The 72,089-nt window shown below is 40.8% G+C and overlaps 1 protein-coding gene and 1 pseudogene across 1 annotated transcript; one reads left to right on the forward strand and one right to left on the reverse strand.

Annotated features, from left to right (window-relative positions):
- The first annotated feature begins 25,109 nt into the window (after positions 1 to 25,109).
- APCDD1 (APC down-regulated 1) lies at positions 25,110 to 56,452 on the forward strand. The gene is made up of 5 exons (XM_037130806.2): positions 25,110 to 25,624; positions 37,780 to 37,963; positions 40,008 to 40,539; positions 52,875 to 53,196; positions 54,585 to 56,452. The coding sequence occupies exons 1-5, from the start codon at positions 25,327 to 25,329 to the stop codon at positions 55,034 to 55,036; spliced, it is 1,788 nt and encodes a 595-aa protein (XP_036986701.2). The 5' UTR covers positions 25,110 to 25,326; the 3' UTR covers positions 55,037 to 56,452.
- An 11,139-nt stretch (positions 56,453 to 67,591) lies between these two features.
- On the reverse strand, positions 67,592 to 68,274 carry LOC119038341 (uncharacterized; annotated as a pseudogene).
- Between the last annotated feature and the right edge of the window lie 3,815 nt (positions 68,275 to 72,089).

Consider the following 72,089-nt stretch of genomic DNA (forward strand, 5'->3'; position numbering starts at 1 on the left):
GAAAGATGTTTATTCGTCTCAATTCTAAATGATAGCTTTGGTTGGTAAAGTAATCTTGGCTGTACATCCTTCATTTTCATCACTTTGAGTATTTCTTCCCAATCCCTTCTGGCCTGCCAAATTTTTGTTGATAAATCAGCTGGAAGTTTTATGGGAGCTCCCTTGTAAGTACCTAACTGCTTTTCTCTTGCTGCTTTTAAAACTCTCTCTTTGACTTTAACCTTTGGCATTTAAATTATGATGTGTCTTGGTGTGGGCTTATTTGATTTCATCTTGTTTGGTACTTTCTGTACTTCCTCAGTTTGCATGAGTGTTTTCTTCACCAAGTTGAGGAAGAGGTCAGAAGATGAACAATGGCCTCTGCCAGCACTTCTGTTTGGGTAAAATCTACCCCTCCAGCTCTCACCCTCATTCCAGACAATTCAGTTTCTTGCTATGTGTTCCTTGTGTTTTTCAAGCTGTTGCCTTTGGGCTGGAGCTCCCAGCAAATGAGTCCAAATAAGCCTATGCACATGCCATTTAAAAGGAATGCCTGGGACTCCAAAAGCCCTCCATATCACTCAGCCACAATTCCCACTGGTTTTTGCAGCCAGAAGTTGTGGGAACTGGAATTCTGCCTGTGGGGTCTACTATAGAGCTGTTACCCCTTATTTCTCACAGGGGACTTCTGCAGTCCATTTATTCCTCCCAATTTCTATCCTCTATACTTGGGTGTGGGTCCAGCCTGTTCAGCATCTTTGTTCCTCCTGAGTCTCAATGTGACTTTTTATCCACATCCTTAGTCGTAGGACTGTAGTTCAGTTAGATTTCAGGCAGTTCTGAATGATGGTGGTTCTATAGTTTAGTTGTAATTTTGATGTGGTTGTGGGAGGTAGCAAGTACTGTGTTTACCTATCCTGCCATCTTGGTTAGAAACCCAGACCACCTTTTTGAAAATGTTCTCTATTTTTTTCTTCTTTTTCTCTTCCTAAGCTCTACCTGCATTTCATCTTTCAGTTGTACTCATCCTTATTTATCTAAATGAAAAGATTAAAATTGTATTTACTTTCAAATATGAATATATATTCACCATATGAGATATGTCCAAAATAAGTCCAGCCATTGTTAATATAATGAGAATGGCTTGTGTGACATTGATGTAGCCTGGAGGCCAAGGAGAGTGGACTGGAATGTGCATGCATAAACAATGATGACTTCACTGTACTAGTCAGTGAGAGCAGCAGAAGGCATTGAATGAGGATGTGTACTGTGTAGTCATCACATTCAAAATGAATGAGTGAATAGAGCAATGATTCTGCATCAAATTTTGTGTTAAGCTTGAGTGTTCTTCCACAAAAACTATGGGGATGGCTCAGAAGGCTTTGGGGATGATGCAATGAGTGAAGTACAGATAAGTGTGGCACAAATGCTACAAAGATGTTTGAGAATCTGTTGAAAGTTATCCATGTTCTGGAAGGGCTGCAACAAGCAGAACATCTGAGAATGTTGAATGTGTACAGGCTGCAATCAACAAAGATAGGCAACTGACAGTGGGAGAACTAGAAGCCGATCTGGAGATTCTACAACTACTGTGTCCAAGATTTTGATGCAGGATCTTGGCATAAACTATGTTGTGGCAAAATTCATTCCATGGCTTCTGCTACCAGAGCAGAAGGAACATCATGCTGCAGTTGCTAATGACTTGATTATAACCTTTACCAATGAACTAGTTTTTCTGAAGAAGTTCATAAGTGAAAATAAATCATGGGTGTATGGCCATGATCTGGAGAAAAAGGCCCAGTCATCCCAATGAAGTCACCTGGTTTTCTATGCCCAAAGAAGGCACAGCAAAGTCACAGCAAGATCAAGACCATGTTAACTGTGAATTTTGACTAGGAAGATGTTGCCCATCATGAGTATGCCCCTCCAAGCCAACAGTTGATAAGGAATACTACTTCAGTGTTCTTAATCAGTTGAGGTATGTAATAGGATGAAAAAGGGTGGAGCTATGGGCAACTGGTGATTGGCAGCTTCATCACAACAATGTGCCCACTCATGCATCATGTCTCATGTGAAGTTTTTTGGCAAAACATCAAATCATCCAAGTGACTCAGTCCCTCTGTAGTCTAGATTCAGTGCCCTATGACTTCTGGGCTTTCCAAAAACTAAAATCCTCTTTGAAAGAAACGAAACTTCAGACTGTTTGATGATATTCTGGAAAATATGATAGGATAGCTGATGGAGATTCTCAACAAAGGATTTTGCAGCATGTTTTGAAAAGTGGAAGAGACATTGGGAGAACTGTGTGAGGTCCTAAAGTGACTACTTTGAAGGGAACTGAGCCATCCTTGGCCTATGTACAATTTTTCTTGTATCTTGCATCTTCGTCAGTAAATGTCTTTATTTTTCATATTACATGGTTAGATACTTTCTAAACAATGACACCTCAGTCCCCTTCCAAGTAGGCACCTTGGGAATCTCACACAGTTCTCCCAATTGCCACTAGCTACACTGTCATATTTTCCTGAATCTGATCAATGGTATGAAGTCTCTTCCCTTTAAAAGGTGATTTTAATTTTGGGAAGAGCCAGAAGTTGCAGGGTGCCACATCTGGGCTGTAGCTAGGCTGAGTCACCTTGGTGATATGATGTTTCACCAAAAATCTCTTCATGAGATGTGATGCATGAGCAGGTACATTATCATGATGAAGCTGCCAATCACCAGTTGCCCGTAGCTGAGGCCTTCTGAATCATCTGAATTGTTTCTGTGGAGAAATGTGCAAGCTTAACATAAAATTTGATGCAGAATCATTGCTCTACTCACTCAGTCATTTTGAATGTGATGGCCACATGTACACATGCTCACTCCATGGCATCTACCACCCCACTTACTAGTACAGTGAAGTTGTCATTCTTCACACATGGCATTCCATTCCATTCTCCTAGGCTGCCAGGTTACATCAATGTCACACAAATCATTCACATCCTATTAACAATGGCTGGACTTTTTTTGGACAGACCTCATATAGTAATTTGTGATGGCTTCTGGAACTACAAATAAGAAAGCTAAGAAAATCAAACAAGCAATGATGCTCAGTACTACTTGGTAATGACACTTTATTATTTAGACATGTATTGCCTTTGTGCTCTCTGAGAGGAAGAATTTGACAATTTTTATTTCCTCTTACCTAAGTTCTTCCATTACTAATATCCTCTTCAACACTCCAAATCATTGTCCTTCTCCAAGGTCAGAAGTGGCACAAGCCACAAATCTTGAAGTGAAAACTGGGAAGAGCCATCTGGCAGAAGGCCGTAATATTTAAATTTCAAAAAAATACTTTTGCTGTGGTAGCTAGAGTTGTAAAGCTCAGCAAGATTCTCACTCCTAATAGACATGCCCAATATAATGTCCTCCCCTTGAGTTTGGGGGACAGTTGTGAATATGATTAGATGTCACTTTCATAGTTAGGTTAACTACATGGGAAAGAAAAAGGGATCTTTCAGATATAATTAAGGTTTCAAATCAGTTGACAATGAATTAATGATCACGATGGGCCTGACTTAATCAGGTGAGCCCTTAAAAAATTCAGAAAGACGAGAAACACATGTTTTTCCACTGGTCTTGAAGAATCATCCTCCATGGCAGAAAACAGGGAGCAGCCACTAGGACCTGAGCATTTGAGTGCTATAGCCACAAACAACTGACTTGAGCCAACAATCTATGAGCTGGAAGAGGACCCTGAGCTATCATTGATTATAGCCTGGTGGGACATTGACACAGGACCCAGCTAGCAAGTCTCCAGATACTTCATCTACAGAAAATATGATATACTAAATGTATATTGTTTCAAGCCACAAAACTCGTGGTGATTTACTATGCAGCAATAGAAAATGAATACATTTCCCTAGTTCAGTTCTCATCTTTCAAGGGTCAATTTTCCTTTAGTCTGCCTGCTTTTGGTAGCTCTCCAGTGGCTTCTAGTTATACATTTTTTTGCAGCATTTTGTGCAGATTTTATACATGTTATCTCTAAGAGCATTCATCTAGCCAAATTTCTAGATGTTACTAGAAGACAAAATTTTATAACTTTTAATGAGTTCATATTTACCTGGAATAGGTAGAATAAACTTTTTTCAGTAAAAAAAGTCCTTACTGAAAAGAAGGTAAAACTAAGTATTGGTTTTTAGCTTTATTGACCTTGAGAGTATAAGAGAATTGGCACTTCAACAGGCACCTCTCAGAGAGGAACAGAGAGACAGTCCAGGAGAACTTGACCCATGCTCCACTGCTTGAATGCTGACACTGGAAATTTGATTTTTCTTCAAGAGAATTAACACAGCTTTGAGGAGAGTTGCACTCTGCTCGCCTAAGACTTCCCTCCTTACTATTTTTCTCCTACTTTCTCTAAATCCTCCCTTGAGAACCATTTTAGCAAGGACACAAAACAGAATATCTTATGAAATGGCAGTGGCTTGTTTGATGAAGCTCTTAGGAAATTTGGTTTCCCAACAACTTCTTAGAAATAAACCAGTCAATTGTAATTTTATTTGTGATATTTTGTTGTTTTGTAGGAGAGGAAACATAGCTTGCCAATATTTTAACTGGCTTAAAGAATGAGAGAGACCAGTCTCCATAATCAGCCTTCAGGGGTTTTATAGGTACACATGTGCACCTGTAGAGAGACACTTGAGAGAATGTGCAGGAGGAGGAGAGGGTTCATATGAAGCAGGCAGAAGAGTCCCAAAGACTTGTCTATGTTTGGCTTCATGATATTATCTGTGTGCAATAATAATGTTCCCCAGCATCTGCTAGGAAGCTTCTCCTCAATCTCTTCCAGTTGTGCAGGACTTAATGAGTTTTCAAAGGGAAAATGACTTCCATTTTGGCATGTGGAGCATTTGTTTATAGCTGGGCTTGCAAAAAAGAATATGTAATTATTTATTCATTATTTGTGCATTACAAAATAACAGATGGTGTGCAGAAGAATATCTCTTTCGCAACTGAAAATAAATGGTTGAACTTTATTTCATTAATTATATTGCATTTATTTTTAAATTATATCATGGAAAAGGACTGAAAGCCCTCTGAGAGCTCAGCAAGCGTCATTGTTGCTTTCAGACCACTCCCCCACAAACAGCCCAACAATGCAGTAGAGTGAATTGCTTCATCCTGGAGTATACCCAAGCCTCCACCCATCAGAGCCTAATAGGTGAACCAAGACAAAAAAATATGGCCCAAATGAAAGAATAGATCAAAACTTCCAAAATAGAACTAAGCGATGAAGAGATAGTGAACCTAATTGATGCAGAGTTCAAAGCACTGGTAATCAGGACGCTCACAGAAATGGTTGAGTGTGGTCATAAAATAGAGAAAGGAGTGAAGGCCATGAAAAGTGAAATAAAGGAAAATATACAGGGAACCAACAGTGAAGGAAAGGAAACCAGGACTCAAATCAATTATTTGGGTCAGAAGGAAGAAACAAACATTCAAACAGAACAGAATGAAGAAACAAGAATTCAGAAAAATGAAGAGAAGCTTAGGAACCTTTGGGTCAACTTTAAATGCTCCAACATCCAAATTATAGGGATGCCAGAAGGAGAAGATGAAGATCAATAAATTGAAAACCTCTTTGAAAACTAATGAAGGATACATTCCCCAATATGGCAAAGGAAATAGACCTCCAGGAAGTCCAGGAAGCTCAGAGTCCCAAACAAGTTGGACCCAAGGAAGCATTCACCAAGGCACATCATAATTACATTATCCAAGATGAAAGATAAAAAGAGAATCTTAAAAGCAGCAAGGGAAAAGGAGACAGTTACCTACAAAGGAGTGTTCAGAAGTCTATCAGCTGATTTCTCAAAAGAAACCTTGCAGGCAAGAAGGGGCTGGGAAGGAGTATTCCAAGTCATGAAAGGCAAAGACCTGCATCTAAGATTACTCTATCCAGCAAAGCTACCATTTAGTATAGAAGGTCAGATAAAGTGCTTCCCAGATAAGGTCAAGTTGAAGGAGTTCATCATCACCAAGTCTTTATTACATGAAATGTTAAAAAAATTACCTAAGAAAAATAAGATGATCAAAAATATGAACAGTAAAGTGACAACAAACTCACAGTTATTAACTACCACACCTAAAACAAAAACAAAAACCATTTAAGCAAACAACTAGACCAGGAACAGAATCACAGAAATGGAGATCACATGGAGGGTTATCAGTGGGTAGGTGGAGGGGGGAAAATGGGGGGAAAGGTACAAGGAATAAGAAGCAGAAATGCTGGGTACAACATAGACAGGGGGAGGTTAAAATAGTATAGGGAGGGAAAAGTGAAAGGAGTTATATGTATGATTCATAGATATGAACTAAGGCGGCAATACTTGAGGGAGGTGTTGTGCAGGGCAGAGGGGAGTAAAAAGGAGAAAAAATGGGACAACTATAATAGCACAATTAATAAAATATATTAAAGAAAAAGAGAAGTACAAATAGGTAGTTACTGAATAGCCATGGGGGTGTAAAGTATAGTGTAGGAAATGGAGTAGCCAAGGAACTTCCACACAAGACCCCTGGACATGATCAGTGGTGGGAGGATTGCCTGAGAGAGTGTGGAGTGCTGAGTGAAGAGGGTCAAAGGGGGTAAAAATCAGGACAACTGTAATAGTGTACTCAATAAAATATAATTTTATAAAATAAATAAATAAAAATGTTGGAGCGAGACAAATGTATGTGACCACCTGTCTCCAGGAAGTCACTGTAAAACTACTTTTTTGTTGTTGTTTTCTCCTTAATCCCATCATCCTTTGCACTCAGCTCTGCAACTCCCCTCTCCTCTGACAGCTGTCACTCTGTTCTCTGTGCGTCTGTCTCTATTTTTGTTTGTTATTTTATTCTGTTCATTAGATTCAACATATGAGTGAAATCATATGGTACTTGTCTTCATCTGACTGACTTATTTCACTTAACATAATGCTCTTCAGGTCCATCCATTCAATATCAAAGGGTAAGATTTCCTTCTTTTATTTTTTTAACCATCAACTGGTATTTCATCGTGTAAATGTACCACAGCTTTTTATCCACTCATCTACTGATGGACACTTGGGATGCTTCCAGATCTTATCTATTGTAAATAACACTGCAATGAACATAGGGGTGTATATATTCTTTTGAATTAGTGTTTTGGGTTTCTCCGGATACATTCCAAGTATCCAAATGCTGGGTCCATTTGTTTTGGATACATTCCAAGTTCCATTTTCTTTGGATACATTCCAAGTAGAAATGCTGGGTCATAAGACAGTTCCATTTTTAATTCTTCAGGTAACTCCATAACGTCTTCCAGAGTGACTGCACTCATCTCCGTTCCTAGCGTCAGTGCATGAGGGTACCTTTACTTCCCATCCTCAGCGGCATTTACTGTTTGTGGATTTATTGATGATGCCATTCTGACAGGTGTGAGGTGATATCTCACTGTGGTTTTAATTTGCATTTCTCTGATAATTAGTGACATTCGGCCTCTTTTCCTAGGCCTGTTGCCATCTGTATGTGGTCTTTGGAGAGGTGTCTATTCAGGTCTTTTGCCTATTTTTGAATTGGATTGTTTGTTTTCTTGGTGTTGAGTTTTATAAGTTCTTTATAAATTTTGGATAATAATCCTTCATCATATGTATCATTGGTGAGTATATTCTCCTATTCAGTAGATTGTCTTTTCATTTTGTTGGTTTCCTTTGCTGTGCAAACACTTTTTACTTTGAAGTAATCCCATTTGTTTATTTTTTCTTTTTTTCCCCTTGCATGAGGACATATATTAGAAAAACATTGCTGCAAGAAATGTGTGAGATTTTACTGCCTATATTTTCTTCTAGGATTTTTATGGTTTGAATCTAACATTTAATTCTTTATTAAATTTTGAGTTTATTCTTTTGTATGGTATAAAACAAGTGGTCTCACTTCCTTTTTTGCACATATCTGTCCAATTTTCCCAACACTGTTTATTGAATAGGCTATCTTTGTTCCAGTGTATGTTTTTGCCTTCTTTGTCAAATATTAATTGACCACAAAGGCATGGGTGTATTATTGAGCTCTATGTTCTGTTCCATTGACCTATTTGTTTTTGCGCCAGTACCAAGCTGTTTTGATTACTATGGGCTTATAATATAATTGATATAGATAGTTTGATTATTCCAAATTTGTTCATTTTTATCAAGATTGCTATGGCTATTTTGGGTCTTTTCTGGTTTCATATACATTTTTTTGAATATTTGTTCTAGTTCTGTGAAATATGCCATTGGTATCTTGATAGGAATAGTGTTGAATTTATAGATTGCTTTGGATAGTATGGACATTTTAATGATGTTGATTCTTCCTACCCATGAACACGGTGTATGTTTCCACTTATTTGTATCTTCTTCAATTTATTTCTTTAGTGCCTTAAAATTTTCCATCTACAGGTTTAAATTTATTCTGAGGTATTTTATTCTTTTTGAAGAAGTTTTGAATGGGATTGTTTTATTACTTTCCATTTCTGATCATTTATTATCAGTGTATAAAAATGCAACTAATTTCTGGATATTTATTTTGTATCCTGTTATTTTGCTGAATGCATTTATCAGTTTTAGTATTTTCTGGTGGAATTTTTAAGGTTCTCTGTGTATATTATGTCATCTGCGAATAATGACAGTTTTATTTCTTCCTTTCCAATATTAATGTCTTTTATTTCTTCATTTTTTTCTCATTGCTGTGGCTAGGACTTTCAGATCTATGTTGAGTAACAATGGTGAAAGCAGACACCCCTGCCTTTATTCTGATGCTTGTAGTTTTTGCCCAGTATGATGTTGGCTGTGGGTTTGTCATATATGGCCTTTATTTGTGGTTCGGGTATGTTCCCTCTATTTTCACTTTGCTGAATGTTTTTATCACAAATGGGTACTGGATTTTACCAAATAGTTTTTCTGCATCTATGGATATGATCATGTGGTTTTCATCCTTCATTTTGTTTACATGGTGTATCACATTTATTGATTAGAGGATATACTGTACCACCCTTGCACCCCTGGATCCCATTTGATCATGGTGTATGATCTTTTTAGTGTATTGCTGGGTCTGGTTTGGTAGTATTTTGTTGAGAATTTTAGCATCTATGTTCATCGGGGATATTGGCCTATAATTTTCTTTTTTTTTAATAGTGTCTTTATCTGGTTTTCAAATTAGGATAATGCTGGTCTTGTAAAATGATCTTGGGAGTCTTCCCACTCTTGAATTTTTTGGAATACTTTGAGAACAATAGGTGTTCTTATTTGAATGTTTGGTAAATTTTACCAGTGAAGCCATCTGGTCCAGGATTTTTATTTGTTTTGGGAGTTTTTTATTACTGCTTCAATTTCTCTAGTTGTAATCTGTGTTCAGATTCTCTGATTCTTCCTGATTCACTTTTACAAGTTTGTATGCTTGTAGGAGTGTATCCATTTCATCCAGATTGTCCAATTTGTTGGCATATAGTTGTTTGTAATATTATCTTATCATCCTTTGTACTTCTTTGGTGTTACTAGTTGTTACTATTCTCCTTTCATTTCTGATTTTATTTATTTGGGTTCTCTCTTTTTTTCTTAATTAGTCTGGTTAAAGGCTATTCAATCTTGTTTATCTTTTCAAAGAACAATTTTTTTTTGTTTCATTGATCTTTTGTATTGTTTTTTAGACTCTACTGTGTTTATTTCTACTTTGATTTTTTAATTTCTTTCCTCTACTCATTTTGAGTTTTCTTTGCTGCTCTTTTTCTAGTTCCTTTAAATGTAAAGTTAGATTGTTTATTGGAGATTTTTCTTGTTTCTTAGGGTAGGCCTGTAATGCTATGACTTTCTGTTTGTAGTGCTTTCACTGTGTCTCGTAGATTTTCGGTTGTTGTAGCCTCATTTTCATTTGTTTCAAGGTATTTTTTATTTGTATTTTGGCCTCATTGTTGACCCTTTCATTGTTTAATAACATGTTATTTAGCCTCCATGTCTTTCTGTGTTTTTCAGTTTTTTGAAATTAATTTCTAGTTTTCTGTGATTAATTTCTAGTTTCATATCATTGTTGTCAGAGAAGATGCTTGAATGACTGTATTACTGTCAATCTCTCCCTTTATGTTCACCAAGATTTGCATTACATATTTCTATGCTCCTATATTGAATGCATAAATAAATGTATATAAAGGTTATATATTCTTGTAGTGTTCTTATTTGTCTCTTTCTATAGCCTTGGTTTTAAAGTCTATTTTGTCAGCTATAAGTATTGCTACTGCCAGCTTCTTTTCTCTTTCCATATGCATGAAATATCTTTTTCCATCCCTTTGCTTTGTCTGTGTGTATCTTTCATTCTGAAGCGAGTCTCTTGCAGACTGCATATATATGGGTCTTCTTTTGTTATCCATGTTGCTACCTACATCTTTTGATTGGAGCACTTAAGCTATTTACATTTAAAGTGATTATTGATAGGTATGTATTTATTGCCATTTTATTCTTTTTACTATGTTCCTATTTTTTTCTCATTCTCATTCTCATTTTTTTTCTTCAAGAATGCCCTTTAACATTTGTTGTAATACTGGTTTGGTGGTAATACACTCCTTTAGCTCTCTATTATCTGGGAAGCTCTTTATTTCTCTTTCAATTTTAGATGACAGCTTTGCTGGGTAGTCTTGGTTGTAGGCCCTTAATATTCATCACCTGGAATATTTCATGCCAATCCTTCCTGGACTGAAATATTTCTAATGGGAAACCAGCCAACAGTATTATGAAAACTCCCTTGTAGGTAGTAAACTGTCATTCTGTTTCAGCTTTTAAGACTCACTTTTTGTCTTTGTTGTTTGCCATTTTAAGTATGATGTGCCTTGGTGTACAACTCTTTAGGTTCATCTTCTTGGAACTCTCTGTTCTCCCTAGAATGTGTGTCCCTTTTCTTCACCAAGTTAGGGAAGTTTTGGGTCAGTATTTCTTTGAGTAGTTTCACAATCTCTTGCTTTCTCTTGTTTTTCACAATCACTTTTCTCCTGGCACACCTATGATGTGGATGTTCTTATACTTCATTTTGTCCCAAAGGACACTTAAACTATCCCATTTTTAAAATTCTTTTTCCTTTCACTTCTCTGATTGGGAGTTTTTCCTACCTTGCCTTCCAAATTGCTCATTTGATCCTCCTCTTCATCTAGCCTACTCTTTATTGCTTCCAGGGTATTCTTCATTTCAAATATTGTATTATTTATTTTTGACTGGTTCTTTTTATGTTTTTTAGGTCCTTTCCCATGTTGTTGAGCATCCTTGTAAACACTGCTTTGAACTCTGTATCTGATAAATTGCTTTCCTACATTTTATTTAGGTTTTTACCTGGAGATTTCCCCTGTTTTTTTTTTTCCATTTGGGCTATGTTTCTTTGTCTCCCCATCTTGGCTGTCTCTTTTTGTTTATTTGTATGTATTACACAGATCTGTTGTGACTTCCAGTCTTTTGGGGTGGCCTCATGTAGTAAGTATCTTGTGGGATCAAGTGGTGTAGTCTCTTCAATGACCTGAGCTAGGAGCTCCTGGAATATCTTTTGTGTGTTATGTGCGCCCTGCTGTTGTAATTGAGTTTACTGCTGTTGGACCACTCATGCATGGGATTGACCCTGAGGCTGGCTGACTCTGAGGCTCAGCTCTGACCATGTCATGTGAGCTGCTGTGCAGGTGCTGATCACATGAAGTGGAATTTGTCTCAGCATGATTTGGAGCCTGCCAAGATCTCCCTTTGCATTTACTCCCTGTGAATCTTATTGAGTCCTGCTCTAATGTTATCTGAAGCTGTCTACTGGGTGTATTGGTTGTGGGCCTCTTGGGAAGGACTCTGGTCCCAATGTCAGACACTGCCTGTTACTGGCCCTGGGCAACCTGTTTAAAATTATAAGCAACTCACTGTTTGTGGCTGCCTCTGCTGGGCCTGGGTATGCACAGGAAGTACCAAGCTGCAAACCAAGGCCAGCTTTTACCAGCAACAGTCCTAGGGTCAGGTCAGCAAGAGTCCCAATGCACCTCAAGATCTAATTCCATCTCTTTTCACCTGCTGGGTGACTGTTCATCTCAGTCACAGAAAGTGCCTCTGAAAGCGTCGAGTTGCATGAAGTAGGTTCTCCATGAGTCAACAGGTAGGGGTGAGTGTTGTTCACCAGATTGATACAGGTTAAAACTTGGTGCCAGGAGTGGGTCTGAGGCTACTCAGCAAATGTTTCTGGGTATACCATATCTAGCTGCCACCCACTGGGTTCTCATATACCTTTGTGTTTGGGCAGGGTCTCACGGAGTTGTCAGGGCGAGGCCAGCAGAGTTTATCAGGCCCAGACAAGTCAAGATTTTGCTATGCAAAAGGAGGGCTCTGCTTTGGCTGGGTATGGGAGGGAAAAATGGCTTTTGTGCTAGACCCACACAACTCAATCTATAATAACTACTTCTGCATGGTGTTTTAGGTTTCTTCTGCTTCAGCATCCACCTTCTCCACCCTGGATCAGTCCTGTACAAACACTTGAACTCCATGGCAAGGATATTTCTCTATAGCAGAGCAGTGCATAAGTGTAAAGGAGGGGAGGGGAGAAGAGAGGGTGGTCTATGCAAAGTTTTGTGCAAGCTCCAGATTTCAAACCTGTTACTGAATTCAATGTAAAATGTGGGGTCAGCCCTCTTCAAATGACCTTCTTCTAGCAAGCAGTCTCACCTCTATAAGTGCCATGTCTCATGATGTCTGTCTAGTGCAGTGGCTTCCATGGAATTGGGGACAATATACCACCATAGTAAACTTAGCATGGGCTGGCAATGCCTTCATCTTATTCTTGTGGGCATGGAACCAACTGCTGCCCCTCTCCCCATCCACCATGTTCTTGGGGAGCTGCTAAGCCTTGCATCCTCAGCATTTCCAGCTGTTCAATGACAGGGAAAATGTCTTCCATATTTCATCCTGTACAAAAAACTGGAAATATTATCTGGGAGGTATATCAGAATATAGCCTCTAATTCTTGTCCTTTGTCCATCTCTCTCCAGGCCTGCTTTACAACATAAGTGAACTCTTCAGGAGTGCTTCTCCCCATGGCTCACTCTCACAGAATCACAATGGCTATCCTATACAGAGGGGCACAGGGGAAATAGCTACTACAACGTAGAAAAATGAGTACTATGGATAAGGTTCAATCAGAAGTTCCACAGTATTAGAAACTCATGTATTGATTATAAACCAAGGGCTTATTGTGAAGTAGAAAATACTTGGGTACTAGGACAGAAAAACCTATCATATCTCCAGGAGCAGCAAAGCTAGAATTGATGCAATGAAGGAAAGAATTGCTGATGCAGATGTACATTTAAGAGGAAATTCAAGGTACAATTAATTTAGCAAACACAGTGCCTCATAATTTTCTGCTTTCCAAGTTTTTTTTAATAATAAATTTTATTTAGTTACTTTTCAAGTACATTTTTTTATCTATTTCTCCCATCCCACCCACCCCCGCCCTGTCTCCCTCCTCCCTCCAATTTCCCCTCCCCCAGTCCTCATCCCTGTGTCTTTCATATTTGTTCCTCAAAATCCCTCCCCCTTTTTCCCCTTAAATTCCCTTACCTCTCCCCTCTGGTCACTGCCCACTTGTTCTCTATTTCAGTGTCTTTGTTTTTATTCTGTTTGCTTGTTTGTTTTATTCTTTAGCTTCCTGTCAAAGGTGAGATCATATGGTATTTGTATTTCAATGCCTGACCTATTTCACTCAGCATAATGCTTTCCAGTTCCATCCATGTTGTTGCAAAGGGTAGTAGCTCCTTCTTTCTTTCTGCTGCATAGAATTCCATTGTGTAAATGTACCACAGTTTTTGGATCCATTCGTTTACTGATGGGCACCTAGGTTGCTTCCAGCTCTTGGCTATTGTAAATTGTGCTGCTATGAACATTGTGGTGCATAGGTTCTTTGAAATTGATGTTTTAGGATTCTTGGGGTATAATCCTAGCAGTGGAATTGCTGGGTCAAAAGGCAGGTCGATTTTTATTTTTCTGAGAAAATTCCATACTGTTTTCCATAATGGTTGTACCAGTCTGCAATCCCACCAACAGTGAACTAAGGACCCCTTTCCCCACAACCTCTTCAACATTTGTTGTTTGTTGCTTTGTTTATTATAGCCATCCTGACTGGTGTAAAGTGGTATCTCATTGTGGTTTTAATTTGCATCTCTCTGATAGCTAATGATATTGAGCATCTCTTCATGTGTCTCTGGATATTCTGTATGTCCTCTTTAGAGAAGTGTCTGTTCAAGTCCTTTTCCCATTTTTTAATTGGGTTCAATGTCTTCCTAGAGTGGAGTCGTGTAAGTTCTTTGTATATTTTGGAGATTAAACCTTTGTCTGAGGTATTGCTTTCCAAGTTTTTAATCATTACAACAGAAAAATATGAATCTGTGAAAGTGGAACATGCTCTAAAATAAGCTGGGGAGCCTGGTGTCTGGCCACAGCTCCAGACCTGCTCCACGGCTTGTGTGATTTAGTAAAATTCTGACTTCAAGAGGTCTCCATCTCTTCATAGCTCTGGGCTCTCTCTATCTGTGATCCAACATCTTTGCCACCCATCACAGATAGTCTCTACCTCCCCAAGTTTAAGAGTATCTGTTTGGCAATGCTCCCAGCTAGTTTATGGTCAGTTGTTTCATTTCTGACTGTTTTGGAGTTGCTCAACCCTTCTCAAATTTCAATATGAAGGAAGTGAGGTCTGCACCTAAATGCTAACAACCCAACAGTACAGCTTGACCACCTGCTCCATCTCTGAAGCATCTGTGGACACCACGTGTGATGGTGATTGTGAGCTATCCTACTCATAGTGATGCTGTTCCGCCCTATAGCTGTGTGGCCATCTACACTGATATGGGGTCAGCCAACTGGTCAAAATTAAACTCTTATACCTAGAGAACCCTTTCTAAACAAGCTGGCCCTTTTGTTCTGAGTGAGCTTACCATCATGTTGACTTTTGTTCTAAGAGCTTGGTTGGTGTACTTGACCCAGTTTCTTACCTCCTTGTCTATTTCCCAGCATAATTTTGCCAGCATATTTGCTGCTTTTTATTTGACTCAATAGGTCCTTTGCAGAAAAATATTCTAATCACTTGAGTGTGGGAATAGCTACTGATTTTGGTACTTGGCTAAAGCATAAAAAAATTTTAGAGATAAAATGTGAGAAAATAATCTATGTACACAGGCAAAGTTTTCCTAGATTGATATGGTTAATTTATTTTCAATTGAACTCTGGTATTTTTTTCAGTATTTGTTTCTATTTATAAATGTTTGCACCCTGCTGTCTGCCTAAGGGTAGAGGTAACAAAAACACCAAGTTTTTGTATAAGAAAATAAAACAGATCCTAAGTTAGGGCATGATAAGCTCCCACATGAATAAAGTGTATATTGCTAGTGCCTGGAAATACAGAATTGTGAAGTGTTATGTGTCTTGAGGAGATCTTGTAGAGACACTTTAAGCATCTCCAAACCTCAAGTTTGCATCTGTAAGTCAGAACAGCCTTGGTTGTCATTTGGCCTTCATAAAATTGCACGAAGATCAAAAGAGACCATGTATTTGGAAGTATTTTGAGAATTACAAAGCATGAACAAAAATAGGGAGATGAAGCATCACTGTGTAGTTCATGGCATCGAGTTTGGTGGCCCAGAAAATTGTTTTGTTTAATCTCCCCTCTGCTTTAGAGACCTAACATTTAGCTAGATGAGATATGTTTGCATATGGCCATATCTAAACAGCTCATTGTTCTGAATATGCACAACCCAAAAACGCAATAACACAGATGTGTATATTCTGAAAGGACTGGACAAGTCCTATACTGAAAAGTTTGTAAATTCACATCAGTCAGTGGACAGCATTTTAATGACTCTCTGGTTTACCCACATATTTTATGCATTGCAACAATCTGTTCTAAACACTAAATTGTTTGCATATTTTACACATAAGACAGTGAAATGCCACACCAACCTTTTAGATACTAACTATATAAAATGTCCACATAGCATATTCACATTCCCATTTTAGCTTGAATGTCTCAAAACACATCAAAATTGATTTTCTACTTCTGAGATGTAAAATGCATTTTTTTCTACAATCTTACAGCTAAGTATAGCCCTTCATTGGGAGTTACAAAGTCTGCTAATTCTATTTTACAAGCTGTACAATTTTCAGGAAAACCACTCAATCTCTTCAGCCTTAGTTTTCCAATCTGTAAAGAAAGCCTAGAAGTAGCTGAAGTATCTAAATCAAAGATAAACAATATTGAATGTGATGTTATGTTAGAATTCTGCTCCAGATGGTCAGTTGAAATAAAACATATTTGGTTTTATATAATGAAGTCATGTCCAGTGAATTAAAGAAAGTTATTATGTTTAGTATATAATTAATTATAACAGGACTAATTGTATACTTTACTCCTTTAGGGTGGTGTTTCTCAAACTCTTTTTCATTATTGTCCATCAAGGAGCCTCCCCTACCACTTATATTGAAGGCAATGTAGATATGATATACATTATAACTGTTTAAGCACTGTGTCATTTTGGAGAGCAACAAATCATTGTAATAGCTACTTTTCTCATACCACCTGTACCCACCAAGAATCAATTTTTGCTTCCTTGGAGGCAATTTCAGCATTGTTGAGAATGTATGGTTTAGTCTAAAGTCATTACTATCAGTGAGTTTTTTTTTAGAGTACACTTACATAATGCTTGGCTGCATGTATATATATCCCCCCATTTTAAAATAATTTTCTATTTTTCAATTACAGTTGACATACAGTATTATATTAGTTTCAGGTATACACCATGGTGGTTAGACATTATAACTTATTACATGATCATCCCAATAAGTCTCATACTCAACTGATATCATACATAGTTATTAAAATATTATTCATATTCCCTATGCTATACTTTATATCCCCATGACTATTCTGTGACTACCAATTTATACTTCTTAATCCCCTTACCTTTTTCTTCCAACCCTTCAACTCCCCTCCCATCTGGCAACCATTGAAATGCTCTCTGCATCTATAGTCTGTGTCTGTTCTGCCTGCTTGTTATTTTGTTTTATAGATTCAGTTGTTGATAGCTATGTATTTATTGCAATGTTATTGTTTATAATTTTGATCTTCTTCTTAAAGAAGACCCTTTAACCTTTCTTGCAATACTGGATTAGTGGTGATGAACTCTGACAGCTTTTTCTTGTCTGGGAAGCTCTTTATCTGTGAAATTCTAAATGATAGCTTTGCTGAGTAGAGTAATCTTGGTTGTGGGTCCTTGCTTTTCATCACTTTGAATATTTCATGCCAATCTGTTCTGGCATGCAAAGTTTCTGTTGAGGAATCATCTGAGAGTCTTCTGGGAGCCCCCTTGTAGGTAATTAACTCCTTTTCTCTTGTTGCTTTTAGGATTCTCTATTTGTCTTTAACCATTTGCTTTTTAATTATTATGCATTTTGGTGTGGGCCTCTTTGGGTTAATCTTGTCTGAGACTCTCTGTACTCCCTGGACTTGTGTGTCCATTTCCTATACCAGGTAGGGTAAGTTTTCTGTCATTTTTTCACATAGGTTTTCAATATCTTGCTCTCTCTTTGCTCCTTTGGCAGGTATCACCATGATGTGAATATTGGTATGCTTGAAACTGTCCCACAGGCTCCTTATACTATTTTCACATTTTGGGATTCTTTTTTCTTTTTCTTGTTCTGATTTTTTTTTGCTTCCTTCTATTCCAAATCATTGATTTGATTCTTTGAGTCATCTCCTCTACTCTTAATTCCCTGTTAACTATTTTTCATTTCAGTTAGTATAGCCTTCATTTTTGACTGGTTATTTTTTATGGTTTCTATGTCATTTTTCATGCTGCTAAAGTCCTCACTAAGTTCCTTCAGCATCTTTATAACCATTGTTTTGAACTCTCTGTCTATTGATTTGCTTGTCTCTATTTTGTTTAGTTATTTTTTTCTGAAGTTTTTTCCTGTTCTTTCTTTTGGGACCTGTTTCTTTGTTTACATATTTTGGCTGCTTCCCTATGTTTGTTTCTATGTATTATGTAGAACTGCTATGTCTCCTGTACTTTGTAGAGTGGCCCCGTATCAAAGGTGTCCTGTAGGGCCCAGTGGCACAGCTTCCCCTATCACCTAAGCTGGGCACTCCAGGTGCACCTCTGTAAGGGCTATATGCACTGTCCTATCATATTTGAGCCTTTGTTGATGTTGGCATCAAGGGGAGGGATTGCTCTCCCAGGCTAACTGGCTATAAGGACTGGCTTTTCTTATATATAGCAGAGGAGCTGCTGTGCAGGAGTCAACCCTATAGGGAAAGACGTTTCAGTGGGGTTTTTGGTGCTCACCAAGTCCACACCCTGAGTGCGTGGCTTGTGGAGGTGGAAGGGTTGTAACTGGGTGTGGTCTGAAGCTGTCCACTGGGTGCACTGGCTCTGGGGCCTCCCCAAGGTGCAAAGTCAGCCACCACCTGTGTTCTGCCTGGGGCCACCCAGCATGAACTACAAAGTGTGATCAGCAGGTAGCTGTTACTTATGCTGGGTTTGGAGGTGCCCAGGAGAGACCGACCTGTGAACCAAGGGGAGCTACCGCTGTTGCTGGGCCATTTACCAAGAAGTAGGGTGTATGCTGAGGCAGGTGCTGCTTGTTTGAAAGATTTTCAGAAAGTCTGAAGCATGAGGCAAGAGAGACCAGTTGTATGGAAATGCCATTGGAAACAGGTTGGATAAGTCTGCAAGTTGGGGGTGGAGTCTCAGGGAATCACCAGGGTGGGGTAAATAGTGTGAGCCAGGTTGATGGAGACTCAGACATGGTGCCCACCTGTCCACCCTATAGGGTGGATGGTATCTTAGAAAAAGAACAATGATCTCTGCCAGCACTCTTTTCCTGGAGGAAAGCTGCCTTCTCAGCTCTCACCCTGATGTCAGACAATTCAATTCCTTTCTGTATGTCTCTGGTGCCTTCTAAGCTACTGTTCCCACACTGGAATGCAGAGGGAGTAAGTCTGACTGTTTGTGCACTGGCCCTTTAAGAGGAACTGCGGGGCCCTGGTTGGTGTGGCTCAGTGGACTGAGTGCTGGCCTGCTAACCAAAGGTCACCAGTTTGATTTCCAGTCAGGGAACATGCCTGGGTTGCAGGCCAGGTCCCTGGTAGGGGAGTGTGAGAGGCAACCACACATTGATGTTTCTCTCCTTCTCTTCCCCTCTGTTTAAAAATAAATAAATAATCTTTAAAAAATAAAGAAGAACGGCCTAGGACTACAGAAACATTTTGTCTCTCTCAGCCACAATCCCCACTGGTTTTTACACCCAGAAGTCATGATGCCTTCTCTTCCTGACACTGGAGCAGTGAGCTGTGGGTTCTGATGTGGGGCTAGGCCAGCTTGCTCCTCAGGGGAGAGTCCTCAGTGGGGACTTCCACAGCCAGATATCCCTCCTAATTTCTAGCATACTTGGGTTTGGGACCAGCCTGTTCCTCGTATCCACTCTCCTATCAGTCTAGATGTGGTTTCTTCTTATAATCCCTAGTAGTAGGACTACTGTTCAGCTAGATTTCAAGTGGTTCTGAATGATGATTCCTCTGTGGTTTAGTTATATTTTTGATGTGGTTGTGGGAGGATTCAAGTACCACATTTACCTATACTGACATCTTGACCCGAAATACATCCTCCCATTTTATAGTTAGGTAACTTGCCTAAAGTCCTCCAACGGAGAGATTTGAGCCTGCCTGGTGCATCTGGCTCCTTAACAAATGTGGTATACCGCCTCTCACTTGTCAACATGTTTGAGCATTGCTATGTGTGCTGTAACAATCCAGGGCATGCTCAGATTGAATACCAGTGTTTCTGTGTCTTCCTGTGTCTGTAGTTTTTGCTACTGTGGCTTCAGGTGGTGCTGGCCTCATAAAGACTCATTCTTGATACTCCGATGTTATCATACCCTATCTACTAGCTCAACAAATGCCCATTATGAAAGGACTTGTGAACAGAATGGGGGGGAGATTCAAATATAAAACCTGATTTTCTTGCTGCCCACAAGGACCAAATACAGTTAAGCAAATAATGCAGCTAGATATACATGGGAGCCGGCACAACAAGAAAGAATATCATGAATGTTATATGAAAATATAGACAAAAATGTTACTGAGGTTGTTCATTGCCTCCTGCCTTTAAATATTTTCCTCTGGTGCTAAAGGTCCTCCTCAGTCTTCTCATCAGCCCCCTAAACAAACTTGTGATGGACTGTGAACCGATGATTAATCTAAACCACTCTCACACATATATATCCTTATTTTTGGATGGTTTCACATATATATCTGATAGTAAATACTGGATGGATGGATAGATGGATGGATGAACTAACAAATGAAACTTGTCATGAATATAAAGTGCAATATTATCTTTAATTTTGTAAGTTCAGAAGACAATGCCACTCAAAGATACATCTAAACTACATTTTATTTTCAAAACAGAGTTTGTTCTAATTTTTTTAAATTTTTTTACTCATTTTTAAGTTGTTTTTCAAGTACAGTTTTCTGTCTATTTCTCCCATCCCAGCCCACCCCACCCCGTGCTCCCCACCTCCCTCCCACCTCCACCCCCCCTTAGTTGTTGTCCCTGTGTCCTTCATACTTATTCCTCTAAATCCCTCCCCCTTTTCCCCTTAAATTCCCTTCCCTCTCCCCTCTGGTCGCTGTCCCCCTGTTCTCTATTTCAGTGTATTTGGTTATATTTTGCTTGCTTGTTTGGTTTGTTGTTCAGCTTCCTGTTAAAGGTGAGATCATATGGTATTTGTCTTTCAACACCTGGCTTATTTCACTGAGCATAATGCTTTCCAGTTCCATCCATGTTGTTGCAAAGGGTAGGAGCTCCTTCTTTCTTTCTGCTGTGTAGTATTCCATTGTGTAAATGTAACATAATTTTTTGATTCATTCATTTACTGATGGGCATCTAGGTTGCTTCCAACTCTTGGCTATTGTAAATTGTGCTGCTATGAACATTGGGGTGCATAGGTTCTTTGAGATTGGTGTTTCAGGGTTCTTAGGATATAATCCTAGCAGTGGAATTGCTGGGTCACAAGGCAGGCAAATTTTTAGTTGTCTGAGAAAATTCCATACCGTTTTCTATAATTACATTTTTAAAGTATATAACTCAGAAGTATGCCCTTTCCTAAGGACTCTTCAGGATAATTTTATTAGCTCTGGTTCTGAGGAAGTGCTATAAATATTTTTTCAATTTAAAATCTTTACCATTTATTAAAGTAAATCCTGCTGTGGAAAAAAATACCGAAAACACTGGCTCAGGTGCTTTCTGTATTTTGAAAATGGTGCAGAAAGGAGCATAGAGAGGATGAGGAACCATCCTGTCTGCCAGATGTTTACAGTCCTGAGAAATTACCCCAGGTCTCAGGCTTGGCACTGCCATCTGGCAACTTTAAAGAGTCTATGTATTTTTTCCTGGTGATATTTTCCCACCTCTGAGAACCCAGAGGTAGTAAAACGCTTTCAACCATACACATAGTTGAGCATGATTTGAAATTAATATTTTGATTCCTCTGACCCTCCTTAAAACTAGCATTTCTTCAAGTCACGAAAAGCCTGGACTCTCTGAAATTTCAAATGATTGGCATAATAACACACCTTTAGCTTAATTTTCACAAGGACTGCATTAGGAAACCAAATTGTGGCACAGGTGTTAAAGGACATTGGTTCTTGCACTTTCCAGGGTAACAATGCATTTGAGCTCCCTACTACTCTGGGTTCACAAAAAATTAAGAGAGCCTCCTAAGAAAATCAAGCCAAGGTCATCACTCAAGCTTTATGCCCAGTGCAGATATCCCAGAAGATTTGCTTATGATTTGGAATGACTTTGGAAAAGCAAAGAGCTGGTTTTCACTCAAAGACTGAACCAAGTATAGAGGCTCTTGGTTATGATCAGCAGTGCTCAAGGGAAAAGATCGTTTGGTAAACACTGAGAGGCCTTGTGAGCTGGTGACTGAATAGTCACTGGAGTTCCAAGTGTGCTGTGTGGCTGAGAACTCGACCTCTTTGAGTTTCTTCTTCCCCATCAATGTGACAGGAGTTGTTTATAAGTAGCCCTGAATATTGTACCAAACTTATTAATGCTGCTAAGGAAACTGTCCAGCCACCCTGGCCAGGGAGTCTTCTGCTATAACTGGGGCCTGGCTACATACACTCTTGCTCAAGACTTGGTCCTTACAAGTAGTCTGGGGAAATTCTTGGTGTGGGTTCCAGGTGGCCAGAATTGGAGTTGGAGTTTACAACTACCTTCCTGAAAATGCCTTCCTTCCAATTCTAATACTGTAAGCATATGTCCACATATAAGCACTCTAAGAAAAACGCATACTGTATTTTTCTCGTTATTTTCCAGCAGTGAGTACACTAACAGTGAACGTGAAAAGTAATGCAGAAAGTGAACCCTGAAGTTATGGTCTGCACCTTGCAGATGGGCAGAAGGTGATAAAGGCATATCTGGGAGGGGTAACTCTGTCACGACGTTGTGTTGAAGGTGGAGAACTTGAATCTGTTGACACTACATGGGGAAAACAACCTGGCAAAACAAATTTTGAACTGGTGACATCATCCTGGCTATGTTTATACCACACCAGTGAAATTAGTTGAAAAAACAAAAATTGAATCTACTTAACTGTCAAGATGACATAAATTACTGCTGGTTCTCTTCTTTTTTTTTTTAAGTAACAGAATCAAATAATTATTTAAGTAATTGTATTACCTAATTGTTCTGCTAATATGTGATAAATGGCCTTAACATTTTTCAGTAACTATCAGCCCAGTTGCTTATACACAAAAACACCATCCCTAATACTCTCTTACACTGTTTGTTTCTTTCAAATAGTCTGTGATAGACTAAAGGGCATCAAATGACTAAAAAGCCTATAAAAGCTAGACACTGCCTACCTGTATGCTTGGTGACAAGGCTAATGGTCTGCTTACACCACTAAATATGCTGTTTATATCATTTTCAACTGCCCAGCATCCATGAGGAAATCAGGTTCCTACTTTACACAGATTGATCAGGCGACATTCAAACCCACAAGTCATCATCTGCTACCCAAACCCAGTAATGGAGGCAAGCAAGAAGGAGAATGAAGTGATAAGGAACGAAGCTGACCCACAGAGATGCTTGCAGAGCAAGCCCAGCTCAAAATAATGCTCACAGCCTTATGACGACAATCTTCCTTTTTCAGGTAGGCAGGGAGTCTTTCATCTTCAAGGTTTGCAAGCACTGGCACTTGAACTCTTACAACATTCTTATGAGCTAGGCAGGTGGTGTGAGTTTTATGGTCCTTCATATTAAAGATGGAAAGAAGATAATGATGGTGGTAAAAATTAAAGCACATCAAACAGTATCAGCTCTATCACATCAAAAGATCCATGGATTTCTCTGCCAAAAAAAAAAAAAAGTGGAAACTGTCAAGTGTATTCTCATCAATTTTACTAAGTTTCACACCAATGCTAAGGTCCAACTAGTTTTGAAAGTCTAAAGTATAGGGAACTTCATCATTACATTGTTCAAAGGGGCAGAACACGCTCTTGGAAAGTCAGGCATTCTTTTTTAAGTGTTTTATTTACAAAAACATGGGAACAGTTGAGAGGACATGGGAACAGTCAAGAAAGGATGAAGGGTGGGCAGTGGGGATGGCTGGGGTGAAGAGGGACAGTGTGAGGGGACAATGAAGACAACTGTACTTGAACAATAAAAAAAGTTTAAAAAAAAGAAACATTTAAAAAATGTTCTCTTGATTCCATCTGGTCCCATGACTGCTCCTTAGCTTAGGGTGAGGAAAGGTGACATTTAGCCTAAGAGACTGAATAAACCTCATCCTGAGGGTTACAGAACGGCTGGAGGACCTATGCAGAAGAGCAACTCCAAATAAATCAGAGTCCAGGGCACTTACTTCATGCCGGCAGGGAAGACAGCACTTACCAAGGGTGGCTTGTTCCAGTATTCTGGGAAATTAAAAGAGTGGAAGTTGTTTCTGTCTTTGGGTGTTAAAAACCAAAATTGAACATTCCACCACTCCCAGGCCCACAGGACGTAAATAAACAATCAAGAGTTGGCCTGGAAGAGAGAAGACGACTCATAGAAGGGGCCTGGGTGCACTTTCTTGAGGACTGACAGGGTGTTTTTCTCTGAGATTTCTCCCATGTTTCAACAAGTCCCTTGCCTCCTGGAAGGGGTGGAGAGGGGGGAAGAAAAGGCTCTCCTGCTGCCTACACAATTGCCTTCACAGGTTGGGACCTGTGACACGGCTCCCAGGCTCCCATGCTCCCCAGGGGAGCCTAGACACTAACTTGTGATGCGGATTTTAAAACAAGTATTGTACTAATGAGGGAGCCAGGCACTGCAGCATCCTCACCCTGAGCAATTTTCCACAACTCAACTCCTCTTTTCTTCTCTCCTCTCCTCTCTCTTCTCTTCTTTCTCACACAAGGGTACACACACATAAGCACCAATCTTGCAAGCCACCTTGTTCAGACCCCACTTGAGACCCCTAACCTCGAAGCACCCACCACCCCACCCCTCCTTTTGGAACACCTTTCACAAGTGGGGCATCCACCCGTCAGCGGAACAGTGTCCCAAGCTGCCCCGAGTGGAGGCAGGGAGGTTAACGGTACGTTTTCTTTCCTTGCCGGCTGTGCTAAAGGCTATTAGCCCTTCGCAAAAGGAAGCTCCCACGGAGTAGGCAGTGGGCGAAAAAAAGGGGTTTCGAGAGTCGGAGGACTGGAGAGAGCAGACGCTTCGGGGAGAAGGCGGCTGGGAATGAGGGGAATCAGGGAAAGGAGGTGGAGGGAAGTGGTCGTCCGGATGACGGGGGTCAGAGGAGAAGGGGCAAGCGAGGAGGGGAGAGGAGGAGAAGAGAGAGGGGGAGGGGGCAGAGGGTGAGGCCGGAGAGCCAGGCGGGAGGAGAAAGGCGGTGTCCCACGCGCTCTTTCAAGTCTGCGCCCCGTCCCCCGCGGCGGCTCTGGGGGCGGTGGCGCGGCGTCGCCTCCCGGACCCCGCCCCCGGCCCCTCCTTCGCCCCGCGGCAGGGCCGCCCCGCCGGCGGCCTTAGGGAAATATGAAGAGACGCTGCAGCTGCGCTAGCGGTGGCAGCCACTGCAGCTCCGAGTGGCGCGCGTTGCCGTGGCGGCCAGGACAGGACCTGGCGAGGAAGGACACGGAGAGACCCAGAGCTCGGGGAGGGACGGGCCGGGAGCGCGAGGCCCGCCGGCGCCGACGGAGCGCGCGCCCCGCAGCCCCCGCGCCGCGCCCCCGGGGTATGGGGCAGCGTTCCGCGGCGGAATGATCGCGGGCCCGGCCGGGCCGCGAGCGAGCTGGAGCGGAGGAGCGGACCCGCCCCCGTGTCCAGGAGCCGAAGCACCAGTCCGTCTCAGCGCCGCCGCCTCCTCGTGCTGTCCTCGGCTGGAGACTAGAGGGCAGAGCGCGCGTGGCGCCGCGGCGGTTCCCGGGGAGCAGGGGCCCCTGACGGCTATCGGCTCGAGTGGTTCGGGGCGCGCGGGAGGTCCCGGAGGAGGACTGGAGATGTCCTGTCTGTGCCGCCTTCTGCTCACGTACCTGTTCCCGGCCCTGCTGCTTCACGGTGAGTACCGGAGAATGGGGGGTGGTGACTGGCCGCTCGCCTGCGCCGGAGGGTAGGATCCCGGAGAGCGGCAGAAACTTACCCGCGGAGCCAGTCTTCTTCTGGGCAGCTCCTGTCCCTGTACCGCCCAGCAGAGTCTCCCTTCTTCCTGCTCACCCCTGGAAGGGGGACTCGGCGTTTCCAAGGCTCTGAGCTCCTCTCCCCTGGCAGCGCCCAGCGCCCTTTCGCGGCTGGGGTTTTCTTTCTGGAAGGGTGCAAACGTCTCACACACAACTTTGATCTCCTGAATGGATTGCCTCAAGTCCTAGGGAAAACTTTTATCCACTGTTGGATTTTCATACTGTAGACTGTCATGAAATCGCAGGCTTTGCGATCTTGTTTTTCAAGTGTCACAGTGCAGGAGGGGCTCCTGATGTGGTCCAAGGCTTTATGGGACGGTAAAGAGAAACTATGATCATTTAAGCGGAAAAATAGCTCGCGGGTGTTTTTGTGTGCCCTTCCTAGGACTACTGTTTTTTAAAGGGTGGTGATGGGGTTCTCTCTCAAGTAGACTGGATGCAGTTTCAAGGAGTAGGGGACTTCTAATAGCCCAGGTGTGATCATTAAAACCAATATCTTAAGTTCTGCAGAACTTGACTTCTTATTTCCCTCTGGCCGTTGCTTGATCATTTTGTCTCCGCTTCATATGCCACATTTTCTCAGGAGCTCTAGTAACCTCTAACCCGGAGGACATCAGCACTTTAAGAGTTCCAGGCATTGCCTCGAGAAAAAAAAAAAAAATCAGACACTTGCCAGGGAGTCGCCAAGGCAGATTTTGTGGTAGATTGGTGTTGATCATCAGCGGGGCAGTGGCAGAACGCATGGTACTGATTCAGACGTTCGGAGTGAACTTTCCTTAATGGTGTACACCTGACTTTTGAGCAGAAAGTCTCTACTAGGACCTTGGTTCTTCTTCTTCGGTACCTACCACCACCACCCCAAACGTTCACAGATCAGATCAGTACCCTCAGAACACTCTAAAATTCTGAGTAGGACCTGCAGCCGGATAGAGCTTCAGAATGCATTGTAGATAGCAGTGAAGATCAAGCTACCCCCCACCCCCACCCCTGCAGAAGATCTAGGAAAGTTAACCTGCAAGACCTGCAGGTTAAGCTGTACAGGGCCGGGGTTTTGTTTTGTGCTTTTGGTTTGGTTTCTGTAGGCCTGCTTTAGGCAGGGGCTTGGGCAGCACAGCTCCATAGGCCTTGTGTGCATGTTGGGCTGGGCCAGACCTGCCTGATTGCCAAGGTGTATTCTGAACTCTAGTGATCCCAGACTTTAAAAGTCAGGATGGAAGGCTTGCAATTCGAGGGCCAAAGAAAGAAGGTATAATTATAGGGTTGCACTCCTAGGCCCATCTGCTTAGAATTACAGAGTAGTTTTAATCTTTGGCTGAAACATGAAACAGATCAGAGCCAATGAACAGATCAAACAGCAGCTGCCACACACACCAGAAAAAAGAGGGTGAGAGAGATGAAACAGAGAAAATTGTTCCCTTAAAAAATCTGTTGTAATATCTGTGAAGAAAAAAGATAGTATGATCAAATGAGTTTAAATTAAAAATTACTTGAAATTTGGCCAAAATAGAATTTTTTTTTACATAAAACCATTGACATTTGGGCTACAAAAATGATCCTCAGAGATGCAACCTGACCTAATTCATACTGAGTTTTTCTCCCTTCTCTGAGAAGGGGGGATGTTGTAATTATACTTTCTTCCCCACTAGTACCAGGTGGGATTTTAATAGTTGGCAGGTAACAAGAGCCCAAGTATGTCCTAGTGAGGTCTGGGTATGGCCCCAAATCTCCAAATTCAAATCTGAGTTGGCTTGAACCCCTTGGGATCAGAGATTACCCAGATCCAGCTACACCCTGTGCCAGGAGAATAGTCCAGAGAGAGAGAGCACGGGGAGGGGACAGTGTGTGCCGTGTATGGGGAGACTGTGGGACCAGATCCTGCACGCGTGTGCATGTGGGCTCACACTATGTGCATGTGTGTATGACAAAGAAGATAAAAGAGTAAAAAGCAAAGGTTTGTGAAGTTTCATTGAAGGGGGTAGATAACCCTAGAAAAAGTTACCCAATTTCAAAGTGAATCTACAATGGTAAAAAATAAAAAACATTGAAGTCCCCTGAAGATTTACTTAGGTCCTGCAGGGAATGTCCAATTCTAGGGAAGAATATAAACAGGGAATAGTTGTTCAGTATATAAATCCTTGGATTAAGAAAGGCTCGTCATAATTCATTAGGATAATGTAAAACACCAGGAAAGAATTGGGTAGTCTCCTTTTCCTCTTTTTTTTTTTTTTGCCTGATTTTTACTTGATTAAAGTAGTTTTAACAGAAAATGGGTATTAATCAACCTAACTCAGAGGAATGGCTGTGTTGTACTCTATAGCTAGGGGTTTTGCAAACATTTAAAAATTCTGCAATAATGGCTCTTGATCATATATTTTAATAGATGTCTTCAGTCTGAAGGAAATTACCTGAACTCTCCTTAGAATGGCTTAGTGATTTTTTCCAGATAGACAAGCATTTTATTTTGCTAACTGTAAGACACCATTTGTCAATGAGTGATAGTGATTGGTAGGTAAAAACATTTTTTTGGGTTATGTATATACTTATGACAAACATTAATACATTTAGTTGCAGACATCATTTAGAGTGTTACACTAAGTCACATTAATATGATTAAAAGTACACAAGGTCTTCATGAAGATTCTGTGTGAGGATACTAATATGTTTGGCATCCAGTCTCTGATCAGGTTTTTTAGTTACTTTTATTTCAACTAATTGCAAGTTATAAGTCACCTTTAGGTCCTGTTGATGAGTAAATTAAGCTTTGGCAAGACTGGACTCCATTGTTTATTTTGCTGTTTTTTAAAACTGGAAATGTAGTGCACAACTGAAATTCAAATCTGATGGCATAAAAGTATACATGTCAGCATTACTTTCTTCTTCCTCAACACCTGAAAACAGTTGCATTTTTCAACCCAAAGAAACCTATTGAATGGCATGAAGGGGTGCAGCTGGAGGATGGCCATTGTCACTGTTTTCTCTCTTAGATGAAAAGGCACAAAAGTCATTCAGCTTCAAAAACACAGATTAACTTCTGTTCATAACAGCACAGATTTAATATACGTTCACAAACAGGCATTAAATATTATTTTGTGAAATAAATTGACTTGCTTTAAACAGAAGGTTAAACAGATCTATAACTGTCATCTTCATCCTTTTTCTTCCTAAATGAGAAAAGAACTAGATATGATTGGATGACAAGACTGTGTAATTACATACTGTTTAGGGACAGGCTGATAACAACTTTAGGTAATCATTTAAAGTGAAGTATAAAACATTTAAGACTAGAAACATGAGAAGGTAGGTTAGTGATTGTATACCTCTGCTGAAAGCTTCCACAGCGGGACATGTCAATAGACTCTGCCTATAGAGTCAAGGTGGTTATAGAAGAAACTTTAGTATAAAACCTGCTGTCATCATTCAAGTGTGACTTCTCACTGTGTCAAGATTTTATATCTACATGTTGTTTATCCTCTTAAGTTGGGGAGTAAAATTATTCTGGAAGGTCACATGATAGGTATCTAGGTTAGAAAAAAGGATATAGTGTCACCCCAAATTAATTAACAGTATTCTATATTCTGTTCTGTAAAGGTTTCCCAGATTCATTCTTTCAGCTACCCATTTATTCAACAAGTATATTTATGAGAGCTTACTATGTGCAGGTATCACGGCTTGCTAGAGACAGAGGTTGTGAGGAGAAACAGTCTCCCTTTCCTGAAGAATATCTGGGGCTGAGGAAGAAAAGCTTATTGCAGAGGATGTCGCCTTGTGGTTGATTGCAGCATTTCCTCTGCTGGGAGACCCAGCACGCCACACACACACTACACACATACTACACACATGCACAAACGCACCACACAATATGCACACACTGCACATGCACACAGCTGTGCTGAAGATCATGGATATAGCAGCAGCAGTCAGTTACAAACCCAACATGCAAATTTAGCAATCAGTGATTCAGCCTCAGTGTCTAGCCTGGAGACTGTGGTATTAGAAGAAAAAGACATAGAAAATTATTCTGTGTTTGACTGAAGTCAAATGGGGCCAGGAATTTGAAATCTTGACTTCATTGTATTTCTCATAAAAAGAAAATATCTCTAGACATGAAGCTTTAAAGATTGGCAAAAGCAGCTGTCTTTGCTTTTATCTAAAACAATAATGGAAATGAAAACAAGAGCTTCGTAAGCACAGGTACCCATACTGCAGTAAAACCCAGTATGTCTGCAACACATACGTGCTTTTACTCCAAACCATGAAAAGCTGTGCAGGAGTCCGTCCACTTCAAAGCACACATTTACAGTAATGACTGCTCATTTAATTGGTCACGGCAATTTCATGGCCAAGTAATTACCTGCATTTGATTTAATCAGTCTCATTTTATCTGCTTCAAGTTTGTAAGTATCACACCAGTTCTAACTTGAGAATATTTTCTCACTCTGATTATCAAGGACTGCAATGCCACATTACGTAAAGTACAGAAATGTGCAAAATAAGCTAGAAAAGAATCATTTAAAACTTTCTCTCCAGAGACAATTATTGTTAATATTTTGACATTATAGTTATTTATCCTTTTTTAGTTGCTTTTTATTCTTTTTATAGGCAGGAAAGTACAAATATACATATAGACTAACATGATCAAAGATTAGTTTTCAAAGTGTGCTTGAAAATTGTTTCTTTCCCAACTAATTTTACATTTTATTATGTATAATGTGATTTGGAACTTTTGGTTGTCAATTTAGACAGACAGGTGAAAAACTGCAGAATATATCAAGAAAAATTGGGGGTGTAGACATGGAGTATCCGGGCCTTTCGCTTTTCCTATCCCATGTAAAAACAGTGGTCCATGCCTAAATGATAACCTCACCCATAGTAGGCTCTCAGCTGTTGAGTGAATGAATAGTAACTTTCAAATGGCAAACAGTCACTGTACCACTTTTCTCTCCCACTCCTTTTATCTTTCTGTTTGGTCCCATCAATGCACTACGTTGCTTTTGGAGGGTACCACGAGTTTAGAAATAAGCTTTGCTGCTGATAACCATAGTAGAAGTACTACATTTGTCCCTGTTGAAAATTGTGCTAAGGACTACGTTCTGAATGCACAATCTGGCCAATTTAGTGACATAAACAGTTGCCTTGTTACATAGGCTTTGTATTTAGGATGTAAATCTCTGCATAAATGGTCAACCCTACATGCCACCATTATTTAGGAAATCTGTTTTTTTATCTGATAGCATTGGGAGTTTTCACTCTCTGAAGAGTAGATCATTTCAATGATGATAGTAATTAAGATCATTCTTCAGTCTTTAGGATTACTCTTGTGGAGTAATTTATTCCTTTGGAGTAAATCATTCATACATATACACACACACACAAATACACACTCACACACATGCTTGTGCAGGCGCACACATGCTCCAGTTCTCTGGAAGTAGTAATCTATAAATTGTAACCTAAAGCCTTTAGCAATTGATTTGTGTTCAATTGGTAAATGGGTGAACAGGTGAACACTTTCCTACTAGAGTTTACTTTTTTCCCCTCCCACACCTACTTAGCATATTATTTGTTATAGTAATTTATCTGGGCCCAGGCCATGGACCCTTGATGTTAGAGACCATTTTATATTGAAATTATTTCGATAATCTCCTTATTCAGCATTCCACTGGGCTGGGAACAGTGCTATGAAGAGCTTCTGGTTTCGCTGGGATCGTGGACTGGCTTTTTAAGTAACACTTTACATTAAAGTATAGTTCTCCACTTACTCCTTTTTATACCTGTATCATAACTACCATTTGATAAATGCATAAAGTGGATTGTCAGGTGTTATACAAACTTTAGTTATTACAATTATTATAATTTTTACTTTGCACAGGAAAAAGAGGCACATATTAGATTACTTAACCTAAGGCTACCTTGAAAACTGGAAACACATAGCTGCTTTCTTACTGTATAGTGGTTGTTTGATCCTTAAGATTCCGTTTTCCTTGGATTCATTTACAGCAGAATCTCAATAAGTAGGAACCCAATTAATTAATTAGTCTTCTCAATTAACCAAAACATCTGGAATCCTCAGTTAACCAAAATGTTGATGTTATTTGTGTGTGTACTCACACATACATACTTTGTTACTCTTGTTGTATAGGAAAAATAAGAGGAAGAAAACCTCTCACAGCTTAAATAGAGCTGTTACCTGTTCATTCCAGTACCTCTGTCTCTAAAGTACCATCTTGGGGCAGTGAAGTTCCTAATAAGGACCTTGAGTCATGCTAAGTACCAAACTCATCTGAGACAGATCATCAAGACATACAATGGCAGGGTTTTCAACAACCGAATACTGTAATTAGTCAGCACTTCCAATAATGCAAAAAATCCAATGAAGTAGAGGTTTTAAAAAGTTATTATAGATAATAAGCACATTTATTATTATAATAATAGGTATATTCAGGCAGGAACTATCATTGTAGTTAGTTTCCATACTTGATGAATTGCATTGCTAAGTACCAGGATGCTTAGATTACACAATTTAAGAGGTATTAAAATAGTACATATAAATATTTTACAATAATTTCTCTTCAGATGTAGTTCTAAGTTAATAGAAGTTTCCACTTTTCTACTTCCCTTCTTTCTTTCCCTTCTTCCTGTCTTACTTTTCTTTTAATATAATGTCTTTAACACCTCTCCCGACAACATGCAGAAGATGGTCAGTACTGTTCCAAGACTGCAAAAAAGATTTGCTTCTCTTTGTTGAAAGCAGTTCCCTTCTTTTATCTTTTTTACTTATTCAGGCAAAATGGTACACTGAACCATTGTAGAAACTTCATAATTCAACTTTATCCTTCTGATCTGCTTCCCATCCCTTCAAAAAAGGGAAAATCTAGCTTTTCAAGTGTAGTTCTTATCGTGCCGTCATACTGCTTAAAATCTCTCAGCAGTTCCTCTTCACCTTTCCAGTTAAAGTCATACTCAGTATGACACAAAACGCATTCTTCACCAGGACCCTACCACTCTTTTGCTGCTCCAATGTCCTCGTTCATACCCATCCCCCACCACCCAGTCCTCTCCAGCTCCTCCTACACAGATCTCTCCTGCCTGCCTCCTTGTGTTTGTACTGTATGCTCTGCCTAGGTCACTTCCATTCGGTTTTCAAGGGCTAGGTACCCTTCTATGAAGCCCAACAAGGAGAATTCAGAGCCTGCTTTTGTCCCTGTGTGTCCCTCTACAAGCCCATCTGAGGCCTGGTTTCTCACACAACTGAGACTTCCTTAAACCATGTTTGTAGCTTCCATGCCTAGAACAGTGCCTGGCCCTTCTGAGCCTTTCTGACTGACTGAATGAGTGAGTTGCTAGTTTCAGTCCCACATTGTATTCAACATACTCCGGGTGATGCCCTGAACTCAGGGTTCCCTGGCTTGGCCAGAAGTCCATGTCTGGTCTCTTTGGAGGGTACTCTGTGGCTGATCCTGAGAAGGAAGTCCTGGGTTATCAAGATAGAGCTTTTAAATTTGGCCTCTCCTGCAGCTGAACTTGGTACTCCCAATGACTTTTTAATTCCCGGCCATTTAATACTAGAAGCACATACAAGAAGGCTGTCCATATTCGTCACTCCAGATGAGCCGAATAAATATTGGAGACCACTGTCAGTTGACTGCAGACCTAAGAGAGAGTTTCTTTTGCCTACAGCAACTCCTGCTTTTACGTGACACATTTAATTTTGTTCCCTAAGAGTAATCAAGGTGGAGGGCTCTTTGAAGGGGAAAGATAAAAAAGAAAAAATAGCAACTCCCTGTTCTTTCACCCTGAAAATACATTATCACCTTGGAGTGGGAACCCAAAATCACTGGGTCCCAAGTACTGTGCTAACTGCAGAGTTCTTCTCCATCTCACTGCTCACTTTGACATTCTCCTGGGTTCACAGCCTTGCCAGGTTCATGAGCTTTGCTCATTGTCCAGTAAGCTCAATAATAAAATGGAGATTTGACTCTAGAAACTCTGAGTAATTTATTTATTCTTTGGCCTGCTTTTTAATGATTGCATATTGGTCACTCTTGGATTTTATTTCTTCCACCTCTGGTTAAAAAGCATAACTGTAGGCCCCTTTCCTGTGGGACTCTAGCCTTACGAATGACCCATGCACATCCTAACCTCAGCCCTCCTTCCTCTGCCTTCGAACTCCCAGCTTTCTTCTCAGAGCTTCCTTCATCGTCTCTACCCTTGTTCTCTGACATTTAGGCCAATGAGACCTTAACAGTCTCAAAGACCGAAAAACTTATTGTTATTCTCCTTCATGCTTCTGGCCTCTAAAATATATGGAGTAATAGTGAATAGGTATTTGTTAAACCAAGTGTAACTTGTCAACAACCAGAGACTGGCACTCTGGGTCCCACTCTCTTTTACATCTGGGTTACCATTTCACTTTACCTGAGGGCCCTATCTTTACTCTGGGTACTCTGTCTTTCTCAGGACTCAGAAGGAATCTGGCTCTGGATAACTTTGACCATCATTTTAACTGCACTATTAGCTAGGAAAGACTTTCTGAGGGTGGTCTAAGAACCTAATTATCATTTAAAATAACAAGAGCTAACATTTAATGAGAACTATGTGCCAGGTCTTATATTGAAGAAACTGATCTTAATACCAACCCTAAGGGATGGGATGTTATTCCTTCTTTACAGATGAGGAGACTGAAGCTTGGAGAGGTTAAGTAATTTAAGGTCGCAGTGCTAATAGCATGTTTCATAAGTGGTAAGATACATATTTTGTTCATATTTTAAGATCTTTGCAATGGATGTACACCTTAAGGTCAGTGAAGGTTCCAGTCCCTGTTAGCCTGGAGACAGTAGCTTTGAGTAGATGACACTGTCCTTGCCTGTGTGAACCTGGGCACGGCTGCTCATTACATCCTGCACAGATGTCATCCCGGCACACTTCCTTTATTTGCATACAGTGGATATATTCTTGAGGTTAGCCGCAAATAGGCTGGTTTTGAAAATACAGTGAACATTTGGGCCAAGTTGCTTGCTGTTTTTTCTCCATAAATCTTATAAATTACACTCTGAGCACAAAAGAGAAACCACTGAAAACCAGTCAGGCCTACTGATAGATCCGTAGAGTTGCTGTTTGACGTCAGTGAAGCACATACTGACCACTGGAGGAGGAACTTCAATTCCATATTTTCTCACATGGCACAATCAATTACTTAGAAAGAAAGATACCCACAAAAAGATGAGGGTGAGTTTGTGTTTTTTACTGAGCTATATGTGGAGCAGCAGGATTACCTGTTACATGTGAAGCAATGCAAGCAATGGCAAGATACTGCCACAGCTTTTTGAATAGGTAAGAGAAATGTCAAAGCAACCAGAGGCTGCTACGCATGATTCATGGGTATCTCAAGATTATTGTTAAGGCATCGTGTCATCATTTAAAAGCAAGTGTTTTTACCACTAGTAATAAAATAATGATGTATCTTAACAATCATTGAAGTCTGGGATTGGATGAAATCCTTTAAGTGGCAGATCCAGTTTCAAACTCAAGCAGCCCAGCTCTGGAGATTTCACCCATATCTACTATCCTCCAAGCTTTTTATCTCTACAGGGAAACATTTGCAGGGTGTAAAAGGGTTTACAAATCAATTTTTAGAACATAGCCAGGTTGATATGCCTAATTTCATATTTAAAGTAGAATCTTCCCCAGCTCTCAATGTCTCATGACTTGAGTTAAAAAACAATCTATTTTAAGTTAGCCACATTGTAATTAATCACCAGATAGCAAGTGGTACTATGTTTTCTTTCTTTCTTTTTTTTTTTTTTTACTATTTTTTATTTCTTGATTGCCTAACAGAGAATTCAGGAAATGCTTCCTATCATCAAGATAGTTATAACTCTTGGGGTTGGTGGAGATACAGTGACTAGTACTCTTCTCTCTAAACTAGTTCAGAACTAACTGAGAGATCAACACAGGTGTCAGGCAAATGGGATTAAAACATTAGAAATCATGATAAATACTTGATCAGAGACACAGTATAGAGAAATGTACATGGCAGGATTGCTAATAGTTCATCTCTTGATTCCTACCTGGCACAGTGCCATAGCCCAGCAACTGAAGGGGAAGGATCCTTACTACATGGCAGGGAGCTGATCAGAATGCATGTATTTTGAAAACATGCTGGCTTTTGAACAGAGAAAGAAAAAAAGAGTCAAATACTCTTGTTCCTCCTCCATCACGTACACTGCTACACTTGGAGAGGGGTGAATGAGGGATAGAGACCATCCAGGAAATCACTCCAGTGGAAGTGTCTTCCCTTGGGTGGAAGTATGAGGCTATATAGTAGGAGATTCTCCCTTAACAATTACGAGCATTAATATCGATACCACTAGGCACAGGTTTCTGAGTCTCAGCCTTTCATTCTAGCTCAGGTCTGAGTCATCTGGTCTAGCTAAACGCAGTTGGTTGGTGGTGAGATTGCATTTAGTTTGAACATGACACCATCATGCTGTTTTACAGTCTCTTTTTACAATGATCATTTAGTAGAATCATACCCATAGTGTCTTTCTCTCATTGCCTTTCGCTTCATTTGAGATTTGCAAGGACAGTCCTAGGCTGTTGTTCATTCCCAGGGTAGCGTTTTACTTACAGGAAGACCCCGAGACTTTTCTTGTAGAAATGTCTTCTCAGTGCTTCCAATAAGAATCTCAAAAGACTTAGAAGTCAATGCCCTGGTCAACCCTCTGAATCTTGGCAAATGTCTGCATGTTGTCAACCTGTTGCAGAAAATCTACTGAGTTTCTCTGGTAGATTTTTATCATGTTGGTGGTGTAAGTCACTGTATTCTGCACTTGATCTTAGCCAAAAGGCCGAGAAGCTATAGTCACTGTATTCTGGGTCTAACTTTTCATTTTCAAAAGATCTGTGATAGGCCATGGTTTCTTTATGAAATTATTCAGGCACTGATTTAAAAACATATAATTGTATTTTAATCGGTACATTTTTTCTATTTTTGCATATATTTTAATTTTATTTTTGTACACAGGTCTGACTAGTGTATTCTTTGCTAACAGGGTGCTGAAAACATGGTAGGTCCACAATAAAGACTTACTGATTTGTTAATTACTTCAAAAGTGAATCTCAAAGGAAACAGTCGCCTTTCAGATTATAACTTCATTTTTTCTCATTGCTTTACTCTGGACACTAGGCCAGTGAGAATTCACTACTATCTGTAGGATAAACTACTTATACTGAAGATGAACTCAGGCCTAGTATTCCTTTATCCATGGAAAATAAAAAATGTGCAATTTTCTTGTAATCACTCTTAATTTTAAACTCTATATAGCATATTTAGTTACCAACTTTATAGGAGTGACAAGGGGCCAGACTTGGAAGTTAATTGGGGAGAATGTCATGCCCTTCCCTCACTGCAGGGCAGGAATATGACCTGCACCCAGTGAGAGAGCATCCATCTGGAGACTGAGAAACCAGAAGATGCATGACCCAGTGTAGCTGATGGGAGCCACACGAGGGAGCAGATCAACAGTGGGGAGTCTTTTGAGCTATTCTCTGGGTTTTTCTCCATTCCATCAAAATTCCCTTTTCACTGAGGCTGTCCTCAATCTTTCCCGTCCTTACCTAAATGTGTCACTGAACATTTCACCCTTCCTGATAAGCCCTGTCTTACTTCTCCCTTAAGTCACACCTTCTCTTTGAACATGTCCATTTCTCTCCATTCCGTGTGGCATTCATTTGTCTGTACTTCATGCCTCATTTAGCTGCATGACCTTTTGCTATTTCATAAATGCATGAATTGGAGCTCAGTCTTTGCCAGGAGCTGCCCAAGTGACCTTATACAATTCCATGGTTGTTTTTTTTATCACCACGGACCTCAGTTCTCTCACCTGGGAAATGATCTCCCAGGATACTTCTCACTTTGGACTGCGTGTTTCCGAAAGTGGAAGCAGTGATAAAACCTGGGGGCTGGGGGGATGTGTGCATTTCCCACTTGCAGCGCTGTTAGCCACGTTTCTCCTGACTTCCACTGTTCTTTTTCAGGGCTGGGAGAGGGTTCGGCCCTCCTTCATCCAGATAGCAGATCACATCCTAGGTCCTTAGAGAAAAGTGCCTGGAGAGCATTCAAGGAATCACAGTGTCATCACATGCTCAAACATCTCCACAATGGTGCAAGGATCACTGTGCAGATGCCACCAGCCATTGAGGGCCACTGGGTGTCCACTGGGTAAGAGGGGTCCAGGAGGGACTGGGGAGCACACTTCTGTGGAAGGCCCTTTTTAGGGTTTCTCAGATCCATGTAGACTTTTTATAATATACAATGACTTAAGTGTTGTCTAAATTCTAAGACCCAAACACCACTTTGAAATTCTGGTTGGTAAAGAAACAGAGTTAAGTACTGTAGAAATCTTAGCTAAAGCAGAGATGATATTGTACCACTGTTAGCCACAGGGTGTGAGTGAATAGGTCCTTGTTTACTGAACTCTGTGGGACCACTGCTGTATAAAAAGAAACCATTAGCAAGTGAAATTAGGAGTCTGTGTTTCCCCAACCCTGAAACATGATTTGCAAGTTTCTGATCATCTAAATATTCCAGCCATATTCTGGTAATTTAATATATGGCTTCAGGGTTCTAAGAGTAAGTTAAAAGGTTCTCAAGCTACCTTACTAGGCAGGCCGTAGTTCTTGGATTCTTTTCCAGGCTGTGGAGTGGAGATTTATCCCAATTTGAGCTCTGGCTTATCTTCCATTAGAGCTTTTAAAAATAACCTAGAGGCAGACCTGCAGTTTTTCTCCTACCCATTAAATTGTTGAGAATTAACAAGGCTAACTCTGGGATCTAATCACTTCTCCTTTGCAGCATCTGGGTACCTTGGGGAGGGATTAAATAAATTTGGAGAAGAAAAAGGAATTTTATAAAATGATGAAGACCCAGAGTTTTCTTTCCCATAAAAATGAGATTTCTCAAAATAAATACATTATAAATACTTACACTAACAATCTTAATGTGATGTACTTTTAAGTAATTTATTATTCTATTTGACAAATATTTATTGAGCATACAAGTATTAACTATGTGCTAAGCACTATTTTAGATTTTGTGTTTATAACAGTGAACAAAACAAACATGGTCTCTGTCTTCAGGAATTTTACAAGTAAGCACACAAAGAAGTACTACGATGAGGGAAAAAACAACAGGTGCTAAAAGAGAATCCCAGGGGCCCTATTTTACAGTGGGGTGGTGCTATATATTATAGACCTGAGCAGACTTAGAAGGCCAAAATTAATGAGAAGAAAGTCATGTAACTGAGACTAGGATCTAGCAAAAGGTATAGACAGACAAATTCTTTGCCCAATACATTGAAGGAGACCTCCATCGTCAGCCTGGGGGGTGCTGTGCTGCATGTCTGTGAATTGGTTACAATCAGAGCAGTGTGAAGAGCGCGCCAAAGCTAAAGCCGGCTGAGCCGTTTGTGCTCTGTCGACCCAGCCTGAGTATTTCTGGCCTAGGAATCTAGAATTTATCTAATGCCACAGCAAAAAACATTTTGTTGTCAACAGCGCAAAACAAAAGGAACCCTTCTTACTATTGTTATATTAGTTTAATTTTACTGTTTGCCTCTTTATTTTTCTAGAGGGAAAGTTGACTGGATAGGAGGGTAAATTTCTGACCTGTAAGTGACACCTCTCCAAGACTAGATTTCGTTTCGGGATGGCAGACGTCTAGCATCTGCCTGCTCTAGACAAGGTCCATAAAACAGAGTTGTAAGGAAATCAAGTTATTCCTGAACTTGCTTAAGGGAACTTCTTTTATAGGTCAGAAATACAGTCTTTCCTTCTTCCTACCAGGAAGGAAGACATTTCTCTGTAAGTTAGGCCCATGGGTAGAACTGCGGATGTCAGGTTTTGCTCTCCTGGTTTGTACATAAAGTGAATGAATGGCTTTCTGGTGTAGAGTGATTAGTCTCATAGGCGCTACAGCTAGACTACTTTGGTTCACTGTCTGGCTCTGATGCTGGCTGGTTATATGACCTTGCCCATGTTTCTTAATCTCTTGTGCCTCTGTTTTTCCATCTGTGAAATATGGGCAATAGTAATAATACCTACCTCACTCATAGGTTATTGTGAGAATTGAGTGAACTGGTATCTGTACACGATTTAGAACAGTGTAAGCCTATTATTATTATTACTGTAATTTATGAACACTAGAATGAATCTCTTCCTCATGGTCTTGGGTTTAAAAAAGTCTTTCTTCCCCACTTCTTCTTCAGCTGTGAAGTGAGGTCAGGCCCAGAGTTCATCACAAGGTCTTACAGATTCTACCACAATAACACCTTCAAGGCCTATCAGTTCTATTATAGTGGCAACCGCTGTACAAGTCCCACCTACACACTCATCATCAGGGGCAAGATCCGCCTGCGCCAGGCCTCCTGGATCATCCGAGGGGGCACAGAAGCCGACTACCAGCTGCACAGTGTGCAGGTCATCTGCCACACAGAGGTGGTTGCCGAGAGACTCAGCCAGCTAGTGAACCGCACATGCCCTGGCTTCATCCCTGCTGGAGGTTCCTGGGTGCAGGACGTGCCCTACGACCTATTGCAGGAGGAAGATGGCTGTGAGTGCACCAGGGCCGTGAACTTCGCAATGCATGAGCTACAGCTTCTCCGGGTGGAGAAGCAGTATCTGCAGCACCACCTGGACCGCCTGGTGGAGGAGCTCTTCCTTGGCGACATCCACACTGATGCCTCTCAGAGGACATTCTACAGGCCATCCAGTTACCAGCCCCCCCTGCAGAATGCGAAGGTACCCTGAAGCTGACTGCCCTCGGGGCCCTGCAGCCTCCTCTTTGTGAAGTAAAATGAGGGACCTAAGGCCTGTTGTGTCAATGGGGCCAAAGGGACCCCATGACAGAGAAGAGCTGAGTCATGAGGGAGGGGCTGCTGGGAAATGAGAGGATTCTCAGAGGACTTCTGGGGGAGGAACATGTAGCCAGAGTCAGGAGACTTAGGTCAGCTACCAGCTTGCTCTGTGATTTGGGGCCTTGATTTTCTTATTTGATGTGGGTGGTTGGTTGGGGTTTAAGGTTGGTGGTTCTCCTAGAAAATCCCTGAGGCTTCTTTCAACTCTAACACTCTAGGAACCTCGTCTGGGATTCTAATGGGAAAGCGTGAAGGACATACAGAGATGTTGTAACCACACGTGGGAAAAACAGACAAGCACGGCAGTGATGGCAGCCCTGGAGGAGGTGGGGTGGTCCCAGGGGAACTGCGACAGTGCTGTTCCCAAAGGGTGGTAGACCCCGTGAGGATCTCCCACTCACATTTCAGACTTCACAACAGACCTCTGAGGCAGATACCACCACCCTTATAGGCAGAAGAGGCAGCTGAGGTTCAAGGGGTCAGCCTCCTGCCCAAGGTCACCTAATTAGTTTCAGTGGAACTTGAACTCAAACCTTTCTCCAGACCCCACACTTGACTGACTTAAATGTAAAGTCACTGTAATCAGAAGAGAGGATGGAGAGGGGCAGGAAACAATTAAAACCTCACAATGTTCTTTTCTTGAACGATAGTCCAGTAATTATATTTGGAATTCACAAAGCATTTCCTTCCCACGGTCTCAGAATTCATGTCAGCATGTAACGTGGTCATTTCTACTCCAAAAGTTAGAGAAGCTCAATGCATGAAGGGTGTGCGGGGCGCTGATTGTGGTGGGCCAGGGTGGCAGACAGTTTTCTCTAGAACAGCATTTCTAATTGCGGGGTCCTGTTTGATTTTGTTTGGCAGGTTATTCATTTTTTTAAAACTCTTTTTTCTTCTTAGTCCTTTGAGCTCATTCATGACTAGTGGAGTGATCACAGAATACTTCTCCTGCCAAAGGCCACTCAGTGTTATCTTTTTAGTGGTGTTATTGTGAGCTCAAGTAATGAAAGTCACCATTATTATAATGGTGGGAAATCTGCTGAGGAAGCCCACTTGGCGGAGGCTGCTTCCTCCTGATGCAGCTGGTTAGGGATGGTCTCCTGTGTGAGGTGAGACTGAGGGCCGAGGGCTTCTGGCCCAGAGCTCCTTGGGCTCTCCACACTCAGGTAGCTCAGATGCCATGGAGGGTACTCCCAATGGAGAATGGGAGCCAGGTTGCACTATGTTGTGCCTCAGGAGTGCCAGGGGCACTGAGAAGGAAAAGGTGAGTTAGGGCAGTGTGCAAGAGAGCCTCGTTCATGCCCTCTTCCAGATGTCCCCTTGGGATAGGGGGTGGAAGGTGGTGGGTAGGGGCTAAGCTGTGACCTTTCCACACAGTGATGCAAAGGCATCAAGAGGGAGAATCTTTCACAGGGTGGCACATAGGTGAGTGCCTGGTTTTTGGGAAAACAGAAGAGTAATGAACTTCCAGTTCCATCATGGGACCTTTCCAATTGGTAGCATTACCCAGAGTCCGTGTTGAATGTTGCAGCTAAATAACACTTTTGTTGAAATCTTTGGTGTGTGATAGCAGTGGAGGAAAGGAGATTTTCATATGTACATTTGGCTTCCTCTGAGTACAGCCAGCCAACTTTTTAAAATTATTTCTGGTGATGGGAGGTAAGAATGTCATAAGTAAAAATGGTCTACAGATAATTCAGAAACTCATGAGAACCAGGAACACTAGCCCCTGTCTCACCCTGAACCTTTGTGAGGATCCACGAAGCCAGAAGAATCCCTTTCATCCCTACTCGCCCTGTAGGGGAGGCACTAATGAACAGCAAGACAGCCAAAACTCAGGGGCAGTGAGGGAAGGGGCTGAGGAAAGAGGAGGAGAAAGGAGGCTCCATTGCTCAAGGAGGAGGCACAGTGCAGCCCCAGAGTTGCCTGGGCTAGAGTTGGGACCCCTCTTTCCAGCTCTATACCTGACCTTGGGCTGGTCATTTGTGAACACTCCGGCTCAGGTTCTGTTTCCTCACCTGCAGATGCCTATGTAGGTTCTTTGATCTCTAGTGCTTTCTAGGACTCTAAAAAAAAGTATTAATATGGCCATTTTGTTTTCTCATCTCTCTCTCTTCTCCCTTAAATTCACTGTGGTACTTCTGATGGCATGGCTCACCAGAAAGTCATGGCTACCAAAAGATAAAATCAATATTCCTAAGACTCATAGCTGCAGATGATGCTCTCCTTCCTTCCCCTGGGTCTGATGGAGAGAGTTCTCCTGGCCAGCATCCCTCACTAAATAGAGCCTAGTTTGGGTGAGAGGAAAGGCGTACAGTTGTGGCTCTGGGAAGAAAAATGTCCTGAAAGTGAGTTACTAACATTGGCGTGGAGAATTAAGGATGAGAGTTGTAAGGCCAACCTTGTTAGAATTTTTATCAACAAAAAATGGTTGCAGAGTTTGTTTTTTTTTTAAACATTGTCTCAATAAATTGGTGAGAATATGGACTTGGAGATGGTAGCCAATCCTGGGACCCAATTCTCTTGTTGTCAGCTGTGGGGCATAGTAGTATTACCTGACCTTTAGGAGTCTTAATTTTTCTCTTCTATAAAATGGTAAAAATAGAAGGTTCTATCGAGTTCATGTGCAGAGTGCTCTCTGCCTCTGGAAAGGGCCCCTCACCGAAGCCCCTTCTTTCCTGGCCTGGAGTAAGTCACTATTCTGGCTGTGTGGCTCCTAGAGGCATGAAAGTGACAGCTGACCAGGACCATCGAAGTGTCTGATGGTGCCTGGCTAGAAAACCTGTCCTCCCATTTTCTCCTCCCTCCTCAAGTGATAAGGCACTTGTGGGAACATTTACTCAGTTTCTTCAGAAGTAAACCCTTTAAACCCTAGATCTGGTTCCCTCATTCAAGAAATATTAAGGGTGGAAGGAACCTTGGGTCTTAGATATTATCCAAAATGTACTGTTAAGGAAAAAAAAAAAGGAAGGCACAGAGTAGCATGAAAAGTATGATACCATTTGTAAAACTAGTCATAAAAGAAGAAGATAAGCTTGCAAAGGTACATAGGAAATGTAATGATTGCTTCTGAGGAGGGAGACTGAATAACTAGGGGACAGACAGAATTTGTCACTGTATACTCTTTTGTACCTTTTGACATTTCTGCCATGATCTTAAATTACCTAAATACAATCACCACTGAAATTAAAATACATCTTTCAAAGTTAGGACTCCCGGGCTTAGAGAGCTGTGGCCATGGATGAGGATGGCGGCAGGTCTGGGAGGAGGAGGATGCAGGCAGGCTGGCATCCAGGGCCCAGCGTGTGCTTTCGACTGCAGGGGCTGCCAGCTGGGGAAGGAGGGTCCTTCGAAGACCAGGCCCTGAGGTCTGCCTGGCTCTGGGAGCTGAAAGGGCTCGTTTTTCTCTTGTTGTCCCTGGCATTGTAGGTATTGGCCTGCAGTGTTCATCAGAGTCTTCAGGAAGTTTTTAAATCCTTCCCCAGGACAGCTATGAGAAGGAATAAATGGACTTGGCCTTCGGTGCCTTTCCAGACACCAAAAGCAAAGCCCCAGGTGCTCCCTACCCGCTGGGTCTGCAGGAAGAAGGAGGGGGGCTGGGAGCGCATCCGGAAAGACCTCATGCCCCCGCCCCTTTGAACTCCTTGCCTTCTCTAATTGCTGGTCCATTGAGACCTGGCTGAAAATTAGTTTAAATGCTAAATTGAGTTTGAAACCGCTAGTCTCAACCCCTCTGGAAATGGGACACCATGTAAAAATAGAATCGTTAAATCATGTTGTTTTTCTAAGTTTTATACAGCTTTGCTGTGAGGTTCAGAGTCCTTTGGCAAATAAATTATGTTTGAAGAAAATCAGGTGTGCTGGGAGAATTCTCTCAAGAAGAAATTGGCTACTCTTCATTAAAAAAAAAATAAAGGCCACCTAAAATAACCCTAAGAGAAGATGCTTTGTCTGAATTGAATTTAACATTTGGGCGACAATTACCCTCCATCTAGATTCTTGTGCAGTTGAAGAGTTAGTGAGGTACATTTCTTCATGTGGTAGAATCAAAGTGTAATTAAAAGTAAATGATTGCTGGGGTCGTTGGTAAGGCCAAAGCCTCCGGTATCAGGCTCATTAGCAAATGTAAGTGTTCTTTCTCCAAAATCTTACACTGATTTAGCCACAGGGCTGTAAATCAAAGGGTTTATCAGAAAACCCGACAACTTTCCCTAAGCTACTTATCTTAAATATTCTGTCCAGCACGCAACAGCAGTGGGACTGCACATGAGAGGGAGAAAAGCACCAAATATTTTTAAGAGCAACTGGGCGAGGTAAAAAAAAGGAGTTACTTGTGCACTTTCTTGAAATTTGTAGAAACCTGTAGAGACTAGACTGAATGAACAAGCATTTGTTTCTGAGAAATCTTCCCTTTCCAATTCTTTTCAGAGTATTTGAAAAATATAGATGAACTCTGAGACTTTATGATATCTATGACATCAGAGGGTCTTTGGGCCAGGTGGCCATGGGCAGTGGACTCGTCGGCCGACTCCAGGAGACAGATCTGCAGCAGAGAGAGGTCTCTCCTTAGGCGTGTGCTTGCTGTGGCTCCCAGGTGGGAGGGTGAGTGGGTGTCACAGGAGTAAGCACAGAAAGAGCCAGGTGCTCATAGAAGAAATCCTGCCCCTTCTCTTTCTTCCAGTGCAGGGGGAGGAGAGGGCTTTGCTGCAGTGAGGGGAGATGGAAGAGGTGGTAGAGGACTGAGAGGTTCAGGGAGTCATGACCTAAAACGGTTTCAGATGCCCCTCTAACATTAAGGTAGATTTCTAAAGAAAATGGTGATCCTGCCCACTGGGGCTGGGTGTTTTAACTCCAAGGTTGCAAATGTTGCATATTATCTGAAATTGAGGTTGAATAATGGGATTTTGATGCTGAAAGGTCATGTGGACTTTTTATGTCACACAAGCCAAGGGCTTTCATATGAAGCATCACATGATCATTGCACCACACAGATGCTGGCATATACTTTTATTGCAGAAACAGTTTCTTATGTGTCTTGACTCCACAATATTTCAGCAGATCAACAGGCACACAAGGTTGCTTAATTTAAGGAATTAACAGAGCAAGAAATACTTGTTGTCAGGAGCAATGCCAGTGGTAAACATTTCATCCCTTAAAACGGCAGTCCCCAACCTTTTTTTGGCACCATGGACCATCTTGGGGCAGGGAGGAGAGGTGTTGGGCTAGCAAAGCTCACCTGTGGAGGATGGATGGGGTGGGGGTGACAGGAGGCGGAGCTCAGATGAGCTTTGCTTGCATCCTGACATGTACCAGGGGTTGGGGACTCCTGCCTTAAAAGGCAAGAAGGCTGAAGGACAGGGAAAGCCTGAGCAGCAAGAAGTCAGCCATTCAGAGAGTTGATATTAAGTCCCTGCTGTGTGGAAGTTCTGGCTCCACACTCTGAGGAGAGGATGAGGAGAAATAGGTCAAACTGGGGGGTCTACCGCACTTACAGCATATTTAATTATTCAGATAAGTCTGCTTTAACTATTTAATCAACTTAATAGGAGAAGAAAGGAACAAGTAAAAACTAAACAAAAATTTTCTTCTGAAACCATTTTAAAGTCATTTCTATTAAAGAACCAGCTTATTATGGGTCTTTTTATCTTAGCTGTTGAGTATATACATAGTGCATATGCATAGGCACAGTGGAGGCAAAATTATATTTTGTGTGATTTTCTGATACTGTAAAACAAGAAAGGTCTTTGTGAGCTAATGTCTTAGATTGTAAACTTCTTAGGAAACCCATTTCTGGAAATGTAGTGTCGCTCTTCAAGACAGACTGCCTGTTCCCAGCAGCGGCCCCTTAAGCTACAGCCAGACAGACCCAACATGTACGGCCATGGCTTGTCACCCTGCTTCTTTCAGAGCGTGTAGTCATCACGATGCCTTTGGATGGTCAAAATGAGCCTGAGATCATAAATTCTCAGGATCCAAGATCTGAAAAGCACCCCAAGAGGCCCCTATCATCAGGCCAGTCAACTCTCATCGTTTTTGATAAATGCTGTCTTACACTAGTCATATTTTAAAATACTCAGTGATGTTTTAAATCAGTCAGTCAGTTTAGAACCTTTACCATATCCATTGCACCCTCCTAGATGTCATGGGAAGTAAGATAGAGAGAGCACATTGGTCTTGGCCTTAAAGAACTTAACATGAAATGGAGAAAATCTGGAAAGGAGATAAGTGTAGGAATACCTACAGTAGAAATTTAATCAAAGACATGGTGAGTAGTAGTTGTAAAAAGTTGTCAGCATCAATCATTGACTATGGCAGGCTTTTTCCTGAGAAACACTAATGTGTTTTTTATTGCATGGAACAAACTCTATGAAAGGAACTTTTCATCATCTATTCCCATTTCTCCTCCTCCTTGAACAAAATTTTAGCCCAAGAAATGTCTTATTCAGCCTGCTTCTCTAGTTCATCTATTCACAACAAGATCACATCAAGTAATTTCTTCCATTCTGGGAAGATGCTGGAAACAAGTGGATACTGTCAGCAAATGACGAACCAACTCTTCAGAAATAAATATTGGCAGGAAATGGGAGAAAGCTGGAGAATCCCTATCAGTCACTGGCCAGAGAAAACCTTTTCCAGGGACTGGAATTCTTCATGGGGAGACAAGTTCTTTGCAGGACCTCAGCCTCAGAGGCAGCCAGGGGCCAGGAAGTAGTTCTCAGCAAGCCCCAAGACCAAATTATATTCCAGTTTCTACTTTTTGTTTGCAAAGTTCCCTGAGCCATGTTATTCTCTCTCTGTGCCTTGGTGAACTCATCTGTAAAGTGCGCCTGTGGTCTTTTGGGGAGGCAGTACACTCGAACGTCCTCAGAATTCAAATGCCCTGTCCATGCAAACTGTGGTTATTTAATGTATTACCATGACTCCGGACAGGAATCAGAAAGGAGAATGGGCAAAACCCTACTCTTTGCCTAGAACATTGCTCACTTACAAAATTTAAGAGTGATTATTTCATTTTTAGAATAATCTTGATTTTTTTTCCAAGAGATTAATTGTATAAGGCTCTTTTCTTTTCCCTCCCCCTTTGGAATTAAAGCTTTTTATAGTTGGTGTGAAGAATAGCCACAAGGAAACATGTCCTGCTTTAATCTTCACAATTTTTGTGCACATAAACCCTGACTTTAGAATAGGCCCTTTCTGAACCTCAGGGGAAGGGAGTGATGTAGAAGCCCAGTCGGAAAGCCGGGGAGCGGACACCTTCTGAGATGAGAATCATTTGTTAGAACATGGTCCAAAAAAAGAGTAAATTCATAAAGCAGGTGATATTTCATGGTACAAATTACTCTTCATGTTGAAAAACTCTTCCCTTTTATCAACCTTGAAAGGCTACTATTTAAGAACAGCATCTTGGAAAAGGGAAGCACTAGAGCCAATTCAATATATAGGCTTTAACTTCTGCTTCCCTTAGCTGTTCCTTTTAGGCATTTTGGGTTTTATTCAATCCAAGGAATTAAGAGCACAAATTATTTTTTTCATTTGTCTATAAAACAGAGGGGTGCTCCCCTTATCCCACCACAGCTCATCTGCCCCCTTGTTGATGGTGTCTACAGAGGGGTGAAAAGTGCACCCTCATTTATGATATTTTTGGTTTCTTAATGCCAGCTAAAGAGTTATTTTAAAAAGTAACTGGCCAACTAAAAAAAAATCCTATTAAAAAAAGACCAAGGGACTTGAATAGACATTTCCGCAAAGAAGATACACAAATAGTTCAAAGCACATTAAAAGATTATCATTAGGGAAATGTAAATCAAGTGGTACCTCCTGAGACCCACTGGATGCACTAGAATGGCTAGCAGAGAAAAAATAATAGTTTTTGACCAGAATATAGAGACATTAAAACCCTGCCATGTTGCTGGTGGGAATGTGAAATGGCGCAGCTGCTGTGGAAAACAGTGTGGTGGTTCCTCAGAAGGTTGGACACAGAAGCACCATGTGATCCAGCGGTGCCTTCCTCGGTATAGACCCAAGAGAACTGAAAGCAGGGTTTGGAATAGATTGTATATTCATGCTCATAGTATTATTCTTTACAATAGACAGAAAGTGAAAGCAACCCAGTGTCCATCAACAGATGAATGAATAAACAAACTATCGTCTATCCATGCAGTGGAACACTATTCAGCCTTAAAAAGGAAGGCACTCTGACACATGCTCCAAGGATGAATGTTGAGGACATCATGCTAACTGAAATAAGCCAGTCACAGGAAGGGCAAATACTGTACAATCCCACGTATATGAGATGCCTAGAGTACTCAAAGTCCCAGGGACGGAGAGTGGGGTGGTGGTGGCCAGGCCGGGTTGGGAGAAGGGTGGGGGGAGTTGCTGTTCCGTGGCTACTAAGTCTCAGTTTGGGAAGATGAAACAGTTCTGGAGGTGGTGGTGGCGGCTGTACAACAGTGAATGCACTCAGTACCACTGAGCCGTACACACAAGATGGTAAGTTTTACATTACGTTTATTTTACCACAATTAACAAAAATGGAACTAGTGTAGGAATTTGGCAAGACCAATAGCTAAGGGCCACCCAATCCCTCCCCAAATTCTCATAGACCCAACTAATGGATGGCAAGTTTCCCCCAAACTACCTGGTCTGCTTTTCTCTGCTGAGAAACAGAAATGCTTCAGCTCAGGACCATCACTCACTGAACTGATCTCAGTTCAGCCAGGTCCTCACCTCGGAGCTCAAGACCCCGGCCCATTTTACTTAAAAGCACCATGTGAACCCCAGATCCTACCCTGCTGGGTCCGCGGCCTTGGTTGAACAACCTGAGCCTGACCAAGCTGCGCCCACCTCCCCCACTGAGCCCGTTCCTTTTCTGATTTAAGAAGCTCCTGGGCAGATTCCGAATTGATGTTGATATTGGAAGAAATAGACATTCCTTTCAGGGATTGAGATTTATGCCTTCTTAGAATGGCCAGAAATGAAGTGGTCACAGTTGATGTTTTTAAAATCCCCAAATTATAGACAGCAAAGCCAGTTTTGGGGAATGGGAGGAAGGAGAGTTGGAGGCTGGTTGGTGTTTAAATAAACAGGCCATCCACTTGGGCTGTTTAGGACCTGCTCAGTGGGCAGGTGGCAGAGCAGTAAGCAGGTTGCCAGCCGGGAGCTCCAGGTGGAGTAGCATGGACCTCTCGTGGGCGATTTGAAAGCTGCCTGGCCTGTGCTCCTGGAGGGTCCTCTCTTTCCAAGGCCATCTCCTTCAGAGCACTACATGTCCTTGTTAACAGGCTTCAACACCAGAACCCCTCCCTCCTGCCCGTGAGATCCCAGATACTTGACTCCAAGCGCTGGGTTGGTTTTACTCAGACCATGTGGAACTGGGACAGGGAGCAAGGGCAGCAGGGACAGCTTGATGAAGGTGCTGATCATGAAGTGTTTGCTGGTAGTTAAGGGGCTGCTTCCTGGGTGCAGGAGCTAAGATATTACACATCAATCATATTAACTTCCCACCTCAGATTTAGAGTTATCAGAGTCCCCTTCCAGGGACGAAAAAAACTTTGAGACTTTCACTTCCTGGTAGCTTACTAAGAAAACGCTTGATGGTAAAGTTACTGAATTTGGTGATGCTTTCTTTTAACTAAATGTATCTTACTCAGTCTAATGTGCCTTTGAAAGATAGTGGCACATGTAGTGTGGAACATGCCATTTCTTTAGTCTTCCTCCTTAGAGTGGTTTTGGATTCAATGAGTGGGGAACCAGCTTAATCTATCACTCATTTCTTGCAACAGTCTTGCAAGTAAGTATAACAATCCCCATTTTATAAATGATGACATTGAAACATGAAGAGTTAAATAACTTGCCCCAGGTCACCCACTGCCAAGCAACAGTCACTGCTGAAAAACTGGGCCTGGGGACTGGCTCGCAGGCCTGGCCGAAGCTGTGTCTTTCCAGGCAGTTAAGCGTGGCTGTACGCAGATGTTTGCTCTCTGTTTCCTTACCTTCGCTTTAGGCAGCAGCTTGCTGTTGACCACAGGCTGCTGAGCGGCTTCTCCCGTGGGCCCCCAGAGCACTTCGTAGGAAAGGATAAGGCCCAGAAATGTGTTGGGACCCAGGACAGCGAGTCCCATCTGTCCTCACCCTATATCCTTCATCTCACACTGCAGTTACCCGTTTGATCTCATCACCTACAAGTGGCAAACAGTGTTGGTAAAGAAACCCTTCTGTCTCAAGAAGTACAAATCTCAGCTCATCTAATAATGAACACAGCAACAAGTGAGCAAGTGCTGAGCTCTCCGTGGGGGAGAATGCTGGCAGCAGAATGGCCCTCCTCCACTGCTCTCCCACTCTCTGAGATGGTCAAGTGTTTAACTGAACAACAGTCACGGCAACAGTATGGATTCAGTGCTGGTGATGAAAAGGGCTTTGACATTTGGAACTCTGACTTTTAGAAAGTAAGCATGTGCCTGCCTGCCTGCCTACCTGCCTGCATCCCCAGAGCACCCACCTGCCAGTAAGCTGCTGTACCACATGGGCCCCTGGACAAGGGAGCAAAAGGGCTGGGGTCTGTGGGCCATCCACCTGAATGCTGAACCTCAACTGTGAACCCCCTACCATAGCACTGATCAGCTTTGAGCTGTGCTTATAGCATAGCCAGTGCCTGTTAGGCCAACTGACTTTACAGCTCCCTATGTGGAAAGGATTATAGCAGAGAGACAGGTGGTCCCCAGGTCCAGGTGAGGCAGGCCCTGGTATTTGTGACTTCAGCTGCACAATGGCGGGTATGGTCATGAACCCAACTCTCCTGTCCTCTAGACTTCAATTTTGTGTGTAATCTCTGAGCCCTCCGGGCCACCAGCATTTACATGGCTAACAGTGTCTGACTACCCTACTAATCGGTTTCTAGCCACAGACCTAAAGAGCCCTGTTCCAGGGTCTGTGTTAGTGTTACAAAGCAGACTCAGCAAGAGGAGAGCTCCTGAAAGAGCCACAGCTATCTTGCACTTATTAAATGGCTTAAAGCTATAAAGCAGGAGGCATAGTAAGAGCCTATAAACCTCCCAAGCCCTGAGGCCTGCAGACACAGATGGATGGCAGGTGTGCCTGCCGACTTCTGAGGCTCTGTTCTTGCCGGCCTTTGGGCCCCCTCCTTCACACCCTTTAGTCGACAGCTCCCTTATCCCCAGCAATTGGATGTGTCCTTTTAAAAAAATGTTTGTGTCTCCTAGTTGTTTTTAATGAAACTATCTAATTGTGGTAAAATGCACATAACAAAATTTACCATCTTAACCATCTTTAAGTGGACAGTTTAGTGGTATTAAGCACATGCATATTATTATGCAACCATCATTCATCCACAGAACTTTTCATCTTTGTCCAGCTGAACGTCTGTGCTCATGAAATGCTCACTCGCCTTTCTGCTGACAGCCACTGTTGTACTTCTTATCCCTATGAACTTGACAACTCTAGGCCCCTCGTGTACGTGGAATCACACCGTATTTGTCCTTTTGTTTCTGGTTTATTTCACTTAGCACAACATCTTCGAGGTTCATCCATGTTGTAGCATGTGTCAGAATTTTCTTTTCAAGATCAGAGAGTATTTCACTGTATGAGCATACCATATTTTGTTTATTCACCTGTCAATGTACATCGGGTTGTTTCCATGTGAATAATAGCTATGAATATGGGTGAAAAAATATCTCTTTGAGACCCTGGGTTCAACTGTGTTGGTTATAAATCAAAAGTGTAATTACTGGATTATGTAGTAATTCTTTTTCATAGCAGCTGCAACATTTTATATTGCCACCAGCAGTGTTTGCACGAGAGTTCCAGTTTTTCCACATCCTTTTAACACTGTTATTTTCTGTTATCTTTTTTAACAGTGGCCATCCAAATGGGCATGAGGTGATACCAGTCCTTTTTTCGAAAGGGTCTAGCACACATGGTTTGAAAATGTAATGTGATTCTAAAGAGAGTCCATATCTCTTTATGAAATATTTAGGTTAAGTGTCTAATGTTGGCCAAACACATGTACTTGTGAGCACACACATGTGTACACACATGCACACACATCCCATCTATGTGGTGGAGCAAGGCTGCAGGTGCTTCTTGAGTACCCAGGTCAAGGTGACAGTGCTCAGGTGCCGTGGCCATCCCCATTTGCATAGCGTGCGCACGCTGCTCTCTCATGAAGCAAGATCTCTCCTTGTGTTTGTCTCGTGACTGCAGAACCACGACCATGCCTGCATAGCCTGTCGAATCATCCACCGGTCAGACGAGCATCACCCTCCCCTCCTGCCCCCCAAGGCTGACCTGACCGTTGGCCTGCACGGCGAATGGGTGAGCCAGCGCTGTGAGGTGCGGCCCGAAGTCCTCTTCCTCACACGCCACTTCGTCTTCCATGACAACAATCACACCTGGGAAGGGCATTACTACCACTACTCCGACCCTGTGTGCAAGCACCCCACCTTCACCATCTACGCCAAGGGCCGTTACAGCCGGGGCGTGCACTCCTCCAGAGTCATGGGAGGAACCGAGTTTGTGTTCAAAGGTAGGTCTCCCTCAAACCCCAACCCAATAGCCCAATGGGTGAGGGAGAGTGAGCAGTTCTGTGACTTTTGTTGAGGCAGAACCCAAGGGAAAGGGCCCCTTTTCTGCTAGAGATGTTACAGAAGAGAGTAGGGAACACTTTCTGCCCAAGCTCATCATTTACAACAGCCTCTGAGCTCCTTTCTGCCAGCCAGGACGGGCTGCTCCAACTGCAGGCCGCGGTGCCGGGAAGCCCACACCACTGTGCACGGTGTCCCATGTGGCCCGTGCGTATGCGACTGGAAATGAAATCTCAAGTCTGTGTTTTTTTTTTTCTTATGTGCAGCTCATGGCATATTCTGAGCTACTTCTGTGATAAATAATAACACACTGCCTGCATTGTGCTTTCTTTAGTGGGCAGTAAAGAGCAGGTGTTAGTTACACATCAAGGACTCAGAGCTGTCACTTCCACTGCTGGGTTGTCCTACCCAAGAAACTTGTCACATGTTTCTCGAACGTGGGAGGTTTAGGATGCATGAGTAAGGAAAGTAAGGAATAAGATGATCAGGAAGGGAGGTCTTTTGGCCTCTTTCTAGATTTTTTTAAGCTTGTACATTTTTGTAAGATGGTGTCAGCCCTGCAAGGCGAAGAGGGACAGGACTGACACTGGGTATGACTGCTTTCAGGACAGCATTTCATGGTTCAGTCTATTTAGTATAAAGTATTGCTGATAACTGTGATAAGTCCTTGGGCGCCTTAACCCTCTCTTAGGAAAGGAAGAGTTGCTCCAAGAATAGACCTTTGATAGTTGTAGCTGAGATAATGGCCATATTTGTCTGATTTCACCCCAAACCTACCGTGTATACACAGAACGCAGTCTCCTGGGAGGGCCTTCAAAAGATGTTCTCTATAAATGCTGGGGTTTGTATTTAATATAGTTACATTTCTTGCCTGTAGCCTAGTTGATTTTCATGGCCTGATTTATGGGCCAGTAGTAATTTGCAAGACTTCTAGCTAGTATAGGTGTTTAATGCCACATCTATTTAAAAGCCTTAAATTTTTTTCATAAAAACTAGAATTCCAGTTTTATTGAATATTTTGTCAATCCTGAAGAGTCAGTGTCACCAAAGATAATTGCAATCAGCTGCAATCTGGCTCAGCATTCATGTGCTAAATGTAGTAGGTTTTTGATCACACAAATCTGGAGTGATTGTCATTCAGAGCAACTGCACCGACCTTCCTCCTGAGAATGCCTTTTTACTCAGGCTGCAGTTAGACGGTTGTGCACCAGGGTTGGTTTTAGATCACAAGGCATTGCGGAGATGGAGTGCTACCAGCAGCTGCTCGTGGACTCTCTGCACTGCACACTTACTCCCTTGGAGTCACAGACCTGTCCTCTCTCCTTTGCAGTGAATCACATGAAGGTCACCCCCATGGATGCGGCCACAGCCTCACTCCTCAATGTCTTCAATGGGAATGAATGTGGGGCCGAGGGCTCCTGGCAGGTGGGCGTCCAGCAGGATGTGACCCATACTAATGGCTGTGTGGCACTGGGAATCAAACTACCTCACACGGAATACGAGATCTTCAAAATGGAACAGGACACCCGTGGCCACTACCTGTTATTCAATGGCCAAAGGCCCAGTGACGGGTCTAGTCCAGACAGGCCCGAGAAGAGAGCCACGTCCTACCAGATGCCCTTAGTCCAGTGTGCTTCCTCTGTGCCCCGGCCCGAGGACTTCCCTGAGGACCATCGGGCTCAACAGTATGGGAGCCAGGCACCTAGAAGAAGTGCTTCTCCCTGGTTCTGTACTGCGTTCGCCTGCCTTTTGACTCTGCTACACTGGAATGCCCCCAGATAGAAATGTTTTTAAAGTTATATTTTTCCATCCAGGTTTCCTTACAACTTAAGTTTTTTTCCTTATGAAAAGAGAGGACACTTCCGTTGCACTTGAGTGCCGGAGAACTGTCATGCCCTTTCTCCTCCACCTCGCCTCTCCCTCTCAGCCTGAGTCGGGAACAGCACTGTTTGAAGTTTCTGCTTTGAACTCTATCCAGTCGGATCCCTGGCCTGGGTGCCTTCACAATAGTAATTGCACTTTAAGACCGCAGAGCGTCTGGGGCTAGTGTGTCTGAGCAGGGTGAAAGCTAGGTCCTCTTCTTTTCTTCCTCTTAATTATTGTTTCTGAGTTGGACTTAGAAGAAATGAATATCAAGCTACATATTTTTTATTGTGGTTGCTTTCTGTCCCCCTTTGAAACTGTTTCCTCTCTGAGTTTTACAACCTGGAATCCAGTGCAGAGTTGCTTTGGGACTGCAATCAAGACACCTTTTATTAATAAAGAAGAGACTTGGGTCTAGATGTGTACATAGAAAAAGACACACAATTTAGCTTAACCACCTTGACAGCCTTTATACAAAAAAGGAGAGAATCCAGACTTTCAAATGCAGAGTGGAAAAGTACCTGAAATTAAAGTTTTAAAGTAATTTAAACTATCATTGTTTTAGCTTGTTAAGAAAAGATGGTGGTTAGATGCTGTTTTTTTGGGGTGGTTGGGGATGCATGCTGCTTTCCTACCTGCTGAGGAGACAAGGGCAGCTGAGCAAATATCAAAAGCAGCCCTGTTATCAGACAGACAGGAACATGGTATGGCGACAAGTATTAAATCAATCCCACATGAATAACGAAGTGCCCATTGTTTCCACAGTTTCCTCTTTTTAGGACACTCGTCTTGGCTCATGCCGTATCTAGTCAGGAATGAGCACCGTGGCATCTCAGCCCTCGTCCGAGATGAATACTCATCACACTTCGGTGCTTAAGGGCCCGGCTGGTCCAAGAGAGTGCAGTGGGGGCTTCCAAGCTGGGTACTCCATTAGGCTCCTAACCTGTGTGAAACCCAGGCTTTGTGTACAGTCTCCTTCCCTTGGGACATGTCAGCTTGATTCAGTTTCTGTCCTGCCATTGCCTTGGCTCTGTCACTGCAGAGGGTCTCAGGGTCACCATATGCAGGCTCTGTGAGCTGCTTTCTCACAGACAAGGGGAGGGTACATGAATCGTGCCTGACCGTTACTCTGGATTATTATAAATGGTGCTATCTGAACACCAAGTGTTATTGCCAGTAAAGACTGATAGAGGGAAATAATGAGTAACTGAAAATCCTGAATGTAGCTAAAAGTGAAGATGGAAACCATGATCAAATCCAAGAGTCATGCTTGTATTTAAGAAATAAAGTTATGGAACACTGTAGCATTCAATGTGGTGTTAAGTTATAAGGATGGCATGGAGTAGCAAAGTGCTGCATGTTCAGATTATATTTTAAGTTGTGGTACATACATATTAAGTGGGTTTATTCAAATGAAAATACTAACTTAATATCTGCCAAGTTTCATAAACAAAGATGTCAAAATACTTCCAGAAAAAAAAAAACATTTTACCTATGGACCCATTTAATTAATACTAATGCTATCTTTAAAAGATATAATAGGATTGAGCTCGGGCCTGGGAACCAAGCAACCAAGTCAGGGCTCATGCCAGGGTTGCAGGCTAGTTCCCAGCAGGGGACACATGAGAGGCAACCATACATTGATATTTCTCTCCCTCTCTCCTTCCCTTCCCCTCTAAAGATAAATAAAATATTTAAAAAAAAAAGATATAATAAAATTATGTGAAAAACTATGTTCACTGCTAAAGAATACCTCAGGTTATTTACTATAAAAGTAGGGGATTTAGAGCCACTTAATTCATAGGTGCTCACCTATATTTATCTATTCATACTTCTAAAAACTACATTATATCTATCTGTATATACACACATATGTAGATATATATCCAAACATATAGGTATTAACATATATATGTAATACACACATAGGTATAATTTCAGGATAACATGAAATTCACATGTTCATATCACTTCCTAATGCAGGGAATGACCAATATATTTATTCTAAATAAATATATTAACACAATTATAGCTAAATTAGTGACAATTAAATTTATACCCATTGCTTGTTTTTCACCCACATATATCACATCTTGCATATGTCAGGCATGTTAACACAAATAAGTTCTAAATGTAAGACCTCATGTAATCCATGAAGATCTTTGCAAGTGATTTCCCATCATCTTGAAGAAACAGTGATCTATCTTTAAGAGTCATTCAGGTTTAAAATCAGAAGTATTAAAACCAAGATGTTATCTCTGAGGAAGGTATGACTGAGTATAATATTCTATAGCAAGTTTAAAATACTCCATAAAATGTAGTCGGGTGCTGGCAAGCTTACCCCTAAATTAGTAGCAGGTAGTTCTACCTGGCAAATACTAGGTTTGGGTGATGTAGTAAGTAATTAAAAGGTTGGGTGTTCTAGACTCCACTGGTTTGCTGGGGCGGGGCTTCTCTTCCCAGGCAGTAGTCTGATAATGGTCAGGGTCAGAAAGTTGTTACTTGGGCAACAATAAAATTTGGGTGTGATCTAGGCTTCAAACTCTATAAACTCCAAGTTTACCCTGGACTCAAAAGGGAGCTTCCTAAAGTCACAAGCCTAGCTGGTACAGAACAAAGGTAGTTAGTTCAGATATGGCAAATTGGGTGATGTGTTGTACAGTAATAACACTCATCATATCCAGCATCTGACTTCTGTGATGTTCAACCTAAACAGGCCATCGCAGTGCTGTGGCAGCCCACTAGGGCAATTCTTAGCATCCTACACAAAGGATCCCAAGTAGGGAGTTTGGCCATCCAGGACATCCTTTTTTTTTTTAAAGATTTTTTTAATTTCTTTTTAGACAGAGAGGAAGGGAAGGAGGAAAAGAAATATCAGTGTGTGGTTGCCTCTCATGCACCCCCTACTGGGGACCTGGCCCACAACCCAGGCATATGCTCTGACTGGGAATCAAACTGGCCACCCTTTGGTTCACAGGCCAGCCCTCAGTCCACTGAGCCAAACCAGCCAGGGCCCAGGACATCCTTGATAGGACCTCCTCACACACACCTTATGGAAAGTACTGGAATGTAAGACTCTGGTAGTCCCTGGTTGAAGGGAAAGCTTTAAAATATAATATATTAGAGGGCCATTCTCTATTCTACCAACTCTTTAAAAATATCTTGAAAACAATGATGATGTTCATAGTAGTCCAAGAACATTACAATGTTTTATTTTAAAATAGTAAACCTAACCTCTATTATACTAGACATACAAGGTACCCAGCAATGGAATACACCAAAAGATATTATCTAATTAGGCATTTTAGGACACTGCCTGAATGCTTAACATCTTGAGTTGGGGTTATGGGAGAAAAGGTGGTGGGTGGAGATAGAGGGAGAGTGAGTCTAATCTGATAAAGAGAACCACTCTAACCTACACAGACTTATCTGGCTTTTTGGACATCAGAACTTTCATGAGTCCAAATATCTTGCATAAGGATTCATCTTCATCAAGAACAAATAAAGGTAGTTTGGATAAATGTTCTCCCTAATTTCTAGCTTTATGAGAGAACGCATAAGTATTCTTACCAGTAAGAGAATTACATGTCCTAAAATACTATTTGAATTCTTTAAATCCCTGTGACAGTCCAAGAGTGGCTCAGAGGGTAAACAATCTCTGAACGTACAAATAAGGCCCCTAGTTTATTTATCACAACCTCATTTGCCTGGTGTTCAACAGGCTGAAGTAACACTATCATGAGAAGAAATATTGGGGAAGTTATGGCCTCCAACTTCTCTACAGGCTAAGATGTAGTGGAGTCGAAAGTTTGTTCACACCCCTCCAGGGGAGACCTAACTGACACCAAGTTGTCTGCTGCCAAGAGCGTGTGACTGGACAAACACATCTTTACTCAGATTCAGTCCGGCTAGAAAGTAGGTTTCAGGTTCTGACTGGCCTCCCTTTCTTTGATGAAGGCTGTGGTATTCATGGATTCATTTGGGTTTCTTAGTTTATGACACCTGTTTTACAACCACTTCTGTTGCCCCTATGCCCTTTGGAACAACACCATTTCCACTTCTTCATTTAATGAATCTCATGTAGCCATTACATTGGAATTCAGAGACATGAGAGCCTGGGGAGAGTTTGTGAGCACATAGAGCTGCACTTTGAATGCTTGGCTCTGTTGACCACCACACTAGCTCGATCTTCATCCTCCTGAGCTGGAGGAACGACTGGTGCTCTTGATGTCCTCTAGGGAACTGCTCCAGCCCTTTTATTTCTCATGAGGTCACTTTTTCTCAATTGATATTTTCTAAGAACTTTAGGCACTTGAGGCCCACTCTTTTCTGTGGCTGATAAGGAAAAACACATAAGGCAATTAAGAGGCTATGACCTTCAGAAAATCAAGGTTATTGTAAACAAGTGAGGGCTACTGTGTATTAAGAAAGCTCATTTGTAGAATATCTTCCTGTCTCCTAAAGAAAATAATCTAGTTTCTCACAGGTTGGGTCCAGTACAATATACCTGCCCTGGAATCAGTTTATATATTTGAGATATCTGTTGCATGTTATGGTTTAATCCTCCAAATTATTTGGAAAGTGAAGCTGTATTACATCTAGGTTCCAGCATTGCTTAGGTGAAAGAAAATAGTTAATGAGCCTCATAGCATCCTTAACTCATAGCTCCTAAATAAATCGCTAAAAAGAAGCTCCTGAAAAGAACCTATAGTATCCAAAGGGTCTCAGAGCAAAAGAATATATCGCATTATATTAGATGCAAGCAGCTTGTCAGGGTAAACTCAGGTAGGAAACAATTCTGTGAAAGAGAAGTGTAACGAGAGCATAACTCTCCTCTACTGCCTTGCAAAATAACTGGAAATAAAAGGTGCCTTAGTAACACATAAGGCTAATTAGCCTTAATATTTTTTGCAAGTCTTAAGCTTTATTGAAATGGATTCTCTTCCTAATATCAAATGGAGAGTACAACAATCCAAGTACTTATGGTTTGTTAAAAAGCAATAATATTCTTTATAGAGTTCTCTGCCTTTTATGTAGAAACAATCAGTATCTAAAACCAGTATAGACCTTTATCCATTTTCAGTACTTTATGAATGTGAAGATGTTATTTTTCAATATGTATATTTTGTCCATGTACAAATCATTTCTTCTCCACTCCATGTTTCGGATTACATTGCCCAAGAAATTTGACTAGTGGTTAAATGTTTATTAAAATAAGACTAGTGATTAGAGTGCTAAATTCTTTATAAATTTCAACCAACTCTAGACAAAATCAATAAGGTATTATTAATCTCATTTTATAAATGATAAGAGTGAAGCTTCCTGAGGTTAAGGATTAGGGAACCAAAAAACTTTCATTGAGCCATTCTCCTTATTTTGCCCCAGAATTTCAGCCTGACCTTCTCAACAACAGCAGCCATTTCTTGAATGCACACTGAATACGTGGCATCGTACTTAGTTCTTCACATACATTTTATTGTTTAATTTTTCACAACAATATTGCATGAAGTGATACAGTTTTGAATTCTTACTGGAAAAAATTTTAGTTATGGTTTTCAGAGTGCTCATTCTCATTCCCGACAGAGGAACACCTTCATCACTGATCCTTCCAAAAAATGTGAAGACAGAAGAAGCTTATAAAGCAGATATCTCCTTCCTATCTGTGGAAGATACAAAATAGAAACTAATGAGGCTTCAGACTGTTCTTAAATTTCACAGTGGGAATCCCTAATCCCTGCCCCCTTGATCAGGCTTAGGAAAGCCAAGAGAGCCTCTTTGCTTTCATAAAGCTTCAGAAACCGTCCTGGCAGAATAATGAGTGTCCAAGTGGATGATTTCAACTTCCAAACATTCTCGGGCCTGAGTTACCTCCTGTTCCACAGCCAAACCAACAAGGATTCCTTCCAGATCTTTCCTGGTCCAAGGTCCCCAGTCCAGTGAATGAAGGTGACTTCAAGTTAGATTCCTGAACACATTAGCACATCCTTGATATTTCAAGGTCAAGAGACAGATATTCGAGCAGCTCAGGTCAAGCTGGAGAGAGATTAAGTTTATTCAGTGAAACTCATTTAGTTCATTCACTGAAGCATGTTGTGTGAAGGAGCCGTTGGGTGGAGGTATATACACTGGTGTCTGTATTCTTTCTGGCACTAGTGTACGTCAGTGAATTTTCATGCTGGTACTCTCCTTTCTTTTCTCTTTTTATTGTTGTTCAGTTACAATTGTCCCAATTTTTCCCACATTGCTCTTCCCTGCCCACACACCCCATATTCCCTCAGTCAATTGCCACCCTGTTGTCCATTACCATGGATCCTTCACACATGTTCCTTGACTAGGCACTTTCCCTTTCCCCTGTTATCTCTCTCTCCCCTTTCCCTCTGGTAACTGTCAGTTTGTTCCTTATTCCCATGGCTCTGTTTTGCTCATTTGTTTGTTTTGTTCATTAGGTTCCAATTATATATAAGATCACATGGTGTTTGCTCTGGCTGGTGTGGCTCAGTGGATTGAGCACCGGCCTGTGAACCAAAGGGTCACTGGTTCAATTCCCAATCAGGGCACATGCCTAGCATACAGGCCAGGCCCCCAGTAGGGAGCACTCGAGAAGCAACCACCCATATGGTATTCGTCTTTTGCCAACTGGCTTATTTCACTTAACATAATATTCTCCTTCCATCTTATACCTGGGTTATCTACAGGGTGGGTCAAATTAGCTTTACAGTTGTTCATATGGAAAATAATATAATAATTAATAAATAATACCAGAATAAACTTTGTGTTTCATATACTCACAACTATAAACCTACTTTTTCCCTGTCCTGTATTTGCCTTCATTCTTATGTCATCCTGTAGATGACTTACATAGCCACTATGGCATTAAACTAATTAATACTCTTATTTTCATTATAAAAAATTCCATGCCAAAAACATGCAGTGTGTTAAACAAATATGTTACATTTTTAAATGGTAGTAAAAACATTTAGTATGAGTTCTACCCTTTTAATAACATTTTAGGTGTAAAATGTAGTATTATTACTCTAGGTACAATGTTGTATGGAGGTCTCCATAATTTATTCATTTTATATAACTGGGACTTTATGCCCATGAAATAACAACTTCTCATTTCTCTCTCCCTGAAGCCCCTGGTGATCACCATTCTACTCTCTGCTCCTGTGGATTTGTCTCTTTTAGATATCACATATAAATGGAGTCACACACTATTTGTCTTTCTGTGACTAGCTTGTTTCATTTAAATGTCCTTCTAATTCACCTATAATGTTGAATTCTGTAGCATTTCCTTATTTTTATAGGGTGAATAATATTGCATTGTATGTAATATATACCACATTTTGTTTTTGTATTCATCCACTGATGGACATTTATGTTGTTTCTTCATCTTGGCTATTGTGAATAATACTGAAATGAACATGAGAGTATACTGATTTCAATTCTTTTGGATAAATACCCAGAAGTGGGATTGCTGGATCAGATGGCATTTCTATTTTTAATTTGTTGAGGAATGACCATATTATTTTCTGTAGTGGTTGCATCATTTTACATTCTCAACAACAGTATGTACTGGTTATAATTTCTCTATATCTTCTCCAATATTTGCTATTATTTGATTTTTATAATGGTCACTATAGTTCGTATAAAGTAATCTCTCATTGTCATCTTGATTTGCATTTGCCTGATGATGTAGGCATGCCTTCTCTGGAGAAATGCCTACTTGAATATATTACTGCTTGTTTTTTAAAAATTAATGATTTTTAAAGAAGAGTTTAAGGTTCACAGGAAAACTGAGCAGAAGGTACAGAGATTGTCCATATGCCTCCTGCCTCACAAATAAATAGCCTCCCCCGTTATCAACATCCACCAGCAGGATGATACATTTGTTACAAATGATGAACCTCTACTGAGACATCATAATCACTCAAAGTCCATATTTACATTATGGTTCACTCTTGGTGTTGTATACTTTATAAGTTTGGACAAGTATCCGTAATTATGCCATTATGCAGAGTATTTGCACAAGCTTAAACATCCTTTTGTTCTGCCTATTTATTTCCCCATCACCTGCCAATGGATGGCAACCATGGACTGTTTTACTGACTTCATAGTTTTGCCTTTTCCAGAATGTCATATAGTTAGAATCATATAGATTGGCTTCTTTCACCTAGTAATATGCATTTAAGTTTCCTCCATTTTTTCATGGTTTGATAGATCACTTCATTTTAGTGATGAATAATATTTCATTACCTAGACGTACGACAGTTATTTATCCATTCATTTACTGAAAGATATCTTGGTTGCTTGCAAATTTTTGGTAATTATGAGTAAAACTATTATAAATAGCCATGTGAAGGTTTTGTAGGGATATGTTTTCAGCTCTTTTGGGTATACATCAAGGACTATGACTGCTGGATAATATGGTAAAAATATGTTGAGTTTTGTGAAAAACTGCCCAACTGTCTGGCAGAGTGGCTGTATCTTTTAGCATTTCACAAGCAATGAGTGTGAGTTCCTGTTGCTCTGCATCCTCACCAGCATTTGGTGTGATCAGTGGTCCCAATATTGACCCTTCTAATTGGTTGGTCACATGGTACCGCGTTTTAATTTGCATTTCCCTGGTAATACATGATGTGAAGCATCATTCCATATGCCTATTTGCCATGTGTATATCTTTGATGAGATGTTTGTTAAGGTCTTTAGCCTATTTTTAATTGAGTTGTTTGTTTTCTTATTATTGAGTTTTAAGAGTTCTTTGTATATTTTGGATGGCAGTCTTTTATAGATGTGCCTTTCACAAACATTTTCTCCCAATCTGCAGTTTTTCTTCTCATTTCCTTGACATTGTTTTTCACAGAGCAAAAGCTTTTCATTTTAGTGAAGTCTAGCTTATCAATTATTTTTTTCATAGATCATGTCTTTGGTTTATACTAAAATGTCATCACCACACCCACCATACTCAGCATCATCTGGGTTTTTTTCTATGTTATCTTCTAAGAGTTTTATCATTTTGTGTTTTACATGTAGGTCTATGATTCATTCTTAGTTAATTTTTTAAAGGGTGAAATATCAGCATCTACATTCACTTTTTTGCCCATGGATATCCAGTTCTTGCAGCACCACTTGTTGCTTCATTGTATTGTCCTTACTCCTCTGTCAAAGATCAGTTGAGTGTGTGTGTGTGTATATATATATATATATATATATCACATATATACACATATATATGTGTGTGTATATATATAGTTGAGTATATATATACACACACATATATCCTCAACTATATACATACATATATACATACACATATGTGTGTGTATATATAGTTGAGTATATATATACATATATATATATATACATATACACTCAACTTCATAGAATTCATAGACATATGTATATGTGTATACACACACATATATGTCAGTCTATTTCTTGGATGTCTATTCTTCTACATTCCTCTATTTGTCTCTTATTTTCTCCTATGTCACACTGTCCTGATTACTGTAAGTTTAAAGTAAGTCTTGAAGTTTGGGTAGTATCAGTCCCTCAACTTCATTCCTCTTCAATATTGTGTTGACCATTCTCAATCTTGTGGCTCTTCATATCAATTTTAGAATTAGTTTATTGAGATATGCAAAATAACCTGCTAGAATTTTTATTGGAATTACATTGAATCTATAGATCAAGTTGGGAAGGACTGACATTGGCAATATTGAGTCTTCCTATCCAAAAATATAGAATATCTCTCCATTTAGTCATTTTAAAGTTAATTTTATAGTTTTTATTATATAAGTACTATACATATTTTAGCAGATTTAAAGCTAAGTATTTAATTTTAGGATGCTGATATAAATGGCGTTTTGCTTTTTCTGTTTTGAGAATACATTAATCAATGGGGACAGAGAAACAAGGAAGGGCTTAGGATAGAAGAAGCAAATCTTAGGACAGAAGAAGGGCTTAGGATAGAGAGAGCCTACTTGGAGCTGCTTTGGCTCACTGAGAAGTAAAAGTGACTGACAGAAGTGAGCCAATGTAAGGCTGTCTCTTTAGTGAGCCAATAGCAGCCATGTATTGGTTTACTGAAGAATCACAGAAAAGGATGCCTGGAGACAGGGTTAGGAGGTTAGCCCAGGATGAGATGCCACAGCCTTTTATTTTTTTGGTCGCAAGTCTTGTGTGGATCCTTAGAGTTTAGAAAATGTACACCTGATAGGGAAGAAGGTGTAGGCATGCTGCTGGGAGGGAAAGTGACTATCTTTTCATTTCAAATTTTGCTTGTTCATTGCTGTTATATAGAAAAGTAATTGACTGTTGTATACCAACCTTGTAATCCTGCAATCTTGTAATAATTGCTTATTAGTTCCAAAGGCTTTATTGTTGATTCTTTCAGAGTCTCTACACAGATGATCATGTTATCTGTGAAAAAATACAGTTTTATGCCTTTCTTCCTGATCTGTACGCATTTTCTTTTTTTTTCCTGCCTTATTGTATTTGCTATAACTTCTAGTATGATGTTGAAAAGGAATGGTGAGAGGGGATTTCCTTACTTTGTACTTGATTTTAGTGGAGCATCAGATTTCTCACTATTAAGTTTGATGTTAGCTATAGGGTTTTTGTAATCTTTATCAAGTCTTCTAATCCTAGTTTCCTGAGAGTTTTTAATCATGGATGGATATTGACAAATGCTTTTTTTTTTGCATCAATTGCCATGATCATGTAATTTTTCTTTTTTAGCCTAGTGATGTTGTAGATTACATTAATTGATTTTTAAATGTTGAACCAGTCATGCACAACTAGAATAAATGTCACTTAGCCATGATGTCAATTCTTTTTATTTTTGCCCATTTTTGAGTTGTATAGCACTTTATTAACAACTGAAATGAAGAGATCTGTTATACAACACAGGTAGTAATAACTATAACTGGAGATTTTATTTTAGATCATTTATAAGTGCAATTATTTTATAAAAAGATTCTACCTTTTTTGTTTGGGTACAATTTGTAAAACTATAGTAGAATGTATATGCACAAGTCTGCAAAGGGTACAAATTTAGGTTATGGTAAATGCTTTATAAGTTACTTTCAAAAAACTGTTTGCCATAATTGGGCCTTTACATTACCATTATTTCTTTAATCAAAATATTTGATGCCAACCTTTCTTCTACTACCCTAAACTATAAAAGTTTTTTTAATGAATTGAAATTAAGGAAGGGCTGCACCTACTAGAAGAGAAGAAAGTTCTGTAAGTTTAGGGTTTCAGAATTCCCTCAAACCAGAATTACCAGTATCTTGGTCAGAGCTAGGCTGTGACCTGGAACAGAGTATAAGTATGTGCAGGTGGCATTCTTGAGGATTCAGTGCCTCAGAGGACCATGAGTACTCCAGCTGTAGTGGAGCACAGGGCAAGGGGTACCCAGGAAAATGAGAGAAAACCCCCATAGCCATGGTTTGGGGGATGTGGGAAACAGATGATAGGATTAAAGTACTTTGCATTACAATGACAAGTTTTTTAAATTATATTTATTGATTATGCTATTATAGTTTTCCTGACCCTTTCCACCTTTTGTTAGCTAGTTTAATAGCTGTGCTACTACCTCAAAGCAAGGTGGGCGTGACTTTCAGGATATATTCTGACTTTTGATGCAGCCAGGGGTGTGGTCCCTCTGGATCACTGAGTCACTCTTTCCCTGGCTGGGGATGGCTGCTGAATAACTGTAGGCAAAACAGGAAAACTAGAAAAGGTACTCATTGTAGAAGGAGTTGGAGATGAGGTCACACAGAAGGCTCCAGGTCAGGATGTAAACTAGGGGTGTACAGCTATGTCAACATGAGTGAGGAAGAAGAGCCAGGATGTAGCTTGTAGTGAGGGAAATTCTGCCAGGCTGCTGGTAGTGAGATAATAGCCATGGGGACTGTAGGAGCTGGTCTGCCATGGGCTAATAAGGGAAAGAATGGCATGTTGCTGCTCTGATTGTGCTCGCTGTAGCTGACTCCAAAGCCATCAAGGATCTTGCCTTGCGAGATGCTTACCTGATGCCTTGCAGACGTGGACTTTACCTGGATACTTGGGATTTGTGCCTTTCCTGTACTTCACCATGATCTGGTGTAACATGACACGTGCTTTCTTGGACTAGTAGTACACAGAGGCTAATGACAACATACCCCAAATCCTGAAGATGAAAGCTGCTGCATGAGAATGGTGACTTTGGTACCTTCCAGAGAAACTAGAGAGCTGTTTGCACAGCCAGCTTAAAATAAGGAAAGGGGGCACTATTTGGTTTGGTTTTGGCTCATAGCCTTTTGGAAAACAAGAGAAGTTCTGGGTCTTGAGGGAAAGGAGGGCTCTGAGCATAAGTGTTCTGAGCCCCTCTCCCCAAGGCTGGAATATTGTAAATAAAGACCTGTCTCTTCCAGCATTAATGGTTGGGTCATTCACCAAAGCACCACGTGGACAGGTGTGTTTGCTCCTTTACATAGCTGCAAAACTCACTGAACTGGCTTGCCAGTTTTTACACTGGCTTGCCTGGCATAACTCAAAAAGAAAAAAGTCGTGTTCATTCTTCTAGACCTCCATGACAGCATTTAGTAATAGCCTGGGATGTCTTCCACATGTAGTATTACAGTATTTTTTTAAGTAATTGTTAAAAGATGCAGGTTCATTGTATATTACTCATATCCAGTACTCATAGATGTTCAATGGGTCTGTAAATCTCCCCCTGAAATTTATCATAGTAACTGTAACCTTTGACCTTTCCATGGCTTTAGTTGTGTATAAGGCAAATACATCCCAATGCTGTGTTTGCAAAGATTTGTGTTCAAACATTCCTGTCTTCCATTGTTCTCTGTAAATCTTTCCACCAATAGAAGGTCATAAGTTGGGGGTCTACATATATCCACATTGGAAAGTGCACCCCCAGAGAGGGACATATGATGTAAGGGCCCAAGGAAGAAAATTCTCCAGGTAGTAGATGGATCCACTTGTTTGTAAGCTTGAGCAGCACAAGACCCACAGTGGGCACATCCTGCAAGGTTTGCAACAATGACTCTAGCAGGTTTTTTTGGAGACTGTACTCGTGAAAGTCCTGCAGTCCTCAGGCTGTGTACCAGCAACTGGCGACTGGCTTCCCAATGGCAGGCCACAGAGGTGCACATCTTTGCGCCTGTATCAGCCTCCCAAGGTGCAAGGGTGTGGCTATTACAGCTGAGGAGACACCACGGAAAGAGGAAGAGGCAGTGGCAGCAGCAACAATTACCACAAACTCTGGTGACCAACTGAAGATGAGGACCATGGGAGCTTCACTGCCCCTGCCCCTGCCCCTGCCCCTGCCCCTGGGCTTGCTTGCTGCTGCTTCCCAGCTTGGGCAGGTTCCACAGAGGTGCTCCCACAGTCCCCTCCCCATTCAGTGGCCTGGAGGAGCCACTGCAAGTGACCCTGCCCCCTTGACTCTGTGTTGGCTCCTCTGTGGGACTCCTGCCCATTTTTAAATCAGATTATTATTATTTTTCATTACTGAGTTGTAGGAGTTCTTTATTTTTTTTTAATATTTAATTCCTTGTCAGGTATAGGGTTTACAAATGTATTCTCCAATTTCAGAGGTTGCCTTTTCGCACTAGGAGTAAACTAAGGTGAAAAACTTGTGCGCTAAAATAGTGATGAAAGAAACTAAAGCAGACACAAATTAATGAGAGGAGATCCCATGTTCATAGATTAGAAGAATGAATATTGTTAAAATGTCCATATGACACAGAGAGATGCACAGATTCAATGCAATTCCTATCAAAATGTCCATGGCATGTTTTGCAGAAAGAGAAAAAACAATCCTAAAATATATGTGGAACCACAAAGGACCCCGAATAACTAAAGCTAACTTGAGAAAGAAGAAAAAAGCTGGAGGCATGATACTTTCTGATTTCAAAATATATTGCAGAGCCAAAGCAATTAAAATAGTATGTTATAGACCAGTAAAACAGCCTAGCATAAAGACAGGCATGTGGACCAATGAGACAGAGTGAAGAGTCCAGAAATAAACCCACACTTAAATGATCAACCGTCCTCTGACAAGGGTGCCAAAATGCAACTCTCTTCAACTAATGGTGTTGGGAAAACAGGATATCCAGATAAAAAAGAATAAAATTTGACCTTTAAACTATACACAAAAACCAAATCAAAATGGATTAAAGGTGTATACATGAAGACCTGAAACTATAAAACTCCTACCAAAAAAAACATAGGGAAAAGCTTCATGACATTACTCTTGGCAATGATGTCTTGGAAAAGATTCCAAAAGCAAAGGCAACAAAAGCAAAGTTAAACAACTGGGACTGTATTAAAACAAAAAAGCTTCTGCACAGCAAAGAAAACAATTAATATTGTGAAAAGCTGTCTATGGAGTGGAAAAACATATGGCAAACCATATCTAATAAAGGGTTAATATTTAACGGATATATAAGAAACTCTTAAACTCAGTAGAAACAAGCAACTCCCCTGAAAAGCCTTGATTTAAACAATGGGCAAAGGACTTGAACAGACCTTTTAAAAAAATTATGTTTTATGTTGTGTCTTCCTAGAATGTGGATATATATATTCCCCTCCATGGGAACAACTGAATGATGTCACAGATGGATTACATAAATATGGAAGTTGAGGCTTCACAAAAGAATTGGTCAAAGATGAGAAATAGCTCTGATTTCCAAATATAAATAATTTCAATAGCCAAGAAAACAAAGTCCCTGGTACAATAAAATGCATTCTCAAGGAATCTTCTTTGAATGTGTTCCAGCACAAATGTCTAGCTGCGGTATTCATTGCAAACTCTAGCCAACCTCTGCATTTCCTTATTAGCTTGAAACTAAATGGCAGGAAACACCCAGGGCACCAATAATACTTCAGAATGTTGTGCCAGTTTCAAACTGAGTAGACTGTACTATGGGGCTAGTTTCTATATACTTTGAAAAATTGCATTGAAGTGAGAGATAACGAACTTGAAAGGCAAGTCCTTTACTGAATCAATAAATAAAACATCAAAGTGATTATTGAGCCAAAGATCCAAAGAGGTCATGTGCAATTTTCAGCATAATAAAGCAGTGAATATGAATTGAAATGAGTAGCCTGATTTTAAAAAGAAAAAACCCCACTACTTCCTATTTGTGGAGCAACCATTCTCCTAGGAAATTATGTAGGCATTATCGCCACTGGGCTGTGCCCAGTTGTTCACTGGTGTCTGGTTTCTGAATATTTTTTAGACAACAGAGAACCAATAAGTTTACTTTTCACTTGTAATTCACTTGAAGAACACCAAAATGTTGGAAAGAATGGTGGTGCTCAAAATAATTTTAAAGTAATGGGAACTCTGGAAGCCTGAAGTTCTTGTGACCATATGTAAATTTAAGGGAGAGAATATCAAACCTCTTATCTTTAGCTGACCCATCTAATGATTTGTAAGGAATCCAGACAGACACAGATCTTGCTCTGGAAACTGCTTTCTCATTTTGCTGTTTCTGTGAGTAGGTTGGGCAGAAATGTGTAGAAAATCATTTCCTACAGCCTTTGCAGGAGTACCTTGCGCTCTGTGCCTTAACTTTCTAAGACATGCAGTGGAAAGAGCGTGGGTGTTGCAGCCAAATGCACCTGTTGTAATTATAGAAATAACGTCAAAGCTGATTTAAAAAAATAATCAACAAAATAATTACTAAAAATTTAAAAGATAAAAATTTAAAAGTTTTCTCCATGAAAGCCAAGTTGAATGTGTTGGAAAGATAATACAAAAAGTGACTGAAAATGTTGCTGCTGAGTAAAATATAAATAAGAGAATTATAAGTTACTGATTAGGAAAGGTGACAAAAATAGGGGAGGAATCTGAGCTCTAACAATTTCACAAGCATCTCTAGCTCTTCCTTCTAATTGAAGAAACTAAAACTGAAAATTGTGGGCCAAGCTTTACAAATGAAATGTATTTAAAAAATTAGTGAACCTGTGAGAAAACAAAGTCCCTGGTGAAAAGATTGAAAAGTAAATATATGTTTATATGTTTTTAATTAAAATAAAATATTCAAATTCATAAAATCTTCTCTAAGATAATGCTCCTTAAGTTTAGTACCTATGTTTTCTTCTATGTAATTTATTGTTTCAGATCTCATATTTAGGTCTTTGATCCATTGAGCATTAATTTTTGTACATAGGTGGTAAAAGGTAAAAGGGGACATATATATGGTGATGGAAGATGATTTGATTTGATTTTAGGGGATGGGCCCACAATATACAGGTCATATCATAGAGATGTACTATATAATCTTATTCACTAATGTCACCCTAGTAAATTTAATTAAAAAATTAAAATATTCAAGGTACATTTGGATCATCATCTATGATATTCTAACTTTAACTCTTGGTATTAGCTGAACAGGTATCATTCCTTGAGTTATGTGGTACCATGTTGTACCCACCTTGCAAAATTGTAAAGATTAGAAATGATGAATGTGTATGGTTCAAAGTAGTTGCTTAAGAAATAAAAGTTATTAGAGGGTGGTCATGTTACTTATTATTGTGCACTGTGGGGCTTTGATGCATCTTTGGAGCCCCTTTCCTTGTGATACATTTTACTTTATGGTCTATTATACATAAGATGTTGGAAGTGGCACTGTGAAAATTACAAAAAGATTAATTCACTGACTCCAGCTTCCAAGAATTTGCAATTGAATATTAATAAGCAATAGAAATAATGACCATTTAAAGTATGGTGCTTTCTGTGCATTTGGATAGTTATTCACTTTCAGAAAAACTTCACACACAGTATTTAAAGTCACATAACCTAAAATTCACCATTTTAACCACTTTAAAGTGTACAGCTCAGGAACATCCAGAACATTCGTGATGTTATGCAAACATAAACACTATCTGGTTCCAGACATTTCTGCCACCCAAAAGGAGACAAATACCCTTTAAACAGTTAATTCTGTAACTTAGGAAA

This window comes from Artibeus jamaicensis, unplaced genomic scaffold (assembly GCF_021234435.1).
Source record: "Artibeus jamaicensis isolate MK-2021 breed Jamaican fruit bat unplaced genomic scaffold, CSHL_Jam_final contig_511, whole genome shotgun sequence".
Taxonomy (NCBI): domain Eukaryota; kingdom Metazoa; phylum Chordata; class Mammalia; order Chiroptera; family Phyllostomidae; genus Artibeus; species Artibeus jamaicensis.

Bases quoted from the DNA above. Each gene is read 5' to 3' on its own strand.
- APCDD1 (XM_037130806.2), top strand. From the start codon at position 25,327: ATGATCGCGGGCCCGGCCGGGCCGCGAGCGAGCTGGAGCGGAGGAGCG. The intron at 25,625-37,779 runs GTGAGTACCGGA...GTTCTTTTTCAG, and splicing joins CCCGGCCCTGCTGCTTCACG to GGCTGGGAGAGGGTTCGGCC. The intron at 40,540-52,874 runs GTACCCTGAAGC...TCGTGACTGCAG, and splicing joins CCCCCCTGCAGAATGCGAAG to AACCACGACCATGCCTGCAT.